The 72,089-nt window shown below is 41.3% G+C and overlaps 1 protein-coding gene across 4 annotated transcripts; it reads right to left on the bottom strand.

Moving 5' to 3' along the window:
• Positions 1 to 12,332: 12,332 nt before the first annotated feature.
• Positions 12,333 to 54,448, bottom strand: CBFB (core-binding factor subunit beta). Of its 4 annotated transcripts, none has more exons than XM_053399469.1 (6): positions 53,741 to 54,448; positions 50,199 to 50,285; positions 44,870 to 44,986; positions 29,353 to 29,469; positions 21,680 to 21,803; positions 12,333 to 14,641 (listed from the first exon to the last, which is right to left on the bottom strand). In XM_053399469.1, the coding sequence occupies exons 1-6, from the start codon at positions 53,816 to 53,818 to the stop codon at positions 14,619 to 14,621; spliced, it is 546 nt and encodes a 181-aa protein (XP_053255444.1). In that variant the 5' UTR covers positions 53,819 to 54,448; the 3' UTR covers positions 12,333 to 14,618. The 4 variants fall into 4 exon arrangements, with proteins under 4 accessions (XP_053255444.1, XP_053255442.1, XP_053255443.1 ...); XM_053399467.1 differs by having other exon boundaries at positions 21,711 to 21,803; positions 53,741 to 54,444; XM_053399468.1 differs by having other exon boundaries at positions 21,680 to 21,806; positions 53,741 to 54,440.
• Between the last annotated feature and the right edge of the window lie 17,641 nt (positions 54,449 to 72,089).

The following is a 72,089-nucleotide window of genomic DNA, read 5'->3' as shown; positions in this document are numbered from 1 at the left end:
GTAAGAGGGGCTTTGGCAGAGGGTAGTGTGATGGCATTAGGGCAAGGCAACAGCTTCCCGTTTCACCTCGGGCGGCAAAATGGGATGCACCGCAATGGGAGCCAACTCTGAGGTCCCTTCATGCCCCAAATACAATATTTGGGGGGGGCTGTGCCCCCAAGTTGATGAGCATTGCCATTTAAGTGGTGTGTGAACACCGTGTCATGTGATGTGATTAATTATGCGGAGCAGGGATTACTTGGGTCCCCCCAATATTTTATTCAAGTCAGCACACCCTTACTCAGCAGCTGCGAAATCCTGCCTATTGGAAGAGGGGGAGGAAAATGTGTGGGAGGGGGCAAAGAATGGGGCACGCCACACACTGCAACATTTTGTTGCTGTCCCCACTTGTAAAATTACTCTCGTGTTTTGCTGCTATATAGGCTGCTGCTACAACTGCTTTTTAAGGATTTTAAAAGAATTTTTAAAAATTGCCATAGATCAGGTTTGGGAGGAATATGGCAACACAGAAAACACTGAAATGTATCAGGTTGGCAGCTAGGGTGACTACGGGCGGCATCTAATGCTAGTCCTTCTCAGAGTAGACCCATCAAAGTTAATGAGCCTGACTAACTTGGATTCATTAATTCCAGTGGGTGTGCTCAACAAGCCTGTGTGTTATACTTCACTGAGGGCAGTCCGTTATCTGAAGGCCTGTCGATGGGCAGCCATCTATTTCCTTTCCCTTGGAAGGGCTCTTTTGTCCAAGTCTAGTTTAAAAATAAAGAGCCCTGATAAGGGAGAGCAGCACAAGTTTTTTTTTAAGTGGTTGCCCAGCAACAGTGAACATCAGGTGTCAGACTGAACAGGTCAGAGTCTTCCTCTCTAGGGCAAGGTGTACTGTGTGCCTGTTTAAACGAAAGCAAGTATTTCTCCATTTGCATCTAAGCATATAAATTATCATATACTTCTTTTTTTTTAGTCCAGCTCACATTTGCATTAAACTCTGGTCTAGAACTCGCACAGCTTCTCCTGATTCAGATGTTATAGAGAAGAAGATTTGTGTATCCTGAGCATATTATTCATGCTCCATACTTCAAAACTTCTAATGACTACTTCCACTGCCTTCATGTTAAACAGCAGTGGAGACAAAACAGTGCCCCATAGAACCCTATGGCACAGGGGCCAGAGAGTCAAGTAAGACGGGAGGAATGGAACCAGTATAGTACAGTGCCTCCAATAACCACCCAACGCTTCCAGTTCAAACCAGTAGCACCTCTGTAACACAGAGGATACCCATCAGCGCTCCTCCAGAGGATCTCAGTGGTTGGGCCAGACATGCAAGCCAGTTAAAAAGGAAAGGTACAGAACCCCATAATAAAAAACAAAAGATAAAAATTAATGAAACATTTAAAACAAATGCAACTAAATCAAGTGTCTAGATAGGCTTTGCTGAAGGAGAAATGCTTCCAGTAGGCATCTAAAACAGTATTGTGGAGGCACTTGCCTAATGTCAAGAGGCAGGGAGTTCCACAGCATCCGTCCTGCCACCCTAAATCACCCATTGCGATGGCAGAACGGATAGTGCGGGTTCCCCAGATTGATGCAATCAAACAGGGGAGGCTTTGAAGGTAAGGAGAGTTTATGTCCAGTAAGAATGTTTGGGAAAGGCCATCAGGATGAATAGAGTTGTCCCCAAGTTCTATGAAACTAATCTGCCCTTTTCCTTTCTTGCCCTGCAAATATCTGAAAAGTCGTCGTCTTCTTCTTCTTCTTCTTCTTCTTCTTCTTCTTCTTCTTCTTTTTCTTCTTCTTCTTTTCTTCTTCTTCTTCTTCTTCTTCTTCTTCTTCTTCTTCTTCTTCTTCTTCTTCTTCTTCTGTGATCACCCTAGCAGAGTAAGATTGTCTTTCATAAAGAAAAGTAGAAGAAGGCTGGCACCTAGTGGCCATGGGGAGTAACAGCATCTTTGTGTGAATTTGAATTATTGCTCACTGGTTTCTTCTAGCAGGCATGCGGTGGTGGGGAGGTCAACATGGTGCAAACACACTGGCGGAGCCCTTCCTGCCGTGGTTCTTGCACCATACCAACCTCCCCACTGCCTCTCTCCTCCACCTCTTGGTAAGCAGCGGTGACCTACCTGCCAGGAAGTGAGCGTAGCAGCTCTGTCCCACAAGGTGAGCTTTTGCAGCCAGCAAAGGTTGGCCAAAACTGGAGTTGTATGTCCTGACTGGCTAGGGCTGGTCAATACTCTGGCCACTGCATTCTGCACCCGCTGTAGTTTCCAAACCTTTAAAGGCGGGCCAATTGAAACCTTAAAAATAAATGCAATGCAATGCATATTGTACATTTTGCAGAGGCTAGAAGCAATGGGTGACAGTGAGCCTTGCTGTGAGACAAAGGATGTTTCAACATACGTGTGTCCCTTTCCTTCTTCCTCCCACTCGCCATCAGTAAAATGCTGGTGGGTGTTTGAATAGGGAGGTGGCCTCCATCCATCCTATACGATCAGCATCATGGCAAGGCAGACAGAGGGAGTGCAGAGGCAACTGGAGCCATTTGTCTTTGGTTATCCACAATATTAGAACTGAATTGTCACATGAGCAGACTGTTGAAGTGTTGGGTGGGCGTCATGCATTACGCTTGCCTGCTTCTTCCCCGGGTCTTTTCCACAGCTTGTCTCTGTTTGGAGCTGGGTGGCTGAGAGCACAGCTTTAACGTCTTAAGTGTGGGGGAAATACAATATATACTGTTGCAGGGAGGGAAGCCTCGTTTTTTTCCTGCTTCCACTGCAAGAGAAGAGATATTGCAATTGGTTTAGAGAGCCACCTTGTGGACAAGGCCAGCCATTTACTTAGCAAACAAGTTTTCACATACAGAGGTACCTTGGGTTACAGACGCTTCAGGTTACAGACGCTTCAGGTTACAGGCTCCGCTAACCCAAAAATAGTACCTTGGGTTAAGAACTTTGCTTCAGGATGAGAACAGAAATTGCACGGCGGCAGCAGGAGGAGGCCCCATTAGCTTAAAGTGTTACCTCTGGTTAAAAACAGTGTCAGGTTAAGAACGGACCTCCTAAACGAATTAAGTTCTTAACCCGAGGTACCACTGTACTGTATACAGTGCTATGCTGTTGGTCTTCAGCTAGCTGGTCATAGGGTGGATTCCATTTGAAGAGTCTTCTGGATCAAATCCAGTTTAATTACCAAGAGCCAACAGAAGAAAGAGCAGGAGGGGCCTTGGTGTCACCTATTCACAGTTAACACCCCGACCGCAGGCTGAGCAGGCAACCTGGTCACCTAATCAGTTTTCTCTGCCAGATGGAATGTATTGTATATTTCTATTTGAATTACAGTAATTATTTCTAAATTTGCAGCTACATGTATAAATTAGCACAGGCAAATTGTATGCAAATTGGTGCCCTATTTTGTTCATTTTTTTGAAAAAAAGAACAAAACTTGCTGGTGCATTTTCTTTATTTTAGTAATGTGTGAGTGGCCGCCCACTTCAAGTCGGTCATTACAGCAACAGTAACCACTATAAAAAGTATGCAGATCTTCAAGTGCATTATGTGGGGTGGACTAGATGACCCTTGGGTCCCTTCCAACTCTACTGTTCTCTGATTCTAAGTGCACATTGGGGTATCGGTGGGTCCCAGGTATGATTTCTCTAGGAGCATAAATCATTCTGTGGGTAAGTTTCTCTGTTGCAATGAGAACTTTCTCCCCCTTATGCAAATTGCAGTCAAGATGCCCTCAGTCCAGATCAGGACCAAAGCTGGGGGCAAAGGCTTAAAGTTCCCCTACCCACCTGCCAGGGGCCCAGTATGGATCACACCAATTTAGGAACCAGATATTCTCAGATATTCTCTTATATTTCTTCACTAAGGCTCCATTTCTGAATGCACTTACCAGAGAGCGAAGACTCCTCCAGACATCTTTCTCATTGAGCATTCACCATGATTTGTGCTCATGATATCTAGCTGAATGTTGGAAGGTGCAAGACAGACAAAAGGAAAGTCCTTCACACGGCGCATAGTTAACCTATGGAACTCCCTCCCACTGGAGGCAGTGATGGCCAGCAACATGGATGGCTTGAAAAGAGGATTAGACAAACTCATGGAGGAGGGGGCTGTCAGTGGCTACTAGCCATAAAGACTAGGCTCTGCCTGGGTGGCAGTCGGGCTTATGAATACCAGTTGCAGGAAACCACAGGAAGGGAGAGTGCTCTTGTGCGCGGGCCCTGAATTTCAAAGGGACATGCTTCTGGGTGAACATGCGGAGTACGGTGGGCTGCATTTTCATAGGCTCTGGGGCCTCGTGTGGAGCACATCTGCTTCGAATCATGAATTTCCACAACAGCTGGGTGCTCGCTCGCTCTCCCCCCCCCCCCGTGTTTGCAAGAAAGGTGATGAAAAGTACAGGAGCTGGGCTGAGCCAAAGCGAGTGGGGGAGCTCTCACTCCTGGCTTCCTACAGAGCTCTGATAAGGGGCAAGAAGGGGGAAGGGGGAGAAGGAGAAGGGGCAGCTCTCAGCAAACACACATGCAAGTGACTCCAGGGAGGGCAAAAAACAGGGGGGGGGGGGCAGCAAATGGAAGACAGCGACACGGAGAGCAATGTGGAGGAAATGCCGGCATGCCTTTCAACCCTAGACATTTGTCCACCACCTACCCCATCTTTGCTCTGGGGTCTCAGGCAGAGGTTTCCCCCGGGACCTGTTCCGACAGGGATCAATCCTCAGGTCGTTGGTGTGCAAACCATTGCTTCACCACTGATCTATTATCTCTACCCAAAGTCCTTTCCCAGCCTGTCTGCAAATGGGAAAGTGTGGGCGACGGGTCATTTTATCAGGCCTGCCTGACTCTCCTGTCACCTCACCAGCTCTGTGTTTCCTGTGCCTGTTCCAAGCCAGAGGTGAGAAGCCATTTTTGTAGCCCAAAGGCTACATTCCCTTCTGGGCAACCTGTTTTTTAAAATCTGTAGGGTTTTTTATTACAGTCATACCTCGGGTTACAGATGCTTTGGGTTGCACATTTTCGGCACCGCACTGAACCCAGAAGTACCGGAACGGGTTACTTCCGGGTTTTGGCGCTTGCGCATGTGCAGAAGCGCTAAATCACGCTTTGCGCATAAGTGCTGAATCATGACCCACGTGTGCGCAGACGAGCAGATTGTGGGTTGCGAACGCTGAGGGTTGTGAACATGCCACCCCCCCACGGATCATGTTCGCAACCCGAGCGTCCACTGTATTATTATTGTTGCCTTTTTTGTTTTGTTTCTATTGCTGTTTTACATTGGTTTTTATGGTAGGTCACTTTCAGTTACTTTTGTAAGAAAAGCCACAAACAACCACTACCACCCTGCAATTTGTTTAACCATGTGGGAAGTGCAACTAAATGTTGCAATGTGAAGAAAGATGCCAGGCAATGGGGAGACCCTTGAATTCACAGAATTCAGGAGAGTGAGATGGGTGGAAAGAAGATGATGAGAACTAGGTGTGGGGGAGCAGGGGAAGGATATGCTACCCCAGAGCAACGCTATGGGTGTTGGAGGGGGGAGTAGTGTTCTTATTGTATTCACATGCTTGTCTGAAGCCCAAAAGCAGGACCCAGGTACAAAGCTACCCTGCAGTTCCCAGCAACGAGTATTCAGAAGCATTGTGGCCTCCCCTGGTGGAGGCAGAGCCTAGCCATTGTGGCTAGTAGCCATTGATAGCCTACTCCTCCATGAACTTGTTGAACCCTCTTTTAAAGCCATCCAAGTTGGTGGCTGTCCCTGCCTCCTGTGGGAGTGAGTTCCATAGTTTAACCATGGGCTGCATGAAGGTGGACTCTCTTTTATCTTTCCTGGATATTCCAACATTCAGCTTCACTGCATGTCCTGAAGTTTTAGTGCTATGGGAGAGGGAGAAAAACACTTTTCTCTATCCACTTTCTCCATGCCTTGCTAAATTTCACATACGTCTGTCCTGCCTTTTCTTTCTTACCTTTCCTCTAAACTACAAAGCCCTACATTTTGTCATCTTTCCTCATAGGGGAGTTGCTCCCCTTGATCATTTTACTTTGCCCTTTCACTGAACTTTCCCCAACTCTACAGTATCCTTTTTGAGGCTATGGCATCCAAAACGGCAGCATGAAAAGGACATCCCTTATGTTTCTCCAAAGCGAGGATTATCTTGTCAAGGAAGCCTCAAAATCTGCTCTCCCCCCCACCCCCCACCCCCGCCAAATGCCTCTGCAAAATTCTCTACTTCAAAAGTTATCAAGAGCAAGCCAAAAGCTTTCAGGTCCTCTTTCATGCCTTCTGAATGAAGAAAGAATAAAAATAATACTAAAATCTGCTTTTATTAGATTATCTTTTGATGAAGATCCCAGTGGGGCGGAATGTGGGCAGTGGGGGCGGGGGGAGGCCGGAGGAGAAGAAAGCCCTGGGAGGGAAACTGACAGCAAGAGCAGCAGCCTCTCTACGCCACACCCCTGGCAATCTGGTTTTGATTTCTGCAGAATTCATCCCACCCATTAAGTGGTAGGAAGAGCGAGACGCCTCCTGCTGCTGTGCTGTGCTGATGATCGGTAGCTTTGACATGATGCTGGTGGAACTTTGCTGATCCATCATCCCCCACCCAGGGACAAGGTTAGCCATCAAGGCTCTGGACCAGCTGTGGGCCTGGAAGGGAGGGAGGGAGGGAGGGGGGCGGCCTGCTTCTGTCAGTGGAAGGATCATGAGGTCATCAAATAGCTCTGGGCAGGGCTGTCAACCGCAGCGGCTCCTGCAAACTGCTCCCTGGCACACCCCATTTCTTATTTAAAGCCGCGATCCAGAAACTCCCCGTTTCTTCCGCAGCGCTTCCCCATTCATGCTCATTACAACAGCATGAATGTAGCAAAAAGTTGGCTTTGGCAGATATATTTAAAGCTGTGATTCATGCAGAGTTAGATCTAAATTTGTACCCTTCATTAGAAACAGATGCCCGGGTTTCTCCTGATTTTTCAAAGGGGGTTTACTTTACAGATAATATATACTGCATGTTGCGTCGGAGACGATGCTCGCTGTGCCGTACATTAAAGGGAAAATTTGGCTGGCCACATTTCATCTTCAATTTTAAGTCTCGTAAAGGAACACAGAGGCTCGAGTTTCTGTGCAAGAGAGGAGAGGACGGGGCTTGGGTAAGACACACACAGATATCAGATGTGGCACATTGTGAAAATAGACCGGGTGTTGCTGCATTACTCTGCGAACACCCACTGGGAGATCTGTAGCTGATAGGATGTATTTCCCCCCCTACTAAATTAATAAGGCATTTACTCCATACAGTAGCTGCTGACATGTTTCTCTGCTAGCACCGCTTATACTTTTGGCCACTTGGAGAAAAGGAAATCCTCTCCTCGATGGCTAGCTCTGGGTTAACTAGGTTAAAAGCCGATACCTAATAGTAACCCAGTATCCTGCTCCCAACTGTGGATGGCTCAAGAGGGCATGTGGCAGGCAAAAAATATGTTGTGCCCCATTCCCTTTAATTCACTTCCGGCTTCTGACAACCTGGTTGTTTCCTAGGACAGGAACAGGGAACCCGTGGTCCTTCAGATGTGGCTAGACCCCTGCTTCCATCAAGCCCCAGCCAGCATGACCAATGGTCAGGGATGATGGGAACTCAAATCCTCGTTCCTGTACCAGGAAGTTCAGTGTTACCTTCCTCATCCAGGCGTAGCTGCAGGCAAATGCCAACGACCGTTTAGGAAGGCAGAAGATTTTTAGAATTTCTGCTTTTATTTTGGGCAGTGTGCAACAGACACCATTGCCAAGCCCAAGGAAATGCCTTCTGTTCAGAGAAGGTACTTTCCAGTGACTGGTGCTGATATTAAATTTCAATTTGATTTTCGGCCACCATTTTTATTTATTTATAAAAAATATGTATATAGTGCTGTATTATCCAAATATATCACAGCAGTTTACAATAGCATAAATAAAAACAGGTTAAAAGCAAAAGAATGAAAAACCATGAGCCCCCTGTCCTATTTTAAAAATATTCTGGGGCATCCCTGGCTGAGAGAGACAAAGGATAGGGTGACAAAGGCATACTATGCCCAGCCCATCTGAGCAGGAAGAAAAACAAATTCTCTCTCAAAAGCAACTTTTGTCTGATATGCAAAGCAGGAAGTTGCAAATCAGGAATCCCTTTTCTCTTTCCTCCCTTGTTTGCTCACTTGGACAGGTACAGTTGAGAAATTAAACATTGTCAAGACACCCGAGAAGGGCATTTCAAGAGGCTTGCAAGCAGATCCTGTGACTTGCGGCCCGTTTAAGGTGGAGCGGCTTACAAACCCAGGGGGATCTACACACAACATCGACAAACCTGTGTTCCCAAACATGTGTTTGCTATATTTGCCTTGGATTAAAGGATTTGGAGGGAACATTGTGGGCTGTCTAGTCCAACCTGATGCTGGAAACCTAGAGCTAGAATGCCAACAAATGGCTGCAGAGCTTCTGCTTGAAGATCTCCCATGAGGGAGAAAGCCCACCAGTAGCAGTCAGTGTGGTAGAACAGAACTACAGAGCTACTTCTGACACTAGAATTCGGGCACATCCGATGAAACTGAATGTTGGAAGCAATATGCTTCTGAAAATACCAGTTTCTGGAAACAACAGAAGTGGAGAGTGCTTTGCGCTCAAGTCCTGCATGTGAGCTTCCCAGGCATCTGGTTGGCCACTATAAGAACAAAATGCTAGGTTAGATGGACCATTGGCTTGTTTCAGCAGGCTCTTCTTATTGGTGCATGTTTATGATCTTGTAATTTTATAATATTTTAATTATATGCAAGGGGATTGTACCTGGACTATTGTGCAGTGTTAACATATGTAATATTGTGTTCTGTGGCAATTGATGATGGTTGGACATTGTTTTCGAAGCTACCAGAATGAGTTTGACCAAACTGTGGGAGGCAGTGGAAGACAGGAGTGCCTGGTGTGCTCTGGTCCATGGGGTCACGAAGAGTTGGACACGACTAAACAACAACATGGCAATTGATCTGCCTTGGTCATGCATGAACAACAGCCACGGAGCTTACGGTACTTTTTACACGTGGATATCCAGCACAATAAAGCAGTGAGTGGCCTGTGAGCAGACCAGAGTGGCCTGTGTTCAAATCCCCAATTCAACTGTGAAGCTTGCTGTGTTCCCTTGGTGCAGCCACTATTTCTGTCACCTACACTGTTGACCTGTGGCCATACACAGACTCTGAGCTCCTTCAAGGAAGGGATACAGCCTAATGGGGTGTTATAATATAAAGGCAGAGCTGAGGAAGAATCAGGTCTACATATTCCCTGTTTGCACGTTGTTTTACAGTAATCATTCAGTGCTTGGAACTAGTTGCTTTGGTAAAACCCTGAATTTGTTGAATAGAGCTCATATACACTATCAGCATTATTATTAAATCATGACCCTCCTCTTGCGTGGAAACTATTTTACAAGGCTTTTCCCACGCTTGATTCTTTCAGCTTATAGTGTACAGGAGTGGGGTGGGAGAATGGCACAGTATTGTAGCATCCCTTGGTTTGGAAAGCACATGACTCACTTCCTAAAGCTGTTGTGTGTGTCCCCCCCGACAGGCAACCACTGTTTAAGAGAACTGCTCTAAGTTTTGATCTTATTTAGCATGTGTGCTTTGGTCACAAAAATAGTTTTCTGTGGTTAATAGGAGAACTGGGACTAGTGTTTTTACGTAGAAAATAGCAAGCTTGTAATCTCCACAGTCACATTTCTAATGTGGCTGAATACATTTAAGAATCTTAAATTCCACAATAAGAGATTCACTGTGGAGATAAAGGTGAATTTGGAATTTTAAGAGAAAAATGTCCTGAGACTGGCCAGGAAGAAACACAAGAAAGTGCTTTTTACAAAAATGAAATGACAAATGTAGAACAGTGTATGTGTGTGTGTAGGGTGTGTGTGTTATAAATAAGCAGCTGGTACATTCTCTTCCTATCTTTTGCATTTTGGTTACACTGCACATTTAAACATTACAAATCAAATACAAATTTGATGTTAATATTTAACACCAAAAGAAACATTTCACTCTCCTCTTCCATTTTATCACCATTCAGTGAAGCAGTGGCACATGAAAGAAAGAACAGACTAAGTAGATTGCACTGTCAAAATGTGTATTCAAGTGCAGATGCTAACTGACTTTTGTTCTACAGTATGCGCAAACCGGTGGGAATGTATTCAAATATACACCCCACTGAAAGTGTAAAAATATGGAAGATGCCTTTTACTGAGCCAGACCATTGGTCCATCTAGCTCAATTTGGTTTACACCAGGGGTTGGCAACCTAAGGCCCATGGGCCACAAGTGGCCCACAGGGGTCATTTAACTGGCACATGAACTGAGCCGCCTGCTTGGCGAGTCCCTGTGCGCTGCACCAAGCCGGCACGGGGATGGACTTCCTTCGGTGGTACTGGAAATCACACCTGCGCAGATGCAGACACCGGAAAATGCGTGCGCGTATGCTCACACACACACGCAATCCGGCCCATGGAGGGATCTCCACTGGAGTGAACCAGCCCAGGCAGGGTAAACCTTGCTGACTCCAGAATTTCAGACAGGTCTGGCTCCTCCTCCTTGCTTACAATTGTATGTACTGTTTTCTGTTGGCATTTGAAGATCCAAGGGCAGTGTGTACAAGCACCGCCCTTGGCATCTCTCCCACATAAAGACTTTAAAAAAGCTCTCATCAGCAAAAAATCCCCTCTGCTTCCATGTATTTCCTGCTACAGTCTTCATGACAGCTATTTCCCTGTAATATGTAAAGTTAAAGAAATGTGTAGTGCTTAGAAGCTGCTAAATGTTCTTTTCAGTATGCACCTGTGTGTCCTCTGGCTATTTTTGACACCTGCTATCCAAGAAAGCTATGTATACAGCTATATTATTTGTACTAATAGAACAGCAGGTGAACTCATTGGCATGTGGCTTCATTGACTCTAAACATAAAAACAGCCCCCCCCCACCGCCAGTTTTTTGAACAGCAGGGCTATATTATATTACGAGAAAAAGAAAAGAAAGGCAGCAGTGTTCAAATCTCTCTGAGACAGTGAGCGTTTTCAATAAGCATTTGTGGAAACAGGTTAAAAAACACTTGCACCAGGGTCTTCCTTGAAATATATTTTCACCTCTAAGTTGTGCTAAAGGTATTGTTCTAACTCAATACCTTATGCATCCACCTATCCAAAGTCTTTATATTGAATGTATTTTCTCCACCGCAGTAAAAAGGCTAGAGAGTTTGCATTTGAGAAGCAGATTTGCCGACTGTTCAGTGAGAATCAGATCAATACTGCCATTAAATTCTTAATGAAGTGTCATCCCAAACCCTTATATAGTGTATTGAAAAGCAGGATGCAGTATAAAAGTGACATTGAGCACCTCAGTCAAAACAAATGCAAAATAAAAGCATGCCCTGACATGGGATAGTAAAGCAGCTGGAGGAGGAGAGACAGCACATAAAGAACTGTTGAGTGGAGAGGAGCCCTTTCCGCATCCTCTGGACTCCTTGGGGAACTCAATAAATCTGCTGTACCTGGAGCTGGGTGTGGAGAGTGCAGCTGAATGGGACACAGCTGTGGGCAGCCTGAAGAAGTACCATGCACCTTGGGTCTGCCCATAAAAAGCAAGCGTAGAGTGAGAGAATGTAATCCGTTTTGGAAGGACGTTCAACTTCCGAAACATTTGCATTCTGAGGCGTGGCTTCTGATTGGCACTTACTTCTGGGTTTTTGACATTCAGGAGCTAAAACATTCAGGAACGGAGCAGTTCGAGAACCGAGGTTCCCCTCTGTGTGTGTGTAATGTATTTGTAATATATTGTTTAAGTTGTCTGTTGCTGCTTTAGATATATTTTTAATATATTAATCAGTATATAAATTAAATAATCAAAAATCAAAATAGGCATTCTGCAACTGTAATGGATGGAGGGGAGGTCTGGGGTTCTTCATACAGCCCCATGACCTCAAAGACTGCTTGTTCTTAAATTGGATCTGTAGGGCAAGCTAAATGATCTCAGAAGAAGAACATTCTTGCTGGTGATGATGAGCAACTCCTACCTATCAATGAAATGGAGGGAGGGAGGGAAGTTGTCAGAAGTAGATTTCAAAACTGGTTTCTGGATGTTTCAGAACCTAATCAAAAGATACAAAATGTAACTTTTAAATATCTATGAATTGTATGATTTAACTCTTGACTAAACTTCTCTATTCTCAACTTGTATTAGAAAAATTCTTAAAAGGGAAATAAAAGGATTTAAAAAACCCTGAGATGCCACAATAAGCAACCCACAAGTCCCCTAAAAATGATAGTACTTTGGAATATTTGCCGAACTGTCCTTTATCTCTAAGCATACAATGGCACATATCAGCACTTTATGTTACATGTTACAAAGTAATTTACAACCACTTTGTTTCACTCACATAAGTTTATTATAAACGTAAGGTTAACATAGCACAAAAAGATAGCAAAAGCAATCTTGAAGCTTAAGGCAACTCTTAAAGAGATGAGTTTGAAGATGATGCAACTCTTGTTTAAATAGAAATTATGAAAAAATATCAAATTGCATCAATAACTTAAAGTTTTTAAGTTTAGCAGGTCTGCACTAGCTAGCACAGGGAGAGGGCTTGTGATCTTAATGCCAGCATTAAGACATGGTGGCCCAGTTTGGACAACTGTATCTTGGGCTCAACAAGCCAATATGTGAATGAGTCTATTGCCTGGGCACACAGCACCTTTGTTTCTCCCTTGATGATGCAGGTAGTAAAACCAGGAAACCTGTAACTATCATTAGTTAGAGTAGCAAAGGGGCTGTGTGCATGAGCAAAACATCTATTTTTATATTGGGCTATTAAGCTGAGATATGATCATTCAAACATGGCCATTAAGTAGCCAAATTCTAGATAATAGGGGGGAAAGGTTATTTACACACAGACAGCAAAGGTTTATATGCAATAGTATAATTTGTGTACTCATGATTTGAAACTACTATCAGAAGTAATCAGGAAAACCATACTATTTGAAATACAAAGGAAAGGAACATCACTGACAAAAATGGAACAGCAACAGAAAACTACTTTTTGGACCATTCTTTCTTCACTGGATGAGGAAAATGTGCATGGAAAAAATATTAACATGAGCAACATATTTCTATTTAATGGATCTGTTTGGGACAGTACCTATGGATGATTGTTAAGAGTATTAAAAAAAGATTCAGAGTTGTCATATCCAGGGAAGTTGTTCAGATATTTGTAATTGTTATAAGTTCAACTACCAGCATTGACAAGGAATGTTGCATTCTACTCATATTAACACAGAAAATGAATGTTGTGGTTTAAAGCCTAAAATGATAATTTAGATTAGATTGATGTTCACGCCACATAACAAATGGAGAAACAAAACTGGTTTGACACAAGATTTGGTAAACAGTACTCTTGAGTAATATAATAGAAGAAAGCAGGGGCTGAAGTGCAAAAGTGAACAATCCTTAATAATTATTTTCTCCAAATCTTACGCTACTGGAAAGTATCAGAACAAAATTGTTAAGTAACCAAAAAACACACCAAAGGCAACTTTGGGCCAATATGAGACCGTTTTGCATACAATTCAAATGTCTCAATTCGTATTTTAATCTAAGCTAAAGAATAGGATACAAAAAGAGTTAAGCAGCTACTTTCAACATGATTGTATTCAAGATATCAGCTTCACCCTCAGCCATCATAGACTAATGTCAAATGCAATCAGAAAGATGGAGTATCCCATTTCAGATTTTTACAGAGTCCCTGAAGAGCCATACTGCAATGAGTTCCAATCAGTTTCAGCAGGTTATCTGAACTACATTAACTACGACTAGTAACTGCAGAACAGAATCTACAACAGAACGTGCGGACAGATTAAAATCTCATTTAGACATTTTGCCATCTAAAACATTAACTTTAAGTTAACAATATTTCATGGTATATTGGAGTGTGGTTTTTTTAAAAGTTTATAAACATGTAATTCAGTAAATCAATTGACAACACTGTTACTTGGTCTAGGTTGCATACAGTAATGTAAAAAGAATAAAATGTGTTGAAAGAAGAAAGAGAAAGTGCATAAAAAGACAATACCACAAAGAATGCATGTGTAAAAGCAAGAACACTATGACAAACAAACTTCCAAAAGCCCATATAAAAATTATTTTGAAAGTTTTTGTTTTTTAAAAAAGACACAAAAAACTTTATTCTGCAACGTTTGACCTATTCTGAAATGAATGAATATTACAGTTGAGGAATTGTTTTTATAGCTGCATTAATTGTTCTCGTCACTAAAATAGTGCCAACAAAATTATAAGCTTGCATAGAGAAACAAGAATTCCAATTCCCATTGGCAACATGCTTAAAGAAAAGAAATGCAGATAATACAACACAAACATAGTGCAAACCATGGCGGGACATGATAGTTTGGTTGCTGCAGGTCAGGGAATAGACGATAGTATATACCCAGTTATCACAGTTTCTGGTCTTTTAATTCCATCATTTGCCAAGTTTAAGCGTCACACTCATGGCACAGCCGTTGTTCACTTAACGCAGTTTGAGATCATCACCACCTCCTAGGGTTGAGCCAGGACTAGGGTCTTGTTGTCTTCTTGCCTGAATTAACATGGAAAGGTGGAGAAAGGAGGAAGAGAGTTAAAATGTATTGAATATTTTAAAGCAAAATATGGTTTCAAATGGTGTATATCAATATTTATTCTAAACCAACACTATGAATACTTGACAAAAATGGTCCTCTCTATCCCCATGCTCTTCCCCAGAATGGCCATGGCACACTTTTCGTCAAATCAAAAAGGACCCCATAGAGCTAGCAGGGCTGGCTCTCCCAGCTGTTAAAAGGGTTAGGATATGAGTCTTAACCCTAGGAAAGGGAAGACCAAGCATCTCTGCCACTGCTGTCACTCGGTTGTAAGCAGTTTCTACTTACGCCACAGGAATGGAAATTGTACTTTTCTTTTTAGTGGGGGCATAAAGACCATTTCCATGTACTCACCTTCATCCAAATATTTTAATATACAAACCAGACCTTATGAAAACCTGTAGAAGTCATTTTTTTGGCTTTGCTGAGACAGGAATTTATAAATCATGAAGGAAACAGTGGCCCAGTTCAGTCATAGAGGGGAAGCCAGTGGTTCCCCTTATGTCTGACCTGGGCTAGTATTGATTCTATTCAGAAAGCAAAAAAGAGGAAATTGACAAAAACTTAAAAACAGCACTAAGGATGCATTTATTAAATGGCAAGTGACATTTTTGACAATCTGCTTTCATTGAAAAAATGAATTTCGTTAAAAAAAGTTAAGCAAACATCATTAAGCAAAACTAGAAATAATAACAATATTTCTCTACCACTCTTCATTTGAGAATCACAGAGCAGTTTACAATATAAAAACAAAAATACATAACATAGTAACAAGTAAAAACAATACTCCCCCAGTTAGCCAAAGGCCTGGGAGGACTGCTTTCGCCTGGCGCCTCAAGATATGCAACGAAGGCGCCAGGTGCAACTCCTCTCCCCATCCCACATTTGCTCTGGAGGATTCCCCAACCTGCTGGAATAGATTTTAGGGGCAGACTGGAAGCTGAAGGAGGGAGAAGAGAAAACGCAAATGCCTTTTGCAAAAGCAGAAGTCTGCTGTGCAGGTGGGATGCCACAGTTGGATATCATTCTTATATTTTTCTCCCTTTTTATACCCAAGAGACAACGAAATAGACTCAAAATGAAATCAGTCGCAGCATTTTTTCCTGTATGCTACAAGGAGCTGCAAATCTCTCCTTCTAACAGTTGCACTCTTTGTTGGTAAAGAGAAGTGGAGTCTGCTGTTTGTTATGACTATTCCTCTGGCCTTGCCAGATAATCATAGACAAGGTCTTGGGAAGCTGACCCCAAGAACAAATGCTCAAGTGTTTATATCAGGCCCAAGCCCACCAAGGGCCAGTGGAAATCTCAGTGAAGACAGTTGTCAACACTGATGCTGCACAAATTGCCTGTAAGGAGTTTGACCAGTTGCCAGCAGAAGAAGGGAAAGGATTCTCTGGCAATAGAAGGGACCATAAGATTTTGTCTGTTTCCTCATGCTTTGTTCTTATTTTCCTCATCCTGTTAATGAAAAACCTGTTAAGGAGCAACTTTGGTGGTCTTCATTGCCCATCTGATTCCTAAAGTACCCTTCCCTTAGGAAATCTCGTCTCGCACCTTTTCTGTAGCCCAAGACTGTGCTGAAAACCAAGATAACATGTTTGTGTATCATATTAATGTTTTTTCTTCAAAAAAGCAAACACCTCTATATTAGTACTACCTGGCAGAACTTCAGATTGATATAGGCACATACATTTTTCTTGTAACCTATTACTTCATTGGAATATTTGGTTCTCGGTGTTTAAGAAGCTGAGCACCCCGATCTGCTGGAATGCATCATACCATGGAACCAAGTTTTACTGGCAGTTTCCTAAGGGAAAAAATACCTTGGGACAGGCCTTGGTAATTATTATATACCAATTGGTCCTCAGTATTTAGCAAAAAAAAGGGGGGGAGGAAGTGGGGAAGAGAGAGGCAGTACAATGTAGAGGCAGTTAAAACACATCACTGCAACATAAGTTGATCTAAAAAAGGGTTCTACTCTTGCTAGATCGTGCCTTTTAGCCAAACTCCAAAATGTAGATTAGTAAAAGCACAAAGACCATCATAGGCATCTAGTTATGATTCGACATTGGCTGGCACCAGGGGAGTTGTCTTATGGGGTCCTGAATGTGTCAAAAATTGTAAAATGATTTTTAGTTAAATTAACTCTCAACCTGCATATTATTGTCTTGGCTACCTCAAAATGAAAACTTATGAATTAACTGTTTAAGCAATTCATGTTAGCAAAGCAAATAAATAAGGCAAGATTCCATATATACAAATTAAACTTTAGTTCTGTTAAGCTAAATAAACAGTGTTTTACAGACAGTTCTTTGTTTCATGGTCTGAGTGTATGAAATTCAACCTCAGCAACTGCATTTAGTTTGTACTGTTAATCAATTTTCAGCCTGAACAAAGAAGTCCCCATGACCCAGTTCATGGCAACTCCTGCAGATGGTGCTGGCTGTGTCTTACAGGCAGATTAGGCAGGCAGCTACCAGAGAGACACAATTTAAGGTGCTCTTACTGGAGTTCCTTAGCTTCTTGTGCTTCTTTTAATGTGTGTGGCTTTACAAACCAAGTATAATCCAGAATTCTCTGCAAAACCACAGAAAATTCAAATCTGTTATCTCAATTTGTACAGAAATGTCATTGCCCCACCTGATGTGGGGAAATGCCCAAATCTGTACTAGAAGTAGATGATGTGAGGCTAAGAGCTGCTTTTTGTATTACCTTTTGCTATCCACGAGAGATATGAAGAGTGTACCCTGGATATAAATCACTACTTAAAAGGAAAAAATAGTGACTTTCATTGTAAGGGTCATTCATTTTCAATTGACACCAAACACAGCTTTTTGTGTAAGAAGCAGGTTTTTCATGCTGTTTCACAAATGGCGAAGAAAAACTGAATGAAAAGGTAGTTCATATAAGGAAACTTTTTTCAAAATGCAGTGGGAAAGAGAATAGACATAGGCTACAACCATTTTGCTAAGGGTATTCAAGCACTGGAATGTGATGGTGATGGCAGATACATACTGCAATGTCAAATAACTTGAATTGTATCACAGTAAATTTCAATTTGACATTTCTTTAAAAATGCAAAATAAAATATTTACAGATACACAGTATTAAGTCTAATGTATTAGCATTTCAAAACAAAAGCATTTTTGTTTTGTTACTGAAATGCTTTGGGGGGAAATAAACTTCTGTGTTACTTAAGCAGAATCAAGGTTCACTTTCTCTCATACATCATGGCAACAGAATAGCACAGCCTTACTTGTTTACGGCTGCAATCCAACTTTCCTAGGAGTAAGCCCCACTGAACATATTGGAACTTACTTCCGAGTAAGCACACACAGGATTGCACGGTAAAGATGTTATCTAGCAGCAAATGGTATACATAAAAAGTGCAACTGAATGCCATACTAAGAAACCCTTTTACATTTTGTCCAAAATCAATGCTGAGTGTGGTATCATGCAGATCAATTTTGCAAGTCAAGCAATACTGTAATATAAGCAACTTCTTCCAGTCAATGCAGGTTAGAAAGAGGCTGAGCATCAGCGAGACAGTGACTGACAGTGATCAATAGTAATTATATATTTATAGCATCTCCACCAGACATGAAACAATACTTTCTCTACTGAAAGTACATTTTATCCTAGTGGGAAAAACCCATAAGAAAGGTAGGATATTTAGCTGCCTTTCATAGACATAAAGATATGATACTAGTGAAACTGGAAAAAGTATTAGGTGGCTAGGATTCAATTTTCAGCTACAATTTCATGTTGTGATAAAGTTTCCTTATTAAAGGAAATGGCCAACTGGTAATTTCAGTATTTTAAAGCATGCAAAGTAATGTTTCCATCACCATATATTCTGATGTTAGATGCCAGCTTCTCAATCTCGCCATACAAAAATCCATCAAGGGGTAAGACATATTTTTTTCTTATATTCATACTCTGGATTGCATTCTTCGTTCTGATGCCTCCAGGCTGCATGTTGAAAGCTTGCTTTCCTCTTCCCCTAGACACAACTGGTCCAATGAAAAGCATCATCTGAGCCATTTTGAATTCTATTTCTACAGCTCCTTTTATTTGCAAAACTCTGGTTTTGTTTTTTTTAAATAATTCAGAGGGGTTTGTTTCTAGGATTCTTGTGACATCTTGAAGACAGTTCTGGCATAAGCTTTTGTGGACTGAAGCCTGCTTCATCAGATGCATGAAGTGAAATCTTAGTTGGCAGTTATATGCAAAATGAATTGCAGCTAGTGATAATTAGAACATTTAACATACATTTGTTAAATAGGCACACCTTTAAAGCTTTGACTGTTATTTTGGTTGTTTTTACTAAAATTATACAAAACATTAGGATAGGAAAAGAGTTTGGAAACTTTAGCACATTTACTGTCTTTCAACAACAGGAAACAACTTTTTGTCAAATTCCCTTTATGCTGGGGTAGGAGAGTGCTACCACAATATTAACAAATACACTGGGAAATCGCCTGTCCATGACATCAGCCAAAAGTATATTCAGTAAACAGAGCATTTGTAATGTTCTTGTCTGAACTGATTTGGTCATTTTGCCATATTATGCTTATTGAAGCATGACCAGCAAAGAATCAAGATGCTTTGCTGAAAATGATTTTGTCATTTATTTTTATCATCCTTCCTGCTCTCAAACTGTCAACCTTCTGTCATAAAGAACAGCTATCAAATAGCATAAGGGCCTAATATTCTTCATTCTGTACCATGAAAAACTCATTTCAATGGCTTGTATAAAATTTGCATATTAAGCAGATATATGCAAATGTGCTTATTTTGTGCAGGCTTGTCCATAAGCAGAGACAGAGAGATATGCAAAGTACTTTTAGTTCAACTCTCAATCCCTGCTACAGAGTTTGAAGGATGCTGGATGAGGTGTTTAGCATAAAATTCTAGTTTGCCCTACAGTTCCAGAAATGTTGGACTTTGTTTAGGTTGGTGTATTATGCAATTCTTTGAAAGGGCAGAAAAGCAGCAGAATAGGTACCAGCAGCAGAATTCACTGGCTGAAAAAAGTCTCAGCTTCATTTAACACAGATGTGTAAACTTAATCAATAACTAATATAACTTATTTGCTCAGAAAAAAACTTTAATTGGCTGCTGTAATTAGAAAACATTTTTCAAATACTGTTTCAAGCCACGTGCCATAACTTGTTTCCATATTATTTGTGTTGTACATCTATTTTCTCCTTTCAAATAAGCACATGTCAGTCTTGTATTTTTTTAAAAGAGACTTGCTATTTTATATAAATGTTATTTGAACATGCTCTTATAATTTTATTTGTGAAATCTTCCACTTACGCAAGATTATAAAAAAAATGTTTTTGCAGTTTCTTGAAGTGGTAATCAACAATAGTAGCTCTAATAAATCCAGAACAGTTCAGCTGATTTATCCTTTAAAATAGATAAAATAAAATTCAAAATGTGACTGATTATGTTTGAATGATTCAGTAATAATTTTTTGTTGGATTTCTTTGCAGATGTAATAATCTACTGGCTTCTTAATAGTTAAAAAAATGCTGCACAGCATGTTATAAAATAAAGGAACATCTTTTCTAGGAAAGTAAGCTGTATAAATAAAGAATAAATTCTGATCATTTTCATATGCTGCTAAGGTTTGGCTGAATGCTTCCCAAGTGCTGGCGCCTCTCTTTTGGTAGGGGCAGACAAAGTATTGCAAGGGTTTCTCTGTCTTCATTGAACTCAAATGTGGTATCTATTAAATCCATTTAAACGATGCATGATTTAAATATATATATATATATATATATATGCAGACTTTGCAGCAGCTCAAGGTATGATTTATAACAATGAAACTTTCAATCTTCATCATTCCAGACTTTAAGTGGTCTACTTTGTATATGTATGTGAAAAAAGCAGTGTTTCATGGTTTGATTTTTTAAAAGAAACTTTTCTATATCTTCCCTCTATGAAAATAGAACCAATGCTGAAGCTAGCCAAGATAATCTTTTCATTTACTCCATGATCAAGACTACTTTTAAAAATGTATTAAAGTTGGGGGGAAATGAACAAGGGGAAAAATATTTAATTTGGTTTTGAGTATTTTTAAACAATTATTACTTCCCAAGTATGTATGTATATGTGTATAAAGGTAAAGGTAAAGGTACCCCTGACCATTAGGTCCAGTTGTGGCTGACTCTGGGGTTCTGGCGCTCATCTCGCTTTATTGGCTGAGGGAGCCGGCATACAGCTTCAGGGTCATGTGGCCAGCATGACTAAGCCGCTTCTGGCGAACCAGAGCAGTGCACGGAAATGCCGTTTACCTTCCTGCCGGAGCGATACCTATTTATCTACTTGCACTTTGACGTGCTTTCAAACTGCTAGGTTGGCAGGAGCAGAGACCGAGCAACGGGAGCTCATCCCGTCATGGGGATTCAAACCACCGACCTTCTGATTGGCAAGTCCTAGGCTCTGTGGTTAAACCACAGCGCCACCCGCGTCCCAGCGCCACCCACGTCCTGTATATGTGTATACTGCCCAACAGATATGTACCACATTTGCCTCTTTTTCCCCATTGCTCTATAAAAAAATAAATCTGCCAGTCTGCTACACCATTGGTAGGACAAACTTTGGTTCTTTATTTAACAATGTACATACATAATTCAATGCAAAATTCTATCACATGCAGTAACTACTGTGGCATATGCAGAAATAGGGCACACAGTCTGAATTACTTTGTCCAAGAGGTGAAAGTTAACAATGCTGGATTAGATCATTTTAAAGTAAAATATGTTTTAGCTTTTAGGGATTCTAAGATCAGCAGCTATGTACTTTCAAGTGGCAAAATTGCACTGATTGAAGAATTTGTACCCTTAATGTACTAATATAATGCTTTTAACCCAAACAGGATTCATTAAAATGACAACATCAAAATAAAACATAAGATTTTAGCAACATGCTCCAGGCAGTAGTTTATTGAGAAAAAAAATCTAGATTTTTGGTAGAGTACTAACCAGTAACTGACAGCAGCTGTGAAACTCTCACCTCCATTTCTTCCCGATGAGACCTGTCTCTGTCCTCGAATTCACGAGTTCTTCTCCGAGCTTCTTCAAAAGCCTGCTGTGCCAATGCATCTTCCTGCTACCAACCAAAAGCACAGGGTCACACAAGAAGCACCTTTACACTGATTTGGGGGGAAGGAAGATCTCTCCAATTGCTCACCTCTAGACATCATTTAGGCAGTAGTGGGCTGTGGCATGGCCCTCCCAACACTGACATAGCTTACCTATATGGGGCAGACTGTGGTGAGATTAAGACTGCATGAGCACACCAGCATGATCACTGCAGTTGCTCTGTTGGTGTACCTGTGCAGTCCTATCCTATTAATGCTAGTATTGGGAGGGCAGCTTTGCCACACCATAAGGGCAACCACTGGATTTAGGTGACTTGATTTTAAAGAAACGGAGCAACAAGACCACCCAAAGAGATGAGCTACTAATCATGCAGATTCACGAAGAGGAAAATCTCTGCCTCTCCCTGCTCCCTGCACTGGTACCACTGGCTCCTGCTATATTTTTGGGACCATAAGCACCCAAAAGGGGCAAAAAGATTTGCTCTAAGTGACATCTCTCCTCCTCCTCCTTCTTAGACCCTGAAGATAGTGTCTTCTTGTTCTTGGTCTCCATCAGATATTCCTCCAGAGGATCCCCACATATTCCCTCCCACAAGAAATGCCCAGTTGCCAGATTAGTTTTGGATTTTGCATCAACATTCCAGGTCTTGAGCCACAGGTGACTCCCAATGGCCACATCAGTAGCCATAGCCCTGGTGGCAAACTGCATGGCATCCAGCCCCACATCCATCATAAAAGCAAAATCTTTCTTTGGTTTATGAAGACCCTGGCAGAGATTATAGCAACCACAGGGTACCTCCTCAAGCAGTGAAAAGGAAGCCCACCATGTCACCACAGAAGAAGCGGCAATGACCCTCACTACCAGAGGCATGACCTCATGTGCCCTATGGCGAAAGACTTCAGGACACCTATCCACTACATTCTTGGGGAAATCATACCTATGTCTCTGGCAGCCACCAGGCCACAAGTAATAGGGGAAATGGGGCATCTACCAAAGAAACTTTGAACTTTGCCATGCTATATAGAAGAGTTTGGATTTGATATCCTGCCTTTCACTCCCTTTAAGGAGTCTCAAAGCAGCTAACATTCTCCTTTCCCTTCCTCCCCCACAACAAACACTCTGTGAGGTGAGTGGGGCTGAGAGACTTCAAAGAAGTGTGACTAGCCCAAGGTCACCTAGCAGCTGCATGTGGAGGAGCGGAGACGCGAACCTGGTTCCCCAGATTACGAGACTACCGTTCTTAACCACTACACCACACTGGCAAGGAGCAAAGCCTCTTAGGAGCCAAGCCCAATAGCGCACCCCATTAGGTTTGGCCCACTCCTATAGAAATGGTCTTCTTAAAACTGGAAGGAAAAAGGACATTTGGCTAGACATCAGGGGTAGCCCTCACATCAAATACTTCCTCCTCCTCAGCCTCCCCCCCCCCAAAATGCTTGGGTAGAGAAATCTTCAAAGTTTTATGGGCATTACAGAGAGTACTGAAAGCCTCAGCAGTAAACGGGAAAGGAGGAGCAGCAGGTGCTGTTACATCATCATTAGTAACAGCTCCCCCTTCTCCCTGTCTGAGGACAAAGGGAAAACCACCCTTCCTCAGACCAGTTGGAAGCAATGGCTCTGCTGCTGGAAGTCTGCTAGTGTTGCTGCTGGCCAGCAGGAGCAGGCATTTGCCAATGCTTCATGGTTAGCTGAAATGGCACAGGAAGGGCCTGCTGGATAGTCCTAGTGTTTTTCCTCTCCTCACATTGACTCAGAACCATAGAGACTTCCTTTTTTTTTCTTTTTTTTTTTTTAATAATATTTTTATTGAACAATTTTTAATATAACAAAAACAAAACATACATAAACAAACATCAGACAATAATAAAACATAAAAACAAGTACCATTTCATAACCCAATTTGTAAACCTTACTTCCTCGACCTCCCCTTACTTCCCGTTTCTGTATTCCAAATTCTTACAGTTATTCAGCGAAATCTTGCCTTATTTTATTATAAATTTATAATATTCACCCTTATTCTCTTTATCATAACCCTTACTGATAGTAACCAGAACCATAGAGACTTCCTGTTCAGATGACTAGAGAGAGCCCTGTGCTTTTTCTCAGAGCACCCATACCATATCATTAGAGAGGGAAGGAAGAAGAGGACATGGTGTCCTGCTCATCCTGAAAACAGGAAACAGGACAAGACAGTGCCTGCACTGGCAATATGCCAGCTGAGGAAAAAGGCTGTGCCATAAAGAGGCCACTGAGGGAGAGGGTGTTAGGAAGGGCCTATGTCACCAAAGCAGCATTAAGAGAGGCAACCAAGAAGCTCTATGTGAATCTTCTGCATGTGAGCACAGGATAGCACCTTCTTTAGATAGATAGATAGATAGATAGATAGATAGATAGATAGATGATAGATAGATAGATAGATAGATAGATAGATAGATGATAGATAGATGATAGATAGATAGATTAGATAGATTAGGTAAATGTTGTAATATGACAAAAGGTGATAATTAAGACCCACTAAAGATATTGGACTCTGAAAACATGTTAGCATGATGTACTTAAATATGAATTGCAATATAATATGCAAAGCAGAATACAAAAAGAGTAAGTCTAGAAATACCATACACCAAAGTTACATTATTTCCCACCAAGTTTTAAAATTCAAAGACATTTCTAAATGTTCTTCAGATGGAGGGCAGAAGGAGAAGGGGACGACAGAGGACGAGATGGTTGGATAGTGTCTTCGAAGCTACAAACATGAGTGACCAAACTGCGGGAGGCAGTGGAAGACAGAAGTGCCTGGCGTGCTTTGGTCCATGGGGTCACGAAGAGTCGGACATGACTAAACGACTAAACAACAACAACAAATGTTCTTCAGCACACTTATTTCTAATAGTTGCAGCGAGGTTGTTCAAGTTTCTTTTTTTGGTCCTCCCCACAAACTAATTGACCTATATTAAAGAACTACTTGTCTAACAATATGCAATAAAGTGAAATTCTCTTGCACTTTTTCCAGGCAGAATTACACTCTTTCTTCTTCTTCTTCTTGTCTCTTTTAATATTTTTTTTTAATAATCAAAACTTTTAAACTACATTTGTCAAAGTACAGCATGCTACATTCAGCATGATGATTTTCCTTTAAAAGTGTGGCTTTGCAAAAATGTGCAGGTTAAATAAGTCCTGCTCCAGAGAATCCAGCTACATTTTAATATACCAAGGGACTAAGTACATTAAATTTTAAAATAAAATGTCTGTAGTGAGAGAATGTCAAATTGCCTTTTTTGCCTAGGGCACTTCCTGCACCCTAAAGCTATTTTGTGAAATGATGTGGAAGAGTTCCCCCTGTGGCCTTGCTTAGTTTTAATACAAACATCTGTCAGTCAATAAACATCAGCTTAAGCCCAAGCAGCATGCACTAAAGGGCAATGTGCAAATTTTTCATTAAGGTCTATTTTTAAGTAGCAGCTCCATCTCTCCTTGGCAATTTTTATGTTGGAATAGCATAATACAAGGTCTTTCAGGGATCTGATTTTTTTTTAAAAAAAATCAATATCTTTTAATAGAGAAGCAAGACCCAAACAGCTGAAAGCAGGATGTTCAATAAGACTTCCGGGTTAGCGCCATCGGCGAAATGGCGGAGTTCCTCCGATTGGAGGAACTGGCTCCGTGGAAACTGGGTCTACCCGCCACGGCGAAGGTGGGGACCCGCTAGAAATCCCAGGTGGAAGAAGCCTGGGAACGTGGGGTTCGGCAGAGCACCAGGAGTGCCTCCCCTACTCGCGGGGGACCCCTTTTTGGGACTCCAGAGTGAAGTGGGGTGATCGGCGTGGTGCTGCGAACTGAATGCTATTTTCACGGAGGGAAGCCGCATTGCCATTGCCGGAGAGCGCTGACTTTTTCCTGTCGACAATTGGACTCTAAACAAGTACTCGTGAGTAGAAACGGAAAATTGGATCAAGAAATATCTTAATTTGGCACTGAAGCGGGAAGGTTCAAAACAGGAAGTCCGCCTTCCGCTTTTTGTAAATAGATTGAAGCAAAAATCTTGTAAGCTAATAGCCTGGAAAGTCACTTTACAAAGGTCGAAATTTCCTTCATTTATAACCATTAAAACCCTCTTGGAAGCAGGAGAAAAGGGGGGGGGACTAAATTGTTCAAGCCTGCTGGAGAGGGAGTAAAGGAGAATAAGTTTCCACCGTCTCAAACCTGGGAACAGGGTGTCAAAGACAGAAATTATCGGAGACGTCCATTGACTGTGAATGGAATATTGTGACAGATAGTAAGAAAAAAGAGAAACAAATTGATTCTAATGTTGCCTGTTGCATTTTAAAGAAACAAAATATTCGAAAATTGAAAGTAACTTTCTTTTGTTGGACATGATTTAAAAAAGATGGACACAAATAGAAATTGTATCCTCTAGAGGGAGCTTGTCAAATTGTTGCTGCAGTTCACTTGGAGATTTCACAGCTGTGAGATTAACACCGTGGGACCAGACTGTGACCTTGAATAAAAATGTGTTTGGAAGAAGTCCTGGTGCTTGCTTTTTGCAAGACAAGTGCTTTGTTGGAGCAGTTGCATGAGAAGGTGGATTTGATGAACGAGAAGTTGGATTTGATGACTGTTGTAAACAGTGAATGTGGACAAGTAGGGAATATTGACATAGAAATCATACAGGGACCAATTCAGGAAACTGGTTCGACTGGGCAAATGCAAGGGCAGACAATAATGAAAGAAGCTACGGTGCTATCTCAAGCAACACAAATGGAGAGACCCGAGGCCCTGCAGGAGCATAAGCCGCTGTTTTGGAAGAATGAACTTGAACTAGGCCAGAGGGAGTTGGGAGCTGAGGAGGCTCTCAACTTTGGAGAGATTTTGAAATATGCTGTTAAAGATCTTTTGGATTATATTGATGACTGTGGGGAGTGGGACTGTGGGGAATGGGCTGGTCTGATGCGGGGAGATGGACATGAGTATGGGTGGAAATTCCCCGGAGACCTACTCCCTAAGGAGAAAGGAAAGAAACTAAGAAAGAGACCAACAAAAGACAAGGAAAAGTGCAAAAATAAACAAGAAGAAAAAGATCTGCAGAAGGGGCATGGAAGAGACTTAAGAGCCTCGGATATCAGACTACCAGGCTGATGGACTAGATGGAATGGATAGCAAGGACTGACATAACCCGAGACCAGAAAGAAGGGACGTTGGATGAAAATTGGAAGAGTCTATAAAGAAAATTTTTTATTTTGGGAATTAGTGTAAAATTAATGAATATTAGGGAGAATGTTGGAATGAAATTGACTGGCTTTAGCAGAAATGATATAAGGATAAATAAGTATTAAGTTTTTTAAGCTTTAAGGTATTTTATGGTAAGATAAGGTTAAATAAAGTAAGGCAAATTGAATAACAGAATATGGTGAAAGATGGATAGGATATATAGAGTTAATTAATTGGTTATAAGCTAAAATATAGAAAGGATTTGCTGAAACAATGATTGAATCAGGATACAAGAAGAGGGAGGTGTGAGGAAGTCGGGGAAATAGGCAGATGAAAGATAGGATATGGAATGACTGATTTGTTTTTAATGATTTTTATTTTTCTGTATTTTGTATCTTTTTGTCTTCTTTTTCTTCATTTTTTTTCTTTTTTTCTTTTTCATATTTTTGTATTTCCTCTGAAATTTTAATAAATATTATTAAGAAAAAAAGAAAGAAAGCAGGATGTTCAATAAAAGGCCATAATTAAATAAAAGCCCTCTTTTTCTAAGAGAAGAATTCATTTCACAGGTAGAAGCTGTTTTACGACTTTTATGTGAAATAGATGTGAACTGCACAAATATTTCATTTAGTAATTAAATTCAAACTGAGGACATCATAATGCCATTATATAAATCTAGGGTGTGAACAGATTTGGAATACTGGGGTATAGTTCTGATCACTTTACTTGAAAAAAGATATTGTAGAGTTGGAAAAGGTTCAGAAAAGGGTACCCAAAACAATCAAGGGGGTGAAGTGACTCCCCTGTGAGGAAAGATTGCAGCGTTTGGGACTTTTTCATTTCGTTGAGAAGAGGCAAGATGATATATAAAATAGGGTGCAGTATGGAGAAAGTGGTTACAGAATTTTTCCCCCTCCCTCTCTTATCTCACTAGAACTCATGGACATCCCATGAAGCTGGTTGCTGGAAGATTCAGGACAGGAAAAAGGAAGTGCTACTTCATACCATGCATTGTTCAACTATGCGAACAACTTAGATGGCTTCAAAAGAGGATTAGACAAATTTATGGAGGAGAGGGCTACAGACTGCTACTAGCCATGATGGGTATGCTCTGCTTCTGCAGTTGGAGGTAGCAATGCTTCTAAAAATCCCCTGCTGGAAACCACAGTGTCCTGTGCTCAAATCTGCCTTGTGGGTTTCCCATGGGCATCAGGATGCCAAACTACATGGGCCAGCAGGCTCTTCCCGTGTAATTATATTCAAAGACAATTATTTTTCTATTAAGAAAACTACTTATTGTCACCTGTGAGCCATGCATCTGCCACTGTTTCAGTTTCTAGCATTTCATGGGATGAAAAGACAGAGGAGGTGAGGAGTCAAGCATGCTAGGTTAGTTGTGAAAGCTAGGTCATAAACAAAAGAAGGAGTGGCCTGGATAAAATATGCATGGATTAGGTACAGAACTATAGGAAAAAGAGGTGGTGGAGGGCCAAAGTTGAGAAAAGAGAATGAGATGGAAGCATCAAAGAAAAGCCTAATACAAGGTCTAGGTCAATAAGAGGCTTTATGTTGTCGAATTTTCAGAGTTTCTTAATGAAGAATTATCAGTTATCACAGACAAATGCATGATTAGTTTAATAACCACTAAAGTACACCATGACTATTCAATGCCCCAAGTGCAAGTGAACCTATTGCTACCCAAGTAGGTATAAGCAAGCTTCAGTTTTCCTTCTATTTAACTACAGAATAAGCAGGATGGCTATGGAACTAGAAAGCACAGGGTTTGCCTGCATTTTAAATTATGGACAAGGAAGTTCAGAAGCGCAAAGGGGAAAAGATAAAGAAGTTAAGAGCAAAGGCAGACCTCCTAGAAAGAACAAGGGAAACTGAAAGAACATGACAGAAGTTTTTCTACTCTCTACTATCTTCTTTTCTTTGAAGGAAAACGGTGGAGAGTGGGGAGACTTCTTACTTGAACCAAAAGGGAGACTGAAATATGTTGATCATATGTGATTGAAGATGCAACAACTACCGTATTTTTCGCTCTATAACACGCACCCAACCATAACACGCACGTAGTTTTTAGAGGAGGAAAATCTGTAGGCATGCCACCCGTAGGCATTCCCTCCATAACACGCACAAACATTTCCCCTTACTTTTTAGGAGGAAAAAAGTGAGTGTTATGGTGCAAAAAATACGGTAAATCCAAACAGTGATCCTGCTTATGCTTTCAATTTCTCATTACGATTTCTCCATCCAAAGTTCTAAAGTACTGCATACCTAAATTACAAATTTTGCTTCACAATATCACTGACATTTGAGAAGTTTAAAGCTCCCTACTTTACCTGTGCCCGTTCTTCATCAAATTCTAAGCAGCCCATGCCATCCAGTCTTTGGAGATCTATCCAGCCTTTCCAAATAACACAAACACCATTCAGAATCATAGGCGCTTTTAGGTAGACCTGAAATATAAGAAGACATATACTGATAATGCAGACTGTATGCATAGGCATGAATCAACACTCATGGTCGTTACATGGCTGATAATTTACTGTGAATGCAAAGTTCACTCCCATTACACTCCTCCTGTTAGTATCAAGAGCAATAAACTACAACTCTTAACTTAGTACTCCTTGTGAAATGAGGATCATAGTTTGTTTGGTTCAAACAAACTATAACAAGTAAGCTAAGAATAAGCCTTCATATGCTCTGCTAAGCCAAAGATCATAATTTCTTGCTCTTGTTCAGTAGTGAGGAGGAGTGAAGTGGGGATGATCTGTGTGTTCATGACTTACCAAGACACGCAAACACATTGTGTATATTCAATTGTAATTTTGTTAGCCATTTTGAGCATACCAGTGGAAAATGTAATATAAAACCAAATTAATAAAAAACACATAGATTTCAACATTGTATTTATTTGTCACATTGAAGGCCAAAACAAACCTCGTACCCATGGTAGCTTCCATCAGGGCTGACCCAATCACTGAAAGTAGTACGTCTGTGCCATGACTAGGTCACCAGATTCTAAGCTCCCTCCCCCTTCCTTGCTGTCTGCCTACCTGTCCTCCCCTTACTTCTGCACCAGCAGAGGTACTGTCACCACCTCTAGTGGCAGGCGAAAAGCCCAACCAATATGAGCATGGTAGGTTTAATATAGCAGGGTCTACCTGGAAAAGATGGTGTCAACCTAAAGCAGCAAATGGTTAGACCTTATCATGAGTTTTTTTCAGCTCAGCTACCAGATATGTAGTGGTGGCAGCGAAAGAGGCATGAGAGGAAATTGGCAAATAAGGAAAATAAAATGACCACCGTATGGAGTGGGGGAGAGAAGCGTCAAAGAAAAAGGAGTGTGGCTGAAAATAAGGGAACCAATGGTGGAGGAAGAGTTTTTTTCAACCAGCTTGCTCCAACCATTGTAATGAAGTCTTTACAACCCAGCATACGTAGAGATTTATTTAAGTCATGAGTCACATGTGCCAAATTATTTTGAGCATAATTAACTGCCAACAATGAAGTTAGCTTCAAATCCTACAGCATAATCACACAACGGTTAATGTTAACCACGGTTAAAATCTGTGTAGACATAACAAAGAATCAGAGTTAAGGGTAGCAGGGGGTAATTTGCATGCTAGAGAGGGAACAGCTGTGGAGAAGGGAAGAGGACTAGAGAAAATCCCTGTTACATTCAGCAATGGTTATGTACTTTGATGAGCCTTAAAAGGGTATTCTCCATTTTCACTATATCCAAATATTGTTTTAACCTGCCAGCAAGAAAGTGACCAAAACAAGCTCTCTTATGTAATTACTCATGGAGCTATCTATTTTTTCTCATCTGCTTTCCATAACACTATTCTAGATGTAGAACTACCATCATGAACACTGCAACTTTTATCAGCTTCAAATATGTGACACCTGGTAGCACTAAAAACGGTCATTGAAAGAAGTGAACTTAGATTTTGAATTTATACAGTTTTTTGCTTCTTGCAAATATCATACAACTATGCAAATATACCATACACATACAAGTGGCCACATCATTTTGCCAATTAGATTTAAAGTAAAGGAATTCTTAGTAGTAATCAAGAATCATGAAATAAACAAGTTTGTAAGGAGAGTATACTTCTAACATTTGGACATTTGGACATTTCCCCAAACTGCTCAAATCTTGAATGCTTTACTGAAAGAGCTTATCCTTGCAATGACGTTTGGCACAATAAATGATGTTCCCAGAAACTGCTTGTAAATAAAAACTCTTGCCTCCAAATAGTTGCAAAACAGTCAAGGTGACACAGCTAAGTTACCCCAGGTTTAAGCATATGGGATGCATGTTCGCAACCCACAGCGTTCGCAACCCGCACCTGCGCACGCGTGGGTTGTAATTCAGTGCTCATGCGCAAAGTGCGATTTAGCACTTCTGCGCATGCACGACCACCGAAACCCAGAAGTAACCCATTCTGGTACTTCCGGGTTTCGGCGGTCCATAACCCAAAAAAACGCAACCTGAAGTGGCTGTAACCCAAGGTATGACTGTAGAAGTTTATACATATGTAGCCCAAAACACATAGGCCTAATCTGTACAACTGTTGCCTATCAAAATCAAGAGACAGCAATCAGGCTACTCTATATGCCAAGCTGGCTGTCAGCTTGGGCAGCTTTACAACATGATGAGAAATTGTATAGAAGAATGGGCTATCAATTGCTATTAGTCATTGCTATATATTATCTGCAGTATCAGAGGCAGCATATCTCTGAATACCAGTTGCTGCTTTTGGGCTTCCCATAGGCACCTGGTTGGCTACTGTGGGAAAAGAATGCTGAATTAGACAGGACTTTGGCCTGATCCATCAGTCTTCTTACATGGCAGGTGGCATGAACCTGATCTCCATAGTTAGAGACACACCTGCAGAAGGCATTAAGTGACATTAACAGGGCCTAACAATTAAGTGGAAATATATATGGTAAAATGCATTTTCGGAGGCTTTCCTTTAACTTGTCACTAAGGAGGTTGAAATGAGATCTGTAGTATGTAATACAGATTACAGCGTTTATATTTTGAGTGGGAGTTAAATCCCTGTTTGCATTGCCAACAGTTGTGAAGACAGCATGAAAAATGAGTTGTGATTGTTTTTGAAACTGATCCTGCCAGTAGGAGCATTAAATGTCTGCCAAGATCAGTTGAGTTCAATTTCTAACTGTGCCTCTCTCAACAGGAAAGTTATTAAGGGAACTTTTTTACTGATGCAAGCAAACAAGACTGGAAAGGGGGAGGGAGCCTAACAGTGAAGCATGCTGATAATCATGTTATTATCAGATTATTATGCTACTAATACTTCTGAATAACCATACCTGCACTCCTTCCCCACCTCTACATGAAAACACCTGCAGCATACACGGGATCAACAGCTATAGGGAAGGGAGGAAAATGGGACAATTCATTTGTTAAATGGTGTACAAATTATCCCCCTCTGTGGATCCAGAGACAAGTGGTGGAGTTGCTATCAGTTCTAAACTATTTCAGTCAACTGTCCATGCTGCAAACAGCAACAACATCAGTAAGCCACTAGTTATGCAATGGTTAGTGTGTTGAATTAGGCCCTGGGTTCAAATCCCCACTGGGTAATGAAAATCACAGGGAACTGTGGGCCAGCCACTATCTATCGGTCTAACCTACGCTCACATGGTTCCTGTGAAGACTGAATGGGGAGAACCATGTATGACACCTTGAACTCCTTGGAGAAAAGGTGGTATTTCTATAAAACAGATAAATTGCTTTGTGTGTGTGGTGTCTGCTGAACTCAATGATGAAAAAGAAGAATAAATGGGAATACAGAACAGAGAGCCTGAAGAACAAGAGGAGGGGAAATTAAATACATTTGACACAAGAAATAAAGGAACGAAGTAACAGACAGAGCTACAGTCATACCTCGGGTTACAGATGCTTTGGGTTGCGCACCGTGCTGAATCAGAAGTACCGGAAAGGGTTATTTCTGGGTTTCGGCACTTGTGCATAAGCGCTAAATCGCGCTTTGCGCATGCACAGAAACATTGAATCGCGACCCGCGAGTGTGCAGATGCGGCACTGCAGGTTGCGAACGTGCTTCCTGCACGGATCATGTTCGCAACCTGAGTGTCCACTGTACTGACTATGGTGAAAAGAGAAACACATGCAAAAGAGAGAGATTAATAGGTTTCAGATAAAAAAAAGTGTGCTCCATGATATAACAACAACAGAGTAATAGTAATAACAGTAATAACAACAACAGAGGCAAGGCAAGCCCTAAAAATTGCAATCATAAAGTCCATGGCTGAGTTTGCATTTTCAGCAGCCAAATATCAGAAATTCATCTGGCTGCAGATATTTGAGAACTGTAGGTGTCTTGATTTCTTTTAAATTCCATGATTTTCCATGCTCCTGTTTCTTTTTATTCGATGCTCTTACATACACTCCATTGCATTTTTCTGTCTGAAGGACACATATTTTCTGATTGTTTTAGCCTGATAATATTGCTACAAACTAGAATATATTGAAATGTGTGTCTCTTAAACTTGTAGAATAATATTTTACCCATCCCTACAGTGATCCCTCCTCAACTTGAAATTCCTGTAACTTTCTCATCAGTTGTAGCAAGTGCATAAACCACCTCTAGTGAACCCTTGCTCTGACTTTTTCTTCCTCCAAACTTCCCTTTAAATCATGTTATTGTAATTTCCTCTGTCAGGGAAAGTAGGGGCACATTTTGTAAGAAGCAAAACTGTCTGCTGTTATTGCTGAAGCCGTTTGACCACATTTCCTTTTTTAAGATAAAAACTGTTTCCTCTCCATTTCTAAGACTATTTTTGGTTTGCAGCTGTCATATCACTCACCATGCCAATTTAATCTTTGAAAATAAACTAGCTATCAAATAAAGTTACCTGAACACACATCCAAATCACTATAAGCCATTGCCCAACAGTTGCAGCCAAAATGAGGGAGTAGTTTTGGTATGTCTCAAAAATAATTAGCCAATGAAAATGTGTGTTTTTTTAGGGTAAAAATAACTTTGTACAAAGTTGTTTTAACAATTCATTCTTCATCGGCTACATCTGAGGACACTCTTGCAAATATGCTGGTAGGTGCTTAATTCTGTTAATCAATGAAGACACCTTAATATCTAACTTCCTAAAGAATTGAGATGACCTTAACTCTAGGTTAAATCCACCCAAATCTCCCATTCAGAGATTGCAGATAATCCACAATTACAAAATTCAAAAGAAGGAAAATAAATGGTACTTAATGATGATGAGATTTAATTAATGGCATTGGCAACAGTATTTACTCATGATTATGATCATAAACAGATCTAAATTACAAAGAAGCCTTGATTAGAATTTTTTCAAATCAGACTCCCCGCCCAATAATTTAGCTAGTCAATTTAGGAAGAATTTGAGGAAATCCTTAAAAGAATGATGAACACCTTATCTCATCAAGGATATATAAGTTACAACTGGAAATATCAATGTGGGAAGGAACAAGCAAATGTGTACATGAAAACACTGGCACAAGATAGCAGTGTTACCACAGAAGTGTTTTCAGGAAGACAACTGAATCATTTCTAAGTCAGATTGTATGTAGTTCACCAGTTACCACCCATCAGTTAGTGAGTCAGCATACTAACAGTCACCACACAGAAACAGAAAGCCAAGAACATACCACTGCACTGAAATTTGTTTTCAATCATATTCCCAGCAAACATGCCCATCATGCATTCTTGTAGAAGGCACTCACATGTGAGTCACTGCCCAATTCTCATCACATGCAACTTTCCCTATTCATAAGCACATAGTAAACTGCCTGTCTGCTTGTAAAGCAGTAATTAAGTTTCAGTGTTGATCCCACCTGCCCCTGAATCATACCAGTAACCAAATACCAGTAACCAAATACTCAAATGATGTAGTTTTACTAAACGTCACCCATACCAGTAGTATTATAGGAAGCCAGTGTGGTGTAGTGGTTAGTGTGATGGACTAGGACTTGGGAGATCAGGGTTCAAATCCCCACTCAATCATGAAGCTCACCTTGGGCCAGTCACAGCATCTGAACCTACCTCACAGGGTTGTTGTAGGCATTAACTGAGGAGGGGGGTGAACCATGTATTCCTTTGAGAAAAGGGTGAGATAAAAATGCAACAAATAAGCTCTTCTGCCTACCTGCTTAAGAAACCTGGAGATGTGAGTTGCCAACCTGGCATTCAGAGATCTCCACATGGTCGCAACTGAACCCACACCAGTTGCAGTCACTGGGGCTGGCTATCGCCATGTTATGCTGCTGTTGAAAAGTATTAAACTGGCTGCCAATTAGCTGCCAGGCTAAGTTCAAGGTATCAATTCTGATGTATAAAGCCCTATATGGTTTGAGATCAGAATACATAAAATTTAGTCTCATATTGACATACTCAATCAATCACTATGCTCTGCAAGAAATGACATCCTGAAGGTATCATATTATCAGGAGGACCATTCTGCATGATATAAGAACTGGAAACCCTTCCCATTAAATATTGGACAGGTTTAATCTCTGTTGTTTTTTGGAGCCTACTGAAGACCTACCTCTTTCAACAAGCCTTTTAAGTAGAGTTTTTAATACTCCCTTATTCATCACATAACCATTTTAGACACTTCATAATAAATTTATGCATAAATAATTTATAAACATGTCACGTGAACCAACAAGTGATTATTTATTGAATTTCTATCCTGCCCATCACCCCAAAGTTTCCTAGACACCAAACACACAAGCAATAAAACAATTAAAACATATTAACAACAGCTCCAATACAGAAACAGACTGGGAAATATATCTGTCAACAAGTTTACAATATAATAATATACTTCATAATACTTTATAGAATATAAGAAGTGATATACAACTAAGTCCTACTCAGCAGATCGACTGAAATTAATGAATGTAATTTACTTAAGTCCACTGATATTAATATGTCTACTCTAAGCATGAGTAATACTGGATATCCCCCAAGGTCCCCCAAGCATATTACACTTTGGAAGGACTAGGGTATATTTTATCCACAGTAGAGAAGAAAAATTCATTACCTAGCTTCATTTTTCAATAGTGACCCAACTATTAGATTGAAAGGGTAGCTTTAGTTTATAGAGTAACTCCACTTTGCAGCCATGGGGGGTGGGGAATCTCAGCTAAAATAAGAGCATTTAGTATAAATGAATTCCATGGTTTTAACATACTGATGAGTTTGAGACATTAGCCTTTGGGGGCAACAGACCACTTTCTCAGGAAGCAAGCAAACAATGAATCTGAACATAGTAGCATGTAAGGAACTGGCATTTATTTCAAGGACAGTTGTACTGTATAAGAATCTTATTAGGGGCTAGGTTAGGAAATGAAGTTAACACCCTGATTTCAAAAGTAATTTCCACTCTGAATTTTCTTGCCAGAGGCCACTAAATCATGATTCCCTTTTAAAGGATTATCAGAAGATTACAACAAATCCTTTCTAATTATAAGCCCAGTTCTCTACTTGGCTTCACAATAGCAGAACATAAGATCATTTCCTATAATATCAGCACAGACACAAGGAGACACTCACCCCTTAATTCAAATACTAGGAACATTTTCTAGCGGCAGGACCTTGGGCAAGTCATAATCCTCCTAAACTCTGTCACATGTTTGTTGAAAAATAAACAATCCCATTGATACCACCCTAAGTCCTTGTGAGATGGTATTTAAGAATCTAAGAACAGCCTACTGGATCAAGCTAATGATCCATCCAGTCCAGCTTCCTTTTCTCACAGTGGTCAACCATATGCCTATAGGAAGCCAGCAAGCATGACATGAGCACAAGAGAACTCTCCCCCTCCTGTGGTTTTCAGCAACTGTTATTCAGAAGCAAGAACATAGGCTTTATGTTATGGCTACTAGCCACTGATAGCCTGATCCTCCATCAAATATCTTCTTTTAAAGCCATCCAGTTTAGTTGCCAAAACTGCCTCCTTCACTGCATTAAACAGTACTTTCTTTTGTGTGTCCTGAATCTTCAGCTTCATTGGATGTCCATGAATTTTAGTGCAGAGAAAAACTTTTCTTTATCCACTTTCTCCATACGAGTAAATGTATACAGTACAATCACATCTTGTGCGCAATTTGCTTCCACAATTTTCAACCTTGCATAGTTGAAATCCCACAAATTGCACGCAAACTGGAGAGCTTAAAAGCTCATTTTGTGTCAGGTTTTCCCAACATGGAAAAAGCTTTTAAACTCTCAGACTTGCTTACTGGGCTCTGGGATATTCTCAAGTGGGCTCTGGGCTGCTCTTGCGGGAACAAAACATCCCAGAGCTCAGTAAATAAGGCTTGGAAGGCAAAAATTGTTACGTGGGGACAGTTCCAAGGGATTGTTCAGGTATAAACATTTTTGCATATACACGCCATCCCTGGAATATTACCTGCATGCAAGAAATGATAGTACTGTACATTTCTATACCATTACTGCTTACTCACTTTTTCTCTAACTTAAAAAGCCCCCTATTTTGTAACCTTTCCTCACAAGGGAGTCCCTCTGTTCTCTTGATAATTTTTATTGCCCTTTTTGGAACACTTACGAATTCTACGATATCCTTTTTGAGGTGTGCGGACCAAAACTGTACACAGTATTCCAAATCCAGTCACACCATACATTTGTACAGTGGTACCTCAGGTTACAAACGCTTCAGGTTTCAGATGCTTCAGGTTACAGACTCTGCTAACCCAGAAATAGTACCTCGGGTTAAGAACTTTGCTTCAGGATGAGAACAGAAATCTCGTGGCAGTAGCGCAGTGGCAGCAGGAGGCCCCATTAGCTAAAGTGGTACCCCAGGTTAAGAACAGTTGCAGGTTAAGAACGGACCTCCGGAACGAATTAAGTTCTTAACCAGAGGTACCACTGCATAATGGCAGCCCCCCCCATTCAGTTCCTAATAATCCCTTGCATGGAATTTTCCTTGTTCACAGCTGCTGCATGCTGGGTCAACATGCTCATTGAAGCATCTACATGATTACAACTTCAAGGTCTAATTCCTGGTCAGACCCCATGAATGCATATGTCAAATTAAGATTTTTTTTGCCTACATGCACTATTTACACTTGTTTACATTAAATTGCATTTGCCATTTTACAGTCTATTCACTCAGTTTGGAGAAGTCTTTTGGAGCTTTTTTTACAGTCCCTTTTTAATGACGCTGAACTATTCAGTACCATCAACAAACGTTGCCAGCTTCCTGCTTACCCCTAATTGTAGATCATTTACCAAACAAGTTAAAAAGCAGAGCTTCCAACACTGATCCTTGAGGGACACTACTTTCTTCATTCCTCTGTTGGGGGAATTGTCTATTTATTCCAACTCTCTGTTCCAGTGCTTAATAGGCTGGGTGGTGTTTTTAATTCTTCACAAATAAGGAAGTTTGTATGTATTAAATATTGATGACATTTGTACAATAGAGAAAAGCATTCCTTTATTTTGTTTGAATTTTTAAAATGAAATATCAAATTAACAGGAAAAATACTTCCAAAGCGTAACTATATGATCAAACATGTTGATTACTAGATGGTCAGTTGGTGGCTGATGTTAAGCAAGAGAAAATGTATTGTTAATACTGTCTTTCAAAATGATAAATTTTATTATTTAATAAGCTGGAGTTGGTAGCTTTGACAGAACTGAAGCATCTTGGAATAATTATAATTGTTTTATGTTGAGATACATTATAATGAAGTATCATTACTGGAAAAGTACCCTAATGTGTGATGCCAAAAGTTTACATGTTTAATTTATACTATTAGATGAAGCATGCTGCCATACTGCAGTCAACACAGAGAAGTTACAAAAAGGAAAAGGAAAGAGCCAAATAGCCAAATAGATGTATCCAGTGCTTTTTTCTGGGGGATGGGGGTACAGGGGTACACATATCCCTAAACATTTTGTGAATCTAAATTTGGCCTCATTGAGGGGCAGTATTTCAATATGAGTAGGAAAATGAGAGCACCCCTAAACATTTTTTTAGAAAAGAAGTGCTGCTAGACAAAAGGAACTCAAAAGCCTCCAACATCATGATTTAAAACTATAAGAAATACACCCTGCTGTATGTATAACACTGACAGAGACAGCCAGAAGGGACTTGTAATGTTGTGTTGACCACTACAACAAATGCTTTCAATATAGAAACTAGCAAGGAAATGCATTTGATTTTTCAGTCTGTAAAAGTGGTGTAACATAGAATTGTAATTAAAACCTATTAAAATTGCTTTTTCTAATCTATAAATAAATGAAGTAGCGTAACTCAGTGAGGTAGGTAGGAAGAATGAATGAATAGAAGTCTGCAGATGAATTGCAATGTTTTCCCTGAAGCACTTATTCATGGCAAGACCACCATGATTGCCAGCTGGCATTCTGCCATACATCTGGACAACAAACCACGCAGGAATAGCCAATGTTCTACACAGCTCTGGAATAATGTCACTCAAGAGGAGACATTTTGACTACTAAGAATGGAAGATTAAGTAGGTTTTCTTTAGTGAAAAGACAGCAAAGGGATTCCTCGAAGGAAAACACTATTGTTACAGCATCTTGTATTAAAAAGGAAAGATAAACAGTTTCAGAACATCATGTTCCTTCAAGCAGAAATCATTTTACCACCAAGCACACAGCAGTCTCCCAATAAGCACCTACTTGCCAGCTTATCAAGAAAAAAATGGTTTTAGGGCACATATGTAAAGTGAAATTGCCAAGAGTAACATCAAACTCCATTTTCTTTCCTGGATTTTCCACAGTTCAGCTTTCCAAAGACTGTTGCCACATATCTATTTGGATTTATAGATTTTCTCTCATGCCGAATAACAGCAATCATGAGCAGATAGGCTATCTCCTGTTCCCAAAGAGTTAATATTCATTCTACATAGGGGGAAACGGAGGGGAAGCTAGGGAAAACACAGGACCTTTGATATACTGAATGAGGTGTTGATATCCCCCACCCAATAGCAAACTATGGCAACATTTTTAAAGCAATTGAACTAGTGGGGTAGAGGATAACTGAAGGACTGAGTGAGAAGACAGGAGGATGTTTTCTTGCCTTATTCATGTTTTGGTACCTGCACATTTAATGAAGCCATAGCTGAAAGTTTCCAGAACCTGATCATAATGGGCATAAAGTGTAAGGCTACAGAGAGCTAAAAGGAATAGTGTAATTATATAACACACAACTTCACCCTTACAAGGCAGCATGCCTGCATCTTCTTGTACAAATACATTAACTATTAACTTGGGAAGCCAAAGAGTTAAGAGTCTGAATTGTATTGACACGTAGGTTGGAACAGCTGGAACTCTGTGCATGTCCTGAAGCTGTGTGAGAGAACTGGCTTTGCTCTGAGTGTGTCATTGTGGTGAATCAGGGAAAGTTCCTATTGTGTGAGTTAGTGCTGGTTTAAGCACATGCCTGCCACAAGGAGGAGACTGCAATTGCCCTAATTAATTCCGGAATCTAGTGCCCTATCTAATGCATGCAACACCTATAATTCAGCCATTAATCAAATCATCTCCAGTGAATGACTAGAGCCAGCTGGCAAGCATATCTTGGCTTAATTAAATCCAACTACTCTCTTTTTGGGACGCAGGTGGCGCTGTGTGTTAAACCACAGAGCCTAAGACTTGCCAATCAGAAGGTTGGCAGTTCGAATCCCCGCGATGGGGTGAGCTCCCGTTGCTCAGTCCCTGCTCCTGCCAACCTTTCAGTTTGAAAGCACATCAAAGTGCAAGTGGATAAATAGGTACCGCTTCGGTGGGAAGGTAAACGGCGTTTCCGTGCACTGCTCTGGTTCGCCAGAAGCGGCTTAGTCATGCTGGCCACATGACCCAGAAGCTGTACGCCGGCTCCCTCGGCCAATAAAGCAAGATTAGCGCCGCAACCCCAGAGTCGGTCACAACTGGACCTAATGATCAGGGGTCCCTTTACCTTTACCTTACTCTGTTTTTGCATTTCCTGAAAAGTACAAGTTTGTCTCTCTTGTAGCAAGAGTAAGATCACCTTACGGGAATTAATTTTGAGAGGGTGAAATGTACCTGTGACTTGGCTTTAGCCCTGTATCATGACACTTAATGGACATGACTCAGAATGACCCATAAGCTTTGCAAAAAGCTTTTTCATATTCAGGGGAAAGTTATAGGATACATTTTTCTTGTAACTGGGTGGGCATGGCACCCCCTGCATATTCAGCTCTTTGGAATCAGTCCTAGAGGTTGCTCAATGCCACTCTTTTTCAGACATGTTATAACTCAGGCCCTGGAGCCAAATGTGGCCCTCCAGGATTCTCTATTTGGCCATTGGGAGACTCCATAGGATACACCTGCCTCGCAAAGGCCACACTCCCCTTGACTGCTTTTGTATGGCTTGAATGTGCTTCTGAACTGTGATAATGCCTCTTGCTTTTCTGGAAGGAAAATGCAAGTGGCTATGCATTCTCTTTCTTCTTAACCATAGCTAGATCCCTTCCTTGCCTCATTTCCCACATTCCTTGCCCCTGCTTTGTTGAATGTTCTTCGAAGCTGCCCTAATGCCATTTCCCAGTGTTGAAGGATACATTAAACACAGGCACTTTGAAGTAATGATATACATCCAGAAAACTGGATAGCAGAATATTTTTATCTACTAAAATTGCATTTACTTGTAGGCTTTTTACAATAAGTTTGTGTTAAGACCTAATGCAAGAACCTTAAAGATGAGTCTGAAAGCAGTGCTTCGAGAATCACAAAAAATACAAGTTTTAGGAAAGGAGGCCAGAAGCAAAAAAATACATTCTCTAGAAATCCTCATGTCCTCCTTATGCCAAAGTTTGCTTGTACAGTGGTACCTTGGTTCTTGAACAGAATACGTTCCAGGAGTCCGTTCAACTCCCGAAACCATTCAAAAACCGGAAAAATAGGAGCCGATTTGTTTGGGAGCCAAGGCGTTTGAGATCCAAGGTACGACTGTATTGGCCATTTTGTTATTGGTTATTCCACAAGCTCAGCTGCTTGTTTGTCTTTTACGCTATATGCATTCAATTGTGGGTTGGGGATGATGATGAATAACGCATACAAACAAGAGAGTACTACTAGGAACAAAACTGAATTGAACTGCCTTACCACCATGAGTGAAATGAAGTAGGAGTTAAACTTCAAGAAAGTGGTAATCTCTCACTTCCTTTCTCAAGGACTTATCACTTATATCCTCACATAACTGCCAGTATATCTAGCCAGCTCTATCAGTTTTAGTATTTCAGGATACAAACCACAATACCTCTTCATACCAAAACTGTATTTTCACATGACTTGCACAACCAGTAGTATGGGTGTGTCACAGAAAATACAGGTACCTTTGCTTCCAGGACTGTCCTGTGCTCATTTTGGGGAAGCCTGCTGTACAAGATACATAGCCTGTACCAGTCCAACAGCCATGTAGAGAGCCAGGAGCCATAAATATTCATATATTCATATAGAGACAAGGATGTATGAAAGAGCAGACATACTGGATCAGAACACTGCTCCATCCAGTTCAGCCTCCAACAGTAAGCTTCTGTTGCTTCAGTGCTTTTATTCATTCAACTATATACTCAGACAATAACTAAATATTAAATACTATCCAAGTCAATATATATATATTTCTGTACTTGAAGTTGAAATCTGCCAGTTTACAACAGAAGTCAAGCATTCTTTTAATCCTTAGTGATGAAATTTGCAGGACTTCCTCCCCAATATATTTTACTATTATTTAAATGCTTTGCCTCCCTCACAATTCATCTGATGTGGAAAACCCTATATTCACTATTTAAACTTCATTTTAGGCAAAACTTGAAGGAAACTCATTTATCTTATTTCAAAGATTTTTAGGCTGCCCTTTATAAACATGATCAGGGCAATGCACAGAATTAAAATATATGTCATCATTAAGACAAAGCAGAAACAAAACAGCACAGTAAAGCTCAGTACAAAAAAAGTTTGAACCAGGAATAGAAAAAAAATCGAGTGTTGTAAATCTATTCAGCTATCAATATAGAACTTGTATTGCCTCTTGATATAGGAAGAATGAACGAAATAGATGTACAACGGCATTCAAGTACGAGGGCGATTCATGTTTGTAGAGTGTATTTTCTGTGCACTCCTTGCATTTCTAAAAAATTCTTTCAAAAAAGATAGTAAAAAATTACTTAATGCCATCCAGCATTAAGTATATCTTTTTATTTGTGGCCATGCCTATTCATGACTGGCTTTAGTAATTCAAAATGATTCCTGGATTCAGTTATCTTTTATTTGCTATCTCTAATCTACAACAGCAGACCAGCAACAGACAGCATAACAAAGACTTAACAAAGCCTGGAAAATAAGGAAGTTTTTCAAAGATTTTAACAAAAAAAGCTGAATAGTTTTCTTCATATTTGAACCATTTTATGTTCCCGTCTCTTTTCTTTTCCTGTTCTTCTGAAGGCAGCAGCCATTGTGCATTAAGCCACACCCCTGTTGGCAATCATTTTGTGACTAGTGTCCTTGGCACTTCCTCAAAATTCCAAATGTGTCCCAGACCCAAAAAGGTTGGCAACCACTGTTGTACAGTAACTAATGGAAAATATATTCAAACACATCTACCTTTTAAATTTAGTTTTCCTACCCCAAAATACTAAAATGCATGGTACAATGTTGTTGTTTTTCCTTGTAAGGTAGACTAGGATGAGAAGAACTTGCCCAAGGATATCTAAACAACTCCATGTTGTGTAGATTTTATCTAGAATAATGTGACCATACCAAACTCTTCAATATGCCAGCATGTCACCATTGCAGACAAAACCGAACACACAATTCAATATCTATTTTTAGAGTTATAAAAATGCACACAAAACTTCAACTTTCAATTGTCTGCTTATCTGTCTGAGATGCATAAGTTTTACTGTGCTCTTTGAAGGGCTGATTCATACATTTTTCTTCACATACAGGTGTACAAAAAACTAAAGATGTGAAGGCCTGGGAAACCCCGCAGCAAAAAAATAAATAAAAAAATCCAGTTTCTTTCTGGACTTTTACATCTCTAGGAAAAAGGGTACAGACCAAGGATACCTTAATTAATTTATTTTTGAATGCTAACATATTCCAAAAATGTCTTACACATGATGGTGTGGTTTTTTGTACACAGACCTTCCTACATTTGTGTTAGGAAAATGCCACATGTTAGGTGGCCTTAGAGTATCAATTAAAAATTGTGAAACACATTTGAATACTATTATAAAGCATGAAAACTACAGTGGTACCTCAGGTTACATACGCTTCAGGTTACATACGCTTCAGGTTACAGACTCCGCTAACCCAGAAATATTACCTCGGGTTAAGAACTTTGCTTCAGGATGAGAACAGAAATCGTGCTCCAGTGGCGCAGCGGCAGCGGGAGGCCCCATTAGCTAAAGTGGTGCTTCAGGTTAAGAACAGTTTCAGGTTAAGAATGGACCTCTGGAACGAATTAAGTACTTAACCTGAGGTACCACTGTATTAGAAAGCAGTAGCAATATTTTATTCTATTCTTTGTGCTAAATGTTCTCCCCTTCCCGAGATCCTGGGCATACTGCAAAATCCATTTAGGAGCCACTAAGCTGCTGCCACATTTACACAACATGTATGGTAATAGTATCATATACTTTTTGCATGGTTTTAAAGAAGCAATAGGCAACTGGCCACCATAAAAATAAAGAAATATCAATGTGTATTATTACAAGTTCATTTTATATCATAAACCTCTAGCTCACATTTTAAAGCCACTGTGATATATACCTGTATAACCACAATCTATACTTTTTGTCCTTACCTTGCCTCCCTCTCTTTCAAAGTCAACGTACTCTCGGGTTGGTGTCTGCCGTTGCTCCCCTTGCCAGCTGGCCGGAAAAAACTGGAGAGACAGATTGGTTCCTGTGGCCACAAAAGCCTTTTAGAAAAATCAATACAAACAGGATCAGGGAGCAAGACATTACATAAATTATGCAGGCAGAAATTTATTTTTACATCAGTTTATGTCTTTAAAGCTGAGCAGCACTAAGAATGCTCAAAGTAAAAAACATGCACTCATCATTTTTCTTAAATATTAAGTTACAAACATCTGATTTCATTTTGACAACATTTGCCATTGGCTGTCTCAGATATAAGATACAACACATAATCAATACTTTACTTTCTGAAAATTCTATACTGGTTTACAGTGCAAGTCTGAATAAGTGGTTTGAATGTTTTAAGGGGTGCTTATATTTTAAGTGCAACTTATAAGTAAAAAGCCTTAACTCTGCACAGTTGTATAATGGGGAAAACACAATGTGAAGCAAAGGTTTGTGAATTCTCATTTGAAAAGAAAATGTATCTCAAGCTGTCTCCATCACCCGCAACAAATGAGAACACACAAGATTAATGAACACTATACAAACTCACTAGAGGAAGTACAGCAGTAGGATGGGAAATGAACGTAGATATTGAAAGTAACATTTTGATTCAAACGTTGCAGCTGCAGATAAGCAGCCAAGAGCATTTCTTAGTTTTGTTAGAAGCCAGTCTTTATAGGCAACTACTGTCTTTTTTTAAACTAAAAAACCCGACTGTTTTGAATAACACAACTAAATCAATTCCTGATTTTGAGTGTACTTCTCACTGATTCTTAAAAAAATACACGTTCACTATTTTGGTTTTTAAAGGAGATTAATATTTTGTTCCATCATCATCTACTTTCCTAATGTGGTGACCCGATAAAAGAACCCCCAATGCCTAAAGGCATCTAATTTCAAAAAAGTTTCAAAATCCATTTTAGGAAGCTCATTAAGAGCACAGAGTAGAACTCTTTAGAAGCATTCTAATATACAGTAAAATCTCTGCCAGGATAGGTGGGCACATATTTCAATGCTAAAAGGTAGTCGTACTCCTGATCTCCAGTTTGTTAAACATAACCCCTCTAATAGCAAATTCAAATGATTGAATCTCTGCACCAGGGGACATAAAAGATGCTGAGGTGGGTGTGCTAGGTAGTCTATGTGAATCTATCAGTTAATTCAATGACTGAGGGTGACTGAGCCATGCAGTGTTTAAGGGGTGTGTGAGAGAGAAACAGAAGGAGCTCTGGCCTATTCCAGCCCCTGTATCCTCGAGTTGGGGGAAATGCATGTCATGTTGTTTTAAAAAGCATCCTTCTCCATGCATAATGTTCACCCTCAAACCTATGCCAATAAACCACTTGGGCTCTGGCCTGGCAATAAGCTCTGAATGCCTTATCACTATATAGTACTGTGGAGGAAAGTTTCAAGAAGGTAAGAAAAAAAGGAGGGACTCTGCAAACTCTCAACATCACATGGCTCCTCTTTGCTGGAGCCTTGAACCGAAGCATTCTTGTTTAGGACTGAGGATATACTGCAACATTTTTATGCAGGTCCGCACTTGTAAGATTAAATATTTGAATTTAGTGTTTCGACACAAGGATATGTAGTATCATTTCATTCAAGTACAGAAAATGACATACTTACTGTAACTTCAATCAGGTTCATAAGCTATCTATTATTTAGATTAAATATTGAGCCATGCCTAAGAATCGGAACACACCCAAAAATCTACATAGATTGCCAAATGAGGCACATGTGTTACAAGCTTGGAGCCTGCAAGCATTCTCAAGGTTCTTGAGACATGGACAAATGTGGCATGAAAGTATTTAATAGTGTATATACTCTTTGATACAATTATCTTACATATACAAATGAGCTGTATTGTAAATATATTGGTATTTTGAATGCCAAGAATGTCACATTAGAATCACTATGAATGAGATATTGAATAAATTGCTAATAAGTAACATTTTGCCAAATATTGTCTGGATGTTTATCCCTAAAACAACAAAATTGTAATTAAAATATTAGCCTAAGACTGTCAGTCAAATAGCATCTACCCATAAAGGGAAAGGGACCCCTGACCATTAGGTCCAGTCGTGACCGACTCTGGGGTTGCGGCACTCATCTCGCTTTATTGGCCGAGGGAGCCGGCATACAGCTTCCGGGTCATGTGGCCAGCATGACTAAGCCGCTTCTGGTGAACCAGAGCAGCGCATGGAAACGCCGTTTACCTTCCCACTGGAGCGGTACCTATTTATCTACTTGCACTTTGACGTGCTTTCGAACTGCTAGGTTGGCAGGAGCATCTACCCATAGAATCTTATTGAAAAACTAGTTGCTGCCTTAGGTTTCTGTGGAAGCTTTAAATAGACGTATCATGCATAAGCTTGACTGATGGCAATGGCAGAATTTGCTCAAGAGTAGGCCACAGTTGTTATTATATAATAGTGATGGTGACCACTCCTAATTAATGCAACACTCTTTGGTCCATCGGCTATCATCTTTAGTACTTCCACAAAATAACGCTCAGGGCCTAGTCATAGCTTTTTATGTAATCATTTGGAGGTCATTGAACTGAATATTGTTTGATATATTGTGTTTTTACTGAGATTATTATACTCACATTTAACTTATTTAACTTGTGTTGCCCACACTGAGACCTTTGGATTAAATATGGTATATGAATAAACTTTTAAATAAATATGACTATCATGAGAACCAATGAGAAATTGTACTAGGTATTATGAATATTGTTAGAGCAGATTATAAAACTAATCTACTGTATAATTTTACATTAGCTGTCACATGAAGAATTTTATGTGGCTTTGGGGATATGTTATAAAAATAAGTGAGTTTTATTTTGATGTAATGTAGCCTTCTGCAACCTGGTACCCTCCAGATTTTTTCAACTACATCACCCTTCACCCCGACTACAGCCGATAATGACTGGGGTTGACTTGAGTTGTAGTTCAAAATATTTGGAGGGTACCAGGTTACAGAAGGCTGCTTCACATGAGCTTTAAGGATATCATAAAATATAAAGCTTCCTGCTTATGGTGAGAGGTAATTTTAATGTACAGCAAACCTAGGAATGTTAACTATTTGCTTTTGCAGAGTCTGATATATATTTTTTAAATGGAACTCTATGCAAAATTTAACATGCTTGACCAACAATGTGGTATTCAAGAGCAAAATATGTTTGTTTTATGCTTGCTATTATGTTATCTATTTTTTGTGTTTTTATATTGTAATCCACCCTGTGGTTGTTGGATGAAAGGTGTTTAGAAATTTAATTAATTAATTGTTAAGTCTGAATGAGTGTCAAGCATTTTCTACTTGTTAGTTTTCACCATTAAAATAATATAACGGCTATATTTGGACATCACAATAAATCAGATGTTACTATAACAATGGTTTATTGTGACAGGAACACGTTTGCACACTCCACCTCTCCCAATTCTCTTCCAACGCAGTCATAAGGAGATCAGCTTTTACTTTCATTTTTTGGTTATACACAGTTTATCATCTCATCCAAAACCCTAAACTAAGATTTGGTATGAAGTTGGTTTGGTTCTAACAAACTATAGTTAAGACTAACCACAGTTTGTTGAGTGTTGACAAAATGGTGACTTGCAGTTAATCAAAATGGAAACGAAAGCAACTACACTTGCACTTGCAACTACACCAGAGGCACTAAGAGGAGGGGAAGTGCATGATCTTTCCTAGGCTCATCCCCCTCACAATAAGCAATGGTTTATTGCAACATCCAAACACATCCAATGTGAGATCTAAAAAGACAGGCAACATGTTCAGGACAAAAATCAGAGGATTCAGATCAATGCAATTTCTCTATAAGGCAACTATCTACTTTTTTTGTTACAACAGATGGGGTTCATAAGAACCAGCTGCAATGGGAATGTTTCTGTCAAACTGAAAAGAAAAATCATACTACTGTTTGAACAGTAGCACTGCACAAGCTAGAATAATTGTGACCATTTATGAACTTAAAATCATAGGTCCACAGCAGCAGACCCAGCAGCCACAACTCCTAAATGGTATGCTGTCTTATTATGAAGAACAAGTACAACACATGTGCTTATTGCCTATCATACCCCAGCCTTCAAACATGGAACTTTCTCTACCAATTTCATTACACATAAAAACAATGCACTTGAAGACAATGGTGGATACAAAAATGTCATATTTTAAGTGCCATAATTCAAGAAAATGAACATTGCACAAAATCAGCCAGTAGTGGGTAGTGAGCACACAGGTCTCATTGAAGAAATAAGTAGAAACTAAAAAGGGGGGGGAGGGGAGAGAAAAAAGAAAGTAGTAAAGTAAAACTAAGTTTTAGGCAGTTTTAATACATCAAAATTCGACAGTGCAATGATATAAGCAAGCAACCCACTCCCTTGTATAACATAGTTTTAAAACATGAAGAATTAGCTTTTACTACAACCAGTCTCACAAAAGGAATATTTTTAGCTGTAAAACCTAATACAAAATACAACTAAATTGGGTAAATATGATTGTTGCTGTTTTCTACCACCAAAAAGCTTTTTGTATTTAGCTGCATGCGAAAAACTGATAGACAAGAGTTTCTCTCTTAACAGCTCTTAGTATTCATGCACAGCAGTACTTAAATGTTCCTGCTGAGATAGCCATTAGTGAGTAAATGTAGAGTATGAAACCTTTAAGCACACAGAATATTCTATTTCTATGTACTTTTTACACTAATTCCTGCTTTATTAAAATTAGATTGTAAGTCTGCAGGTACAGAATTCTCTTTTTCAAAATTTATTGTACAGCACCTAGTAATTTGAGGCATTTTATATCTAAAAACAATCGATAAACCTGCAATTTAAAGAAATAAGGAAGTCTAGTCAATTTTATTTTCACCTTGAGCAGTAAGAATCACTCTCAGCCAGGATGAAAGCCTTTCTGCACCAACGGTCTTGAAAGTGCCATGGACAATGACCATATGTGAACAAATAACATTTTACAGTCTAGATCTAGGCTTTAGCCATCTAGTCTGTACTTCCCAAATTCCCATACATTTTTGAAGACAGCAGAAAATAAGGGTTTTTCCCTTCTGTAAGTCCTAGCAGCTCAGACCACTTATTTCATTCTGACTTGCTAGCATAGGAAAATTGGATCTAAACTGTTTATGCTTTTTTTAGGTGAGACTATCTGTGACTTCAAGATGACCAGAGCAGAGGAGTGGAAGATACATAAGTAAACTTCACCAATGTATAGGATCCATGCATATATACTTACTATCTCAGACCGTCCATCTCGGCACGCATTCTGAAACCTGGCCTGTCTTTCTTCATGTGGTCTGTCCCTGAAGCCAGTGTATTTAATCTGCAATAAGCACAAGCCAAATCAAAACCTGAATCCTGCCTTCTCTACAATACCAGGAAAGAGATAAGGGCAAGCCTACACAGATACAAATTGAATACAATATTCTACTTCCAGAGGGGCTGAGAAGAGGGTGCTCTCCTCCACAAGAAATACTTCTGTACACAATTCATCTTCAGACATTATTTTAAAAGTCACACTATGATCCCCAGCTTTGTATTTGCCCACCTTTGAATAAAAGTGCTAAGAGCAAAATATTCATAGACAATGAAATGGAAAAAGACAAGCAAGGAAATGTTATTGGGGAGAGAGATGTCAACACTGTTCATGCAGCAGGCAAATAATGAAACAAAGTCTCTTCTAAAAATTCAGTACTTGGGACAGGATGTATTGACCATTAAACATTTAAGTTCAACATATCCACAGAAAGGACAGAAGGCACAAAGAGGACAGCTGACTCGACAACACCATGAACATGTGTGTAAAGAATGTCCATGGTGGAGAGGCACTAAATATTTCACAATTAGTTTGCATCTAAAAAGGAAAGAAAAACAAAACTGCAGTGTGCACTTCCAAGCACTTTAACAAGATTACTGTACAATAATTAGTAGAGCTGCACTCAGATCCTGCAACTTCTGTGTGAACTGCATATTATATATAAGAAAACAATGCAAATGTGGATGTATACAGTGGTACCTCGGGTTAAGAACTTATGTATAAAGAATTATCATGATGCATAGATGCAGCAGCAAATGGAAAGCAAGACAAAAGAGAATGCACAATCCAGCACAGAATTTACCATTCAGTTTGGGGCAGAAGGAAGGAAAAGAGAAAATACAGCAGCAGAAATTAAAGGGTTTGTATGTGTGAACTACTCCAGCCTAGAAATTGGAAGCTGATCTTCTAGTTTTAATGGCATTAGTAGCATCTGATGCAATAAATGCCAGATACGGACACTATGAGCACATAATGAGAAAGGGGAAATAAAGAGCTGCCACATGTGCTCCAAATTCAGGAAGTCCCTCCACCGCTGAATATGGAACATGTTCACAAGATCCCATGCTAATGAGTATTGTATAAGTCAACACAGGAGTTCGCTCCAGTTTTCTCCTTTAAAATGTTAAAAACAATACCCCTCTCAAATGAAAAAAGTCAATACCCCCAAATAATTAGCACTGAGCACATTTGCTATAGGGAAACAAAAAGTCTGAAATATTTGAGCTACCCAATGTCCACTGCAACCATCCTGTGCAAGGTTATTAATCTTTAGCCAAAATTAATCAGTCTGGAATAACTACTGTTTTGCCATGTTCTACATGCATGTACCCACACCCATCAACGCAAGGATTATAATTTCATATTTTACCTAACATAAGCATACATTGTAAGGGGCATAAAAGTACTATTTAACCACATATTTGTGTGAAAAGGTGATTAGGGACATAAAAATGCATGTGATCCCCCCCCCAATATTTTCCTTGGACAAAAGAGTACAAAAGAGATAACATCCTATGGCAGCTGCACAATCATATGAATTGTTAAACTCCTCCATGCTGATACCCCTGCACTCAAAACCAGGGCAACTTAATAGCAGTGGATTTCCTTTTCTTCTTTCACTACATGCTTTGGACAACAAATGTTCAACATCGCTTATGTGAAATAAGTTGTAACTACATTGTCACTATCTGATAATATACACCAGTCTGTCCAAAGAACAACTTCCCATTCTTTTTCAGCACATACTTATTCAGCACATATTAGCAACAGAATTCAAGTCATTATTATCACCTAATCAATTACGAAGAACAAGCAGGGTATATAATACACTACACGTTGTTAAAGCGGGTGGCAGGAGAATAGAGGTCATTTTTTCCTTTTGGTGTGGAGCAGACAATAAGAAGGGCCAGTCTGGGTGCCCCAGTGATGTTAGGAAGAGCAGACACACACACAATAACCCCAATTAGGACTTTTAATATCTTTATTTGGTAGTAATCCCCACTCTGATGTATTGGCTGTATAGGAGGTCTCTGCCTTAACAGATATAGGACTGCATTTCCCTGCCTTCTGCTTACTTGGAAGTAAGCGCTCCCTTTCCCATGCAACCTGAACAGGGTTCAATAACCACACACCACCCTGAAGCATGTGATCCTAGACCTTTCTAGGGTTGGGGCAGCCTTCCTGCTACATACTCATTGGAAAACCCTAGTTGCTGTTGTCGGTTGCTCCAAAGTACCAGGGATAGATAGGTTTTTCTCAGTGTTGGCTCTATCTTTGGAACTGCCTCCAAAAGATGATACTGAAAAGGTGTTGCTACTACTATAAAAAATCCAATAATAATCTGAAGGCACTTTCAGTCTGTGTTTGGTTCAATAGTACTGTTACTTGGGGGTGGGAGGCTGATGTTGCTTCTTTACCAAAGTAAAGTTGCTTTCATGTACTGTATTTTCTTCTCCCCCCCTCCTCCCTTTCAATTCCTTTTCCTTTTGAATTGCTTCTTTTAGATTATAAGCCTGAGGGCAGCGACTGTTCTATCACTGACATTTGTAAACTGCTCTGGGAGTACAGTATCTCCTGCCATTGAAAAGCGAGCTTTTTTATTTACTTAAAAAACTGAATTAATTAAGTGTAATTAAAGTGTGTATTAAGTCTTGTAAATCACCTTGTGATGGCAGCGTATCCTGAAAACTGGGCTTTTAAAAAAGAAAAAAGAAAAACATTTTAAACGACACAATAATAATGCGTTGGGCTGCCTGGGGAGTGGCTTCTCTCCCCAAGGGTGCTTCCAAACGGGTGCTTATTGTGGGAACAACGCTCACGCACGCAGGTTTTTCACAGCATCCACACGACGCCGTTGGCATCAAAATGTCACCTCTCTCCTCTTTCACCGGGCTGTAACTTCTCTTTAAAAAAAGAGTGGGTGGGTGGGTGGTTCTAGAGAGGGGTAACCATTGCAAAACGGGTCACTCAGTTATCAAAGAGGGGACCTGGGCAACAAGTTTTCTTCTTCGATTTATCCTTTGAAGGATAAATCTGGATTAAGTGGGCACCAACGTGTGCAAGCCACGAGGAGCCCCCATCATCCCATAACTAAGACCAAGTTTTGGGTTTGGTTTTTTTTGTTTGTTTTAAAATCCTGCCTGCGATATTACACTCCCACCCACCGACCCACCCCGCGCCCCTCTCTGAGAGCAACTACACAGCAGGACAGCCGAGCGCTGCCATCGCCGGCGCGAAGTTTCCTACTTCCTCTCCGCCGCCGCCTTCCCTCCCCCTCCCTCTCCGGCGGAGAAGCAGCGGCGCCTGCCCGTCTCCTTCCTCCCGCTCGCTGCTCTCTCCCCTGCCGGCGGACTCCGCCAGAGGCCGGCTGCCCGCTGGGCACGGAGTCGCCCTCCGTCTCTCTCTCTCCCTCGGTTTCCCCGCTCCACTTCCGCCCCGCGCTCTCTCCTTCCCTCCCTCACCTCGCACTCTCGGCTCAGCTTCCTGAAGAACTCCTCGTTCTCGAACTTGCTGCGCTGGTCCGGGACGACCCGCGGCATCGTGTGGCCGAGCAGGAAGCGGCGGCTGAGGCGGCGAGCGAGCGAGCGGTCTTGGGCAGGAGCGAGCTCGGCGGCGGCGGCGGCAGTAGCAGCGAGAGCCGCCGCCGCGACTGACTGAGCTGAACCGTCCGCTTTTCCCTCAGCGGCGCTCGAGCCCCACCTCCGCCTTTCTTCGTTCACCTCAGGCGAAGCCGGCTTTTGTCGCCGTCGCTGAGGGGAGGAGGAGGGCGCGGCGGCGGCGGCGCTTCAACGAAGCCCAACTGCTTTTGTATATATACATATATATCTCGTGAGGGTTTCCCCCCTCCCCGTCTCTCTCTCTCTTTCCCCTCCTCAAGCCGCCGCTTCCGTCTTTATTTCCCTCCCTCACACAACCCAGAAAGGGGTGGGTGGTGGGTGGGAGAGAGAAGAGAGACTCGACGCGGGCGGGCGGCAAACGGTCGCGTCTCGCCCCGCTGAGGCGTCTCTAGAGCCACTGAGGGAGAAGGAGCGGCGTCTCTCTTTCCCTCCCTCCTCCCGGTTTCTCCTCGCAGCGCGCGCGCGAGTCAGAGAGAGCGAGCAACTTCCCTCTCGCCCCTCCCCTCCCGGAGTACTCCGGCCAAACACCCTCAACCATTCACAACTAACTGCTCCTAAGGCGAAGGAGCGCGCGGCGTGGGATTTTTTTCTTCTTCTTCTTCCAGACGGGGCTGGCCGAGCGCGCATGCGCCTCCTCCTCTTCCCGGGGTTTAGATGAGGGCGCGAGGGTCCCATCACTAGTACACGCGCGTATTGGTTCTCGTGTCGGAGAAAGTAGGGCTGGGGGGGCAGAAGTCCAGCGCCCCCCCTCACTCATTCAGAAGAGAGGGGAGGAGGAGGGCTCCCTGCCCTAAATGTACCGTGGAGCTGGCGCGCTACATCGCGCCGTTGTTACAATTTGTTGCTGTTATATTGTGAGATTATTGGCGTTCCTGCTCCTTCGCTGGGAGGTTTTTAAGCAGAGGTTGAATGGCCATCGGTCAAGGGTTCTTGTTGAGCTGCGATTGCGGCATGGCAGTGGGTTGGACTGGATGACCCCTGGGGTGCCCTACCAAACCTACCATGACATGATTCTGTGTTAATACTTTGTTTCTTATACCCCGCTTATACTACTATCGCGACTAGTTTTATTATTGTTATTATATTGCTAAGTAGAAATCATGGAAGGTACGCCAAAGGTCATCTAGTCGAACCCCATGCCGATGTAGGTGAGGCATATTTGGCACACGAGGCTGCAATCCTAATCCCACTTAACTGGGAGCAAGCCCCATTGAGTAGAGATGGTGAAACGAGATGTAGACCGCCATCCCAAATTACCAAATTGCGCCACTGTGTGCCGTCCTTCGCTGAGACGGATGCCTTTTACTTCTTAGGAAGCAAGTTTGGGATGGGTCTTCTGCAGCCCTAACAGCACCGCTAATTCCTCAGCAGCTTCAACACACGCAAATAAGTTGCGTGTGTCAGAAGTCAGTTCCGCTGATTTCAGTGGAGCATTTTCTTCGCCTGACATTTGCAGCCAGAAGCATCTGGATCCGTCGCAAGGCTAATGCTATGCAAGCCACACTGGAGCGTGATCTTCGAATATGCAAGACGGGGGAAAAACCCCCGTTGAGATCAATAAGTTTAGACGTGGGTGTAGCCAGGATTAATGTTAGGGGGCGGAACCGAGCTATCTGCTACGCGGTTGGTCACTTAGTTAAGTATTTTTATTTATTTACTTGATGGGTGGCAGCTTCCGTCCCCTGCACACACACCCCTGGCTAAGCCCATGGGGTTAGACACGACCTAAGTCTGCATACTTTAGGGAGCGTGTTCCACACATCGCATTGGGAAGTTGTATTGCACAAGCGCCTTCTAAGCTGCGTTAGACCAGAAATCAGCCGTTTGGGCGTTATAAGCGGTATATAAATACGGAAGGCGATAAAGAAGTAACTAATAAGGACGGGCTGATTTCGTAGTAAACGTAGGATCGGGTTGCCTGATTGCAATTCCAGCGCGCATCAGCTGCGAAGAAAGAAGCTACATCGAAATCACTGGGTTTTACTTCTGAGTAAACACGCATGAGGTCGGACTAGAAGGTGTGTGTTGACCGGGGAAGAGACTCTTAAGTTGTTGCTGGTTGCAGATAAAGGAGAAAAGGAAGAGGGTGGAGTTGAGTCATTTCAGGCTCCCCCCCTCACACTCGCCGCCGCACAAACTCACACATAAAGCTCTCACACACAGTCGCCTTGTCTCGCTGGTTTCCGGCTTCCTGCCTGCAACGGGCAGAAGGCAGTAGCAAAGCAGCAGCTTTGAGTCCTGGGAGCTGCTGTTAGGCAGAGGTCCAGACGGCTCAGCCGAAACGTCTTGCCTGCATCCATGATAATGCTACCTGCCCTTGTTACCCGGAGGGCAGCAGGAAAGCAAAACATTGTATGCAGTGGAGGAAAAATAAAGTCACAAAATCACAGTGCAGTAATCTCTTCAGTAGTACAGATCAAGTCTCCCAAGTCAGGAGTGCAGCTGTCAAACTCAGCACATCATTCTAACCCAGTGACTCCCAAACTTGGGTCTCCAGCTGTTTGGGGACTACAACTCCCATCATCCCTAGCTAGCAGGACCAGTGGTCAAGGATGATGGAAGTTGGAGTCCAAAAACAGCTGGAGACCTGAGTTTGGGAAACACTGTTCTAACCAACCAGCCAAGGGCCTCCTGGAAATTTGCATGAGCAGGACAAAGGCATAGAAAAGTCATCCTGTCTTTGGCCCATAGAGCTGAATAAGGAAGCTCTATTCTTTTTTCAAGGTTGGCGAATGGGCATACTCACCCTGAGAAGGAATTGTGTTTCCCCTGCAGCATAATGTTATCAAGTGCTGAAGAAATGTGCCTCTCTAGCATCAGAGATGTTTTAATCTCTCTTTTTAAGTGTTGATTTTAATTGTTTTTAAATGCTTTTAATACTTGTTTTAACTGTTTGTATTGATAATTTTAATACCTTTTCTAACTGACTTATAGGTTTTGCTACAATCAAGCAGTATATACATTTTACTAAAGAAATAAAATTATGTGTTATATTTGGAGAAATTAAGCCTAAAATGCTGAGTTTTCATGAGAACTTGCTTTTTAAAAATTTGCAGACTTTACATGGAAACGTGTATTATCAATGCAGTTCTCTTTTTTTTAAAAAGATATTTATTAAAATTTTCCACTTTAATACATTTTTTAAAAATCAAAAAACAAAAAACAAAAAAGGTAAAAACACATAAAGTTTACAATCCTTATTTTTCTATAACATATTTCCCTGACTTCCCCACACCTCCCCTTCTTATATTCCAATTCAAATTGTTAGTTCAACAAGTTCTTATCCCCAATTTTTAACCTTTTTCTGTTTAGTTCATTTTTAAAAAGCCAATTTTACCTTATAAACATCAATATTTATACATCAATTCTCATTCTTAAAACTTTTTTCTAAAGTCGACCCAAATTCCCTTCCACGACTTCCCCAATTTTCATACAAATAGCAAAACAAAATAAAAGCAAAAACAGATTGTAATTATGCCCCCTTTGGATCCCCAAACTCCACCCCCCCTTTCCCGGTTTCAATCCCCAACAAATGTCCATCAGTCTTGATCTACTATCAGCCTGGAGATCTCACGTCCGAGGCTCTTAATTCTCTCTCAATTCCTCTCTGCCGGTTTTTTTGATAGTCCTTAATATTAAACACCAGATCTCGGAGAAGCTCTAGCCAAATGGGATCCATATTTCTTCCAGCCAGACCTCCATACTTAAAAGTGGAGCCCAAATCTTGTTTCTTACTCCTTTCAAGTTCAAATGTCCCCAAAGCTCCAACTTCCACCTTAATCAGATTTGTAATCCTTGGATCTTCAGATCTCCACATAAGGAGATCTCTCCATTCTTCAATCTCCAATTCAAACCAGATTTTCAACATCAAGTTCTTATTTTCCTTTGTAGCCATCATGTCAGGCCTCTGGCTCTCCTTTGTCATCTGTAGCATTACAGCTCCTCCTTCCTTTTCCTCAGGAACAACATATATCTCTTTCTCCACACTCTCAAAGTTCTCAAGTTTCTCTTCTTGTCCAGCTGCATAAACTTCCTGAGTCAAGTCCTTATCAAATTCAATGAATTTATTTACTGTTAAGTCCAGAGTTGCAACATTTGTAGCCAAAACATCAATTTGGCCTTGTAACTTTCCCAAGAGAACAAAAACTCTGTCCAATTCAGCTTGTATTTTCCCTCCTTCAGCCATTCTTGTAATGTCCCAGAACCCCCTCTAGAGGGATTTTGGTTACTTAATATTCCTTCCAGTTCAAATCCAAAAGTCAAGTTAGTTTGTATCAGTTCTTCCTTATTTTCAACAAATTATAACCAAATTGTAACAAATATAACCAGCAGAGACAACAGAAACAAAGTTCTCTTTTTCAGCTTTGACAGCTAATTTGACAGCTGTCAAACTGTTCAATACCTCTTCAACAGGCTCTCTCGCGGATCACTCCCGGGTCCGGGGGGGTGGCACTTTAGCTCCCAAAATTAGCTCTTATCCTCCAGTAAAATTACTTATACTGCCAAATCGTGAAATTAATGTCTTTTATCCAATAAACAAGAAAAAAATTCTCTCGACCTTAGTTAGCTGATCCTTGCTTAAAATTATTTACAAGACGGGGAGACGGACTTCCTGTTTGCGCCTTCCCCGATCGTGCCTAATTAAAAAACAAATTTTTTTTTCTTTGTAAATCCAATTTCTGTACTACTCACGGGTTGTTGCTTTTAAAGTCCAATTGTTCACAAAAAGAAGTCAGCGCTCTCCGACCATGGCATGCGACTTCACTCTGCAGGAGAAGCAGTCGACTCTCAGCACCGCGCCGCTCACCCCGTCCCCCGTTCCGAAGCCTTTAAAAAGGCTCCTTCACGGGTCGGGGGGGCGCAAATGGTGCCCGCCGAGTCACCAAGTTCACAGGCTTCACCGCCTGTGATTTCTGAGGGTCCCCGCGTCGCCGCCGCGGCAGGACCCAACTCCTGCGGAGCCGATTCCCTCTGGAGCTCGGAGGGAATCCGCCATTAGCCGATGGCGCTAACCCGGAAGTCCTGCAGTTCTCAAGCCAAGTAATAAAAAAAAATATGCATATGCTAAGGAAAAGTGTGGATAAGCATGCACGTGTTAGAGAAAATGACATACAAAAATGCATTATATGCAGGAAAATGACTTCTGAAAAAGTATACTGGCAACTGCATACAAACAGGTGTGTGTCAGGATAAATTTGCACTAAAATGGTGACAAATTTTCATGAGGACTTAAAAAACAACCCTGCAAACTGATGTGAAAATGTGAGGAACTGAAGATGGGAAAAATTAGAATCTGAGAGAAACCAAACCTGGCAGATCTGCCCATCTCTAATGGTGAGTCGGCCCCAGGGAATTTCTCTGATAGTGATCTTCCTTGGGCAGAGTTGCTGCTTGCATCTGACTCAGCAGGCCTTCTTCCTCTGACTGATGACAGGGGTCAGGATGTGTTTCCTCTCTCTCCAGGGCAACTGGCAGCTGGAGCAGAGTGTGGCAGGAACTCCTTGCAGCTGCCCCTCTTCTGGTTGATGGATGGAGCCAGCCTGCTCTTCCCCTTGTCATGATGTTCTCCCTAGGAAGTGGCGGGGGCATTCTGATTTGCCACCAGGGACATTATATGAGGTTGCAGCAAGCAATTGTTATCCCACATTTCTGATGCATAAGAACATAAGAAGAGCCTGCTTGACCAGGCCAGTGGCCCATCCTGTTCTCATAGTGGCCAACTAGATGCCTGAGGGGAACCAGCAAGTGGGACCCAAGCACAAGAGCACTCTGTCCTCCTGTGATTTCCAGTGACTGGTATTCAGAGGAATAACACATCTGACAGTGGTGGAGGAACATTGCCATCATGAATAAGAGCCTTTGTCCTCCATGAATTTGTTGAATCCTCTTTTAAAGTCATCTAAGTTGGTGGCCCCTAGCAGTTCGAAAGCATGTCAGAGTGAAAGTAGATAAATAGGTACCGCTCTGGTGGGAAGGTAAATGGCGTTTCCGTGTGCTGCTCTGGTTCGCCAGAAGCGGCTTAGTCATGCTGGCCACATGACCCGGAAGCTGTACGCCGGCTCCCTCGGCCAATAAAGCGAGATGAGTGCCACAACCCCAGAGTTGGCCACGACTGGACCTAATGGTCAGGGGTCCCTTTACCTTTTTAAGTTGGTGGCCACCCCACTTTGCTTATAGAAAAAAAATTGGATGTGTCGGGGGGAGCAGATTTGTCACACAAGAACAACAAATCAAAATTCAGTGGCTCCTCCCAGGCTTTGGAACTCCCTTCCGAGAGAGGCTAGACGGGCTCCCAGACGGGCTCCCTCTTTGTCTTTCCATCGGCAGGTAAAGTCTATTTTATTCCAGCAGGCTGCTGAGAATTGACTGCCTATAAGGAAAAGGCTCTTTACGTTGTCCTGTACTGTTTTTTAATACTGTTTTTTAATAGATATGTTCTTTTTACACCGTTTGATTCCTTTTTAGCCATAACTTTTTATATGTTATTAGCTATGTCTGTTTTTTTGTATCTGTTTCCATTTTTGTGCGCCACCTTGTGTCCAGGTTCTGGGAAAAGGGCAGGATAACAATAATGACGAAGATAATAAAATGATAATAAAAATAACAACTTTAATCGTATAACCTGAATTTGCCTGTTTGTGACTGAATTGCTCTCTAAGAGAGTGGCAGTGTGGAAGCTCCATTTATTACTTTTTCTTTCAAAAAAAGAAAAGAAAATTATGTTGAAAACCTAACTCCACTTACCTGGGAGAAATCTCTATTGAGTTCAATAGGACATATTTCTGGGTAGACATGGTTAGAACTGCAACCCAAATCTATCAGGTTTAGATGGACCAGACAGAAGAGTGAATGAGTTGGGGAAGGATGGCCTAATCCAAGCTTCTGTGGGAGTATGCATAAAAACTCACACCCTTCAACTTTGCAACGCAAGGAAGGGGGATACAACTTGCACATTTGGCAAAAATACTTGTGTGAAACAAGACCCTGTGAATGATGTGGCATGTGAAGAGGGTGCATGGACTGAGGAGAGGTCGAAGGGCCAGATAGAGAGGTATGGAGGGCCGCATTTTGTCCTCAGGCACAAAATTCCCCACCCCTGCATTAAATCATTCTTTCCTTCCCAGAATTCTTCTGAGTAATGCTTCCTTTCTCAACTTTAGTCCTGTCAGGCAAACAGGAGTTCAGGAATTTTGTACTGGCCTTGTAGCGTGTCATCCTGGCCACAGCCAGCAACTGAGGACATTTGGTAAGCACAAATGCATTTCCCTTGAAGTTCACTAGTACTCAGGATTTGCTCTTTATTATGAATAATGAGTATTTTAAAAAACACATATAGATGTGTCCAATCTTTCTGGGTTCAATGTTCCTGCCAGCAGTAGGCATCTGCACAAAATCAGCCAAAGTCTTTCATCCTGGAGATCCAACCAGACCTTTATCACCAGTAATCCTCCCACCCTATGTATGATCCCCTCCAATTTACATCGTTTACTACATTTAACATTGTCTCTGCATAATGGTAGCAAACGCTTGTGCCATTGACAAAAACAGGATTTTCTGTTTGCCTAGTAATTTGCTACTGGTTGATTTGGCACATTCCAGATTTAACCCAGGGACAATGGACATGATCCAGAGCCCAGCAGGTATCTGGAGTGCCACCTCTAGCCCTAGTACAGTGGTACCTTGGTTTAAGAACAGCCCTGTTTACGAACTATTCGGTTTACGAACTCTGCAAAACTGGAAGTAGTGTCCCAGTTTGCAAAATTTATCCTGGTCTGAGAATGGAAGCCGAATGGTGGAAGGGCATTGCCGGCTGGAGGCCTCATTAGGGAAAGCGTGCGTCAGTTTAAGAACGGTTTTGGTTTAAGAACGGACTTCTGGAATGGATGAAGTTTGTAAACCGAGGTACCACTGTATATGTATGTGGCAAATGAAGCTTGTGTCCATGCCATTGCCCGCAAAAGCCTCCTTGTGGCATGTGTTGTTCTGTGTTTATAAAACACAGGCAACATTTTGTTTGAGGGCCAATACAACTCCTCTTGTATGCACATTCTTTTCAGTTTTTCTTCTCTACTCCGCAGAAAGGGAATCTGAGCCCAGCAGAACAAAAAGCAAATATGGGAGCAATCCTATAGCAAGATCCACCAGGATGTTCAGGGCTAGGGACCTGAAATCCAAATGTTTTCCAGGATTGTGCCATTCTGTTTAACTAAACCAGATCAATAGATTGGGATGCTCACTGTAAGGAAGAGCAGCATTAAAAACACATGTCAGTTTTATGTAGTTCTTGCTTCTAAGAAAGAGAATAGGAACTTTAAAAAATGTAACAATATAATTACCCTTTAAATGCCCTTTTTAAAAAAGCTGTTTTAACACCCTATCTTAAATTTTGATTTTATCAAAGTAACTGTGAGTACATGCTTTAATGATGAGTAAAGATGTATACATTTTTATACAGTACCTAAAGAGCTTATAATGTGGAAGGGTGATGTCCAGATGCTTGGAGTATCTTGTGGCAAGTGCCACTAGGTGGAGCTGTGTGTAATATGTTCACTATCTGAATATCTGAACAAGTCCTTGTTCATGTAGCGATCCAGGGAGAAAGCCTAAGAAACCAGCTTGAGAGGTGGGGTGGGATTTTTATTTGTTTGTTTATTTATTCTGAAAAACCTTCTGCTTTCTGATCACCGATTCCAGCTCCCCACTCTGAAAGTTCAGCAGCATTCACTGAAGCCTGGGGGGAAACTGAGATCAGGCCTTCATCAGAGAAGCTGTATAGACCAGGGGTCTGCAACCCGCGGCTCCGGAGCCGCATGTGGCTCTTTTACACCTTTGCTGCGGCTCCGGGGTGGATACTAGTGAGGGGAGGAGGCGCATTATGCGCCCCGACACTCCCCACTGTGGCGGGCGCTGTACTGGCTGTGACATCGCATGGGGGCAGTGCGTGCGTTAGTCACGCACCGTCCCGACGTCACCTTCCCGCCCGCTGTCAGATCGCGGCTCCGGAGATATATTTGTTTTGAATTTTGCAATGGTTTTGCGGCTCCCGGGTTTTTTTTCTTCGGAAATGGGTCCAAGTGGCTCTTTTTGTCTTAAAGGTTGCAGACCCCTGGTATAGACAGACAGACACCAGCACCTTGGTTCAATGCAAAAGGCTTGTTTGCTTGCTTGCTTATTTATTATTTATTTATTTATTTATTTATTTATTTATTTATTTATTTCAGACAAACTGATTCCAAGGAAGATGTTGATTTCATGCTGGTTAGTCTTGAGGAATCCACCTAGACTGATTCACAGGTGAGGCAGATTCACTGCCAGCATAAAAGGGAAAAGGAAGCTCCCTTTTATCAAGTCAGATCCCTGGTCCATTTAACTATGTACTGTCCACACTGACAGTTGTTATCCAGGGTTTCAAGCAGTCTTTCCAGCTGTACCCGGAGATGCTGGAGATTAAATGTGGCGCCTTCTGCAAGGAAAGCAGGTGCTCTCTCAATGAACTTGCCTTGCATTTGACACCTGGTGCTTGTACAACACCTAATGGACCATTGATCTGGCCAAAAAAACACAACTTATGGCTTTTGTAATTTTTGCCTTTACTAAATTCATTTCCACAAAGTGTGTATGTGGTTGTTTGTGTATAACAGCCAATCTTCCTAGTAGTTATTTTTGACGGCTTTCTTTGAACTACCTGGTACGGGTATAGTCTTGTCTTATTTACAGACTTAGGATTACATATATTAACGAGAAGAAAGAAAAACCAACAAGGTGTCTCTCTGTACTCTTAAGCCACTGACGTGTGACACTTGAAGCGGGAGACTGATCCCGGTGGCATGTACACACACGCAATACACAGATCCAGTTGAAGACAATAGGCTATTTGCAAAGTGCAATTATGTGCAGCTAGCGTGAAATTCATCCCACCCACCTAAAGCCTGTGCATTTGGGTTCAGTCACTGGATTGCACAAAGGAAAGATGAATGGCTAAAAATCACCACACCCGAGCCCTGAATGTGGCAACGGGTTGAATCTCCTCACTTTCCCTGTCTATTTTCCCACCTGCTTGTCATCCTGCCAGCCTTCCACTGCAGGTTGCTGCAATGTCGTGTAGTGGTTTGGCTCAGGTCATATTCCAGCAATATCACTCCTAGGGACACCAGTTTGACTTTCAACTCAGTCCTGCAGACATGGAGCAACTCAGCGGGCAGGGATAGTGGTGGAATCCTTTCAAATGGCCCGCTTTGCTTTATCCTTCTAAGGCAGAGATGGGGAGCCAGATGTTGCTGAACTACAACTCTCATCGCCTAGGAATCTGAGCTGGAAGTCTCATAGTAGAAGAGGAAACTTGAAAAGTCAGAGGTGGCCAGTAGCAACAATTGCAGATAAGCTCTGCAATAATGAATAAGCTTAGGACCTCTGTCTCTGGGACCAGAGAGAAGGAAGTTTACTGAACTGAATAAAGGACTGAACCACATTGCTTGCTACTTGAGTGCAATACGTTACTTTGTTTTGTTCATGTGATGTTTATATGTAACCAGTATTTAAGACTGTTCTGCAGTAAAGCTTTGAAACTCTTTCTTGGGATGGAAAACTCACATAGTTCTACACAAGATTCAGATCAGGGATTCCACGGAACAATTCTAACACTAATCACTGCCCCATGCGGTGAAACTCATAACTGCAGCCTCTCAGCCTCCAGGCTGTAGACTGGCTCCACGCATCTGAGGAAATGAGACAGACCATGGTGATGAGAGATGAAGTTCTAGGCCTAGCAAAATGATAGCATCATAGAATTGTAGCACTTGAACCTCCTGCAATGAAGGAATCTTTTGCGAAATGTGGGGCTCAAACCTGCGACCCTGAGATTAACAGTCTCATGCTCTACCGGCTGACAAAATAAAAACTAACAAACCACCAGGTCCAGATGGCATCCACCAGAATTTGTTAACCTTCTAACAAAAATATGCAACTCATTCCTCAGATGAAACTCCATACCTGAGGACTGGAAAGTAGCCAGGATTCATATACTACTTAATCATCAAAACTTCTAAGTTGTTTCCATAAAATATACATTAAAAATACTGATAAAATCAGATGTAAAAGTTATTAAAAAATCCCACTGCAAAATAAAACCAGCAGTTTACAAAACATATGTTATAAAATAAATGCATGCTGAACTTACATGACTGGGTAGCCAAATATGTTTTTATCAGGTGCAAAAACCGGTATAGGACAGGGAAGGTGCCTGTCTAATAAAACTGCAGGAACTTCCAGTTTAAGTGCAAGTCCTGTGACACAAAAGGATTGGTTCCTGGAAAGTGCAGAACAACCATGATACAATGAGAAATGGAGGCTGGATATGGCTTTTCCTGTTGTGTTGGTGTCATCATCAGAAAATAGAAAGGGAAACTTGGGGTTGTTCCCTTTCACAGTTCATTGCAGCTACACTTGTAGAAGTTGCAAGATCCAGCCAGTGGTGGCTGGCTGAGGGCAGACTGAGGTTGGTGGGGCAGTTCTTCATTTGCCGTAATGGACCAGGCTCCACTAGACCCAGGACAGCCTGCTTCTGCCATCATCCGTACAGCTCCCCTCCATATCTTACTCACTGTCAGAGGCTTGGGTTGGGTGGGTACTTTTTGGAGCACACATTGAGTCTGTCCAGGAGGAGAGTGAATTAACTGCTGCGGTTTGTTTGTTTTTCAGAAGAAATCTGCATTTAAAGGTGGTCTCAATTAATCACATCCATTCATTGCTTAAAGCTTGCTAGCCCTGCCAGTAACCATGATGGAATGGCGCCCAGAGAATGCCAGAGCTGGCTATTCAGACCTGATGATGTAACATGGCATGTATGCTACCTTATGTTAACAGATGTTCCAAACAAGCTGCCCGACTCTGCCTGTTATTCACTCTTAGAAATAGCAAAAAGGTAAATAGGAATCCATCTGCATGATTCAATGCTACCTATGTGGATGTTGGCAAAGGAAGTGCAACTATTTTCTCTGTTTCCAGCACTGACATTAGAAATAAAACACAACTTAAACACACACACACACACCAGAAAAATGCAAAATTGTTTTGGCTACATACTATCCATGATATTAGGCATATTTTTTTGCCAACGCCCCAAAGGCTGGAGGGCTTCCAAAACTGCAGGAACTTTAAAACGAGTGTTTGGCATGTGCAGATACATATAATTTGCACAGGATCAGCCCAGTCATAGAGGCAAATGAGACAACCAGCTTGGGGCTCTGGGATTCCAGGGGTGCCTGTTGCCTCAGCTATGTAAATGTCTTGGAAGAAGAGACACTGACTGCACTGTGGATGAGGCAGGCAAAGTCAGCTTAGCTGCTTGGCATCTAACAGATAGGCTTTGCGTTCCAGAGGACATGATGGAGCACCTTCTGGTCTCCATCAGCTGCCCAGGATACAGGCACTGATGTAAAGTGATGGAAGTAAAGGTGCAGCAGGCATTACAAATGAAAACACTGAAACAGTGTCTTGGTCAACAACACTTGTTCAGTTAGGCTGAAATGCAGGATGGAGGTGAATGTGGAGGAACTTGGACTTCTCTGTCCATTTCCCAGTTAAAATAGTTTGCTTGCTTCTCTTCCCAGTGGAAACACTCAGAAATATGGTGGGTTTTTTAAAAGCCCTCTTAGGGGGCATGTTGTGGGACTGGGTCCCCTCCAGATGTTATCTCTCATGTGCGTTCATGACTACATGCAGGTCCCGCTATCGGAATGCTTGGTATCTGAAAATTCAGTTAACTGAACACAAAGGGGGGCCTTCAGAGCTCACAGCGTGTTCATAGCATAGCTGTCAACTTTTCTCTTTTCTTGTGAGGAATCCTATTCGGAATAAGGGAATTTCCCTTTAAAAAATGGGAAAGTTGACAGCTATGATTCTCTCCCCCTCTCAACCGCAGTCTCTTGCTACATACAGAGTCTTTAAATCAGTCTGCACCCCTTAGATGGGGTGGCGAAATGTGCCCCTTCCCATAATTTCTCTCCTTGAGAAAACGCCACTACCAAACCTGTTCTGCCAATCACTCTGACAAAAGAAGGGTATTGCAATGAACGGTTGGCCATTAGAGTATTATTAAGCCAGGGAGCAACTTTGGATTTACTAAGGGGAATGCCAGACGACTTTGACTGGAAAAAATCGCGGCGCTCATATTTTAGAAGCACAGTGTGAGTGTGGGATTTTCATTTATTAATACAAGTTATTGTGCTTTTTAGCTGTTCTGATGGTAAGTGACGCCTCAAGGAGTGGTATTAGCACACGGTGTTCCTTTGGGTGGGGGGACACATTAACACTATCAGGGGAAAGGTGTGTTATTTATCACATTAATGCTGACGTTATTGCTGGAAACAAGGAAGTGGGTGGGTGCCAAATTAATCAAAGCAGCATATAGACTAAGGCAGGGATGGGCAGACTCCAGGCTTGGGAGATCCACTTCATTCTTTTGCTATAGAATCAACCTGAGACCCAGGTGCAAGAGACAAGTGGTTCAAATGAGAGGATTTGGAGCCCTGGAGTTTGTGTTGAGTGTCAGAATTGCCTTCACTGTCTTACCGCACACAAAAATGACTCCTGTGCCTCTCTGAGGTTTTCTGTATCTTTACACATCTGCTCAGTGAAACACGTGGACAAGCCTTGTGTGCTATTCAAAGACGTGCTTGGGTTTATCTTTCTACCAAACTTGCTGCTAATCTATTTAATTGGGTTTGAGTGTTACCAGAAAGAGAGAGAGTAAATAAATCTGTCTATGCAGACACTCCCCTCACCCATGCCTTTCCTAACCCGTCTTGAATTAGCACTTTGGAGGTATTTCAAATGCCACAAGCAAAAGAATCCATAGTTTCCCCCTCCCCGTATTGCCAGGAAAGAGGTGGTCAGTGGTCGGCCATAAATCCTGCTGGCTGGACAGCTTCCAGCGAAGGCGGGAGGTCTACATTTCATCAGGGTGGGGAGTCTGCCAGCTTGATAGGGCCCATGGCGGACAACGTGTCTGCTTTCTCCAAATATAGTGGAATATAATTTGTGCCCTTTTAAAATATGTTTGTTTGCCTAACGGAGCTAAAAGCAAGAGTTGTTTGGCTGTTTTATATTTGTGTCCTGTTCTGTGTCTCTCCCTCTTGCGCCATTTGCAAATATCTGCAGATCATTAATAGCTAAAAATATTCTCTGCTTTGTGGACGTTGTTCCAAACTAAACTTGTGGTTAATATCTGAGAGAAGGTGAGAGAGAAAGGGGTTGTGTGTGTCAGAAATTCACAGGTATTGGGTTCTTCTAACTTTCCTTTTCTCTTCCTTTTTTTACCAGAAGGTAGTTTGTTAGTTTACAGGAAGCTTACATAAAATATCCAGGTTGTGGGGCTGCAAAAAGGATGTTAATTACAGGTGCCCAGAAATTAATTTACAATATGTGTATATTAGGAGAAATTTGCACCCGAACACTGGTGAATTTTCATGAGGATTTTTAAAATTGCACATTGCTGCAGAAATATGGTGAACTGAATAAGACTGAAAAAAACTGAGCAAAATCTAAACTGACAGATTCATCCCTATATTCCTAATAAGGATGTAGTCATCCTTCACTTGTTCTGTTTACAGGGATCCAAGTAAAGGGGCTACTCCTTGTGGCACCCACCCTGTGGAATGCCCTCCCATCAGACGTCAAGGAGATAAATAACTATACAACTTTTAGAAGACATCTGAAGGCAACCCTGTATAGGCAAATTTTTAGTGTTTGATGAGTTATTATGCTTTTATATTTGTTGGCAGCCACCTAGAGTGGCTGGGGCAACCCATTCAGATGAGTGGGGTACAAATAATAAAATTGTTGTTGTTAAATCAAAAATCTGTTATGAAAGTTATCTGGAAGGACGGTATAAACATTTAGTCATCACAGCTACCATCATCTAAGTAGCAATGCAGACCCTTCAAAGGGAAGCTTAGATCTTACATCTGTCGCCTCCACCCCCTTCTCCAGCCTTTAGACTAAAACTAAGAGCTGGATCCTAAGTAAATTGCACTTAGTTTCTACTGAGGTTATTGGGACTTAATTCATAACTTTTGCATTAGGACCCAAATGGAACTTATCTTAGATCCATCACTAGGTATCAGCAAAATTTCACTTGCCATTGCTCCCATGCCTATCCCAAAAAAGCCATTATTATGCTGCTGCTGCTTCTTTCATAATCAAATCCAGTATTTTCTAACATGGAATGGACATTTAAAAAACAAAACAAAAAACAACCCACCACCAGAGCTCTTTCAACAACTCCCCCCAAAAAGCCTTTTTAATATGTGAAGCCGTTCTCTCATCTTAATGGGCTCCATATTCAGGTAGTTTATCTTTAGATGTGGCTCAAAACCACGTCGTCTCTTGTAGTGCAATTAATTTGATGCTCTGTCTCCAATTTTCCCCCATTCTGCCGTGAGCCAAGCTTTGTACTTTATAAGACGTGTTGTTTCCTAGAGGTGTTGGCCTTCAGCCCATCTCCCATTTGTTTCCACCTGATTGCCAATATTCATCTGGTATTCATCTGAAGGGAACTTTAATCGCTCTCTCACACACTGACTCCCTCGCACCGGCACCCTTGTTATGTGGGACGTCACTTACCTAACTTTCCCCTCTGTCACTTGGGCCTCAAGAGTTATGTAATGTTTTACAGGGACACCTTCCTTTCTCCAGGAAGCTGCCCACACCCATCAGAGGTACAAGAGATTTGGCTGGTGAAGCTTTCATGGCACAGAAAAGCCAATATGCTCTTGCTCTCCTTTTGGTGCTCCATTTTTAAAAAAAGAGTTTTGTAAAGCATCAGAAGAGCATTCAGAAGAGCTCTGCTGAACGACGGCAATGACCCATCTAGGCCAGCATCCTGTTCTCACAGTGGTCAACCAGATACCACAACAATAGCTACTAATCAGACATACACCATGGGAAAGAGGGAGGCTTTCACAAACCGCTTTGTCAACTTTCTCCAAAATGTTTCCAGCCCAGGAGCTGCAGGGGTAATTCTCGTACGCAGCTGGCCTTCTGCCAGGATTACTCCTTTAGCACACCATCCAGAGAGATCAGTCATATGCTCCTATGATCTGCAGTGCATGAGTTAGAAAGAACAGTCCCAAGACACAAAGCCCAGACAAGGCCAGGGTGGGGTGTATGTGCGTCAAGAGAGCTAGGGTAAATCTGGAAAACCTTTTGAAAGCTAGCGCCAGGACAAAAAGATATGCAGTTATGGCATTCCTGCCTCAGATAAATGACTCTCCAGGGAGGAGTATTCCTGAGACATCTTTTGCCCACTGGTTGTAATTAAATGCATTTCCACTGAAACAAAGACAAAAGGAGAATGAAGGAGGACAAAAGCCCCTTTGTAGTTCTAGCAGCAAATGAGTTGAAAAATCTCTCATTTTATTTTAGTTCTCAAAGAGCTGTGGATGGATTAGTTTAAAAACTCGATATGCAAATACAACGTTGCTGTTGTTTTAATGAGGAAAGGCAGGTCTAATGCGCAGAGGATTTGAAACACATTAATTTAAATGGGTCTACAGTGTGTAGAAGTGGCATCGGCTGCAGTCCATTATGAGGAGAAAATGTGCACTAAGATGCTGGCATATTTTTCTGAGGACTCTTTTTAAACAGGTGCAAAACAAATTTAAGATTGGACAAATGGAAAACTGGGCGGAAACTGGCTGATTTGTCCAGGCTTGGAATGGGAACTGGAACAGCAACAAGATGATGTCTCCCCTTCTTCAGCACTAGATCAGTACCACCCATGGATTGCTGCCGTCTTACGGAGACACCCTCTGTCTCTTTTGGAGCATTTTGGGCAAACCTATGAAGATTACAAAGGCCTCAGCCCGTGTCTTTCTCTTGTGGATAGCTGTAACATTAGAGAGCTGCTCTCTGGAGTAGGAAGGTTGTGTTGTCATGATGGAGTGCTGGGTCAGTGTATTCCGGGTCCATGTAAGCTTCCATGTTCATTCATACATCTGTTTACTCCCATTTCCACATCACTGCAATTAAAACAACAACACTGTGAAATTTGCATTATCTGTACCATATTTTTTCACAGAACAGGAATTTTTGTAAGCTTTTAAAATCCCAAAATACACATTTTTTTGTGCTCACTTTATCCCAAAATACACATTCTCACCCACAATTTAACCTAAAATGTGCATTTTAATACCCATTTTGTCATGATTTTTGATCCAAGAACTTCATTACAAAATACAGTTACACTCTCCACTAGTTCATGATAAACTGGACATCACGGGGAAATAAAACATTCTTTCTTGCATTTTACTGTATTGCTATTCGGCAACTAAGTACATAGCACAATGAACTGCCAAATATCTTAACTTTCATTGTCATCTCTTCAATTTTAAATGTCCTTATTAAGCCTATTTCTGGCAAAGATACTCAGGCACCTCTAAGGGCAGTACTACAGAGAGCTTGGATCCCATAGTGGTTAGAGTGTGGGACTAGGACAAGGTTCAAATTGTCATTCAAGCCATGAAGCTCACTAGGTGACATTGGGCCAGTCACTTCCTCTCAGCCTAACCTACCTCACAGGGTTGTTGTGGGGATTAAATGAGGAGGGAGAGACCCACATATGCCAGCTTGAGCTCCACTGAATTGTGCCATGTGGCAATTAGCGGTTACTGGCGGCATTGCCACAGAGGCTGCCTGAGTGCCCCCGTTGCTTTTGTTGTCACTAATTTGAAGTGATATCATTTTACTGCTCACTTTGCTGCTAGGATTCTGATTACATTGTGCCAACGTTAACAACTGCTGGCACAGCTGAACCATAGAATTGCTCTGTTTCATTCATGCAAATGGCATCTGCAACCAGGGATGGAGTTTGCTGTTCTGCGGCTGCTTGTTTTTTTATACACCATGTTATCACTACTATTCTGTTATCACTTCTATTCATTCATTCATTCTACTCATATTTGGTCCATAGCAGTTTGCATATTGTAAATTTGTATGATTTCCACACGGTATGGGGATCTACAGAAATAATGTTATTGTTTAATTCCCCTGGTGGTGGCATAATCACCTATTATATAATGGATGATCTTTACTTTTTCTTGGAAAAACATAATTAACTTTGGCAATTGCTTTCACCATTGCTGCATGGATTAATGCTATAGTAGGAGTCACCAGAAAGATTATTGAAAATATATAA

This window comes from Podarcis raffonei, chromosome 8 (assembly GCF_027172205.1).
Source record: "Podarcis raffonei isolate rPodRaf1 chromosome 8, rPodRaf1.pri, whole genome shotgun sequence".
Lineage (NCBI taxonomy): Eukaryota > Metazoa > Chordata > Lepidosauria > Squamata > Lacertidae > Podarcis > Podarcis raffonei.
Note: the sequence above shows the minus strand (reverse complement) of the source record. Positions and strands in the feature narration are given on the sequence as shown.

What these genes read in the sequence shown, in the direction of transcription:
- CBFB (XM_053399466.1), bottom strand. Translation starts at nt 53,818, where the DNA reads ATGCCGCGGGTCGTCCCGGACCAGCGCAGCAAGTTCGAGAACGAGGAG. An exon ending in AGCTGAGCCGAGAGTGCGAG is followed by an intron (nt 50,286 to 53,740) that starts GTGAGGGAGGGA and finishes TGCTTATTGCAG; the next exon opens with ATTAAATACACTGGCTTCAG. An exon ending in CTCATCGGGAAGAAATGGAG is followed by an intron (nt 14,642 to 21,710) that starts GTGAGAGTTTCA and finishes ATGTTAATTCAG; the next exon opens with GCAAGAAGACAACAAGACCC.